The 72,089-nt window shown below is 42.8% G+C and overlaps 1 protein-coding gene and 1 long non-coding RNA gene across 7 annotated transcripts; both read right to left on the reverse strand.

Annotated features, from left to right (window-relative positions):
* Nucleotides 1-15,347: 15,347 nt before the first annotated feature.
* SMAD5 (SMAD family member 5) lies at nt 15,348-38,430 on the reverse strand. Of its 6 annotated transcripts, none has more exons than XM_053297387.1 (7): nt 38,296-38,430; nt 37,466-37,976; nt 36,432-36,683; nt 26,100-26,219; nt 24,798-25,019; nt 23,002-23,258; nt 15,348-22,327 (listed from the first exon to the last, which is right to left on the reverse strand). In XM_053297387.1, exons 2-7 carry the CDS (start codon nt 37,866-37,868, stop codon nt 22,184-22,186), a joined length of 1,398 nt encoding a protein of 465 aa, XP_053153362.1. In that variant the 5' UTR covers nt 37,869-37,976; nt 38,296-38,430; the 3' UTR covers nt 15,348-22,183. The 6 variants fall into 6 exon arrangements, with proteins under 6 accessions (XP_053153362.1, XP_053153364.1, XP_053153363.1 ...); XM_053297389.1 differs by having other exon boundaries at nt 37,466-37,973; nt 38,296-38,421; XM_053297388.1 differs by lacking the exon at nt 38,296-38,430 and adding an exon at nt 38,138-38,281.
* Nucleotides 38,431-52,615: 14,185 nt separating this feature from the next.
* On the reverse strand, nt 52,616-61,345 carry LOC128345452 (uncharacterized). Its single transcript, XR_008316482.1, has 3 exons — nt 61,253-61,345; nt 60,089-60,157; nt 52,616-52,707 (listed from the first exon to the last, which is right to left on the reverse strand). It is a non-coding gene; the product is annotated as an uncharacterized LOC128345452 (long non-coding RNA).
* Nucleotides 61,346-72,089: the final 10,744 nt, after the last annotated feature.

Consider the following 72,089-nt stretch of genomic DNA (forward strand, 5'->3'; position numbering starts at 1 on the left):
ATGGTGACCAGAACTGTACGGAGTACTCCAAATGTCGCCACACCATAGATTTGTATAAGAGCATTAGTAGTTATTTTCAATCCCCTTCCTAATGATTCCAAGAATGGAATTGGCCTCTTTTTTTTTTTATAGCTGCTGTTGGGGAATCATGAGAGGCCCACCAAACTGAAACCTCTTGATTGTATACAGTGGATGACATGACACACAACAGTAAAGAGATGTAACACTGGGCCCCAAGGTGGCTGTGGACTTGGAACAGAGCCCCAGGGCTGTTAAAAATGGGTGATTACACTAGTAGCGCTTCCACAGTTTTCCTATTTGCACCAATGGGAAATACCACAAAAGCATTGCTAACTCAGTCACCCATACGTAATAGTATCAAGGCTGCATTCCAAATCTTCAGCCACCCTGGGGCACAGCATTATGTCTCCATAACATTGCGCATCATGTCAATGAGTTTTCTTAGAGAGTAACGATGATATGATAAAGCCAACATTGCCCGCAATGTACATTTATCTTTTTCTGTACCACTATCATATCTGAAGCCACATTAAAAGAGAACACCACCAAAATGAGTGTCACAAGAAGTCTAACAAGTTCCCAGAATATTTATGTGCAGAGTCTGTAGCCATTCAAAATCCCACCATATTTTAGAAGACATAATCATTAGAGGGTAAATATAATGCCAGTGGTAGCTGTATACACCAAAAAAACTCAAAAGACACGTCTGAAATATGTTTGGAAGGTTCACAGTGACTCCTCAATACGGTTTCAAAATATAACAAACTTATCTGTCCAGAAATCATAATGGTACAAGAGAAATGAGTGTGCATACCACATGTAACTATGGCTCTAACATACCACTTTCAATTCTCAAAAAATAAACTGCTTCCAGCCAGGTGTTTGTGGGAATTGGTACCTATCTCATGCTGTGTTCCACTGTCACCTTTCCCGAAATTGCTATGTCAAAAGGTAATGCTGGAGTAGCAGCTTACAGCAGGGATCATGCATTATTTATGTCCTATCAACTTGCTTCACAATCTTTTCTCATCTTTCCCTTCTTGGCACTGGCAGAAATTTGTTACTTGGCATGAGAACAAGACATAGTTTTAGATAACAGTTCCAAGGTTCTGAGTGGGTCTGCATCAGCCTTTTTTGACTGCTGGCAAAGAGCACTAAAGACAACATGACCGAAGAACCAAGGGGAGGGAGGGAGAACACTGTTGTAGATTCACCATCAAGCTCTCCTCAGTATGCTGTCTATATCTGACACATGATAATATTTAATTTCAGTACTTCGTAACCATTGAAAGTTGAATAGATATGCAATGACATTTGATCTTTGATAGCATAATAATAGCATAATGAAACCTGACAAATAACAAATTAAGAAACTGTCAACTCAAATGTCATCAGATTTTGAATTTAAAATAGTTTCAGCTCTAGAACCAACAATTGGACACCAAGCAAAATTCTATTAGAATTTATGACACAATTCGAGGATTGTGGGCCAGCGCAGATGAAACATTCAGTTGGTCCCTGTCAACATATTCCACGTTTTCTCCCAAGGAACAAGCACATTCCACTCCCTCTCCCAGAAAGCTATTCCAAAATCATGATTATAAACATGATAATGTGATTCTGAATGCAGGAATAGTGATCTGGGAAAGGGGAGGGGAGCATGCTAGTTCACATCCCTAATTGTGCATTGGGGAGGTGCTGTCTCGGCCATGTCATCTGAACCAACACGCTATGGTTTTCAGTTTAACTTGAATCAAATGCTTCTGGTTTGATAATGCACAAAATGACTCACCCCTTGAGGAACCATTCCTATGCTTCCTTGTTTTCCTTTGTTCATTTAAGTTAGAGGTGTGCATGGAACCGTTCTGGGAAGTTCAGTTTGAATTCGAAAGGAGTTCGAACCAAACCACCAGTTTTAACTGGTTCGTTAAAACTGGCCAGCGGTTCGGTTCATGCACTTGGACCGGGTCAAACTGGTTCAGCCCGGTTCGGGATATTTACAAGCAAAGGGAGATCCCTAACAACTAAAAGGGGGTTGAAAGGGCAGGTGGGGTGGGCGAGAGGGCACCTTATGTCTGGCGGTACCGCTAGGCTCCACTGGTGTTCGCCCCCATCAGCATGCGCTGGTGTAGTGTCACATTTGCATAATCACCATTTGTGTCACCACCATTTGTGTGATGACACAAATGGCCTCTGTGCATGCACAGAGGTCACACAAATAGCCTCTGTGCATGTGCAGCAGCTGTAACCAAGCCTCTGTCAACCCACACTGTTGTGGGGAGCACCAGCGGGGCCTACCAAAGATGCCACTGGCCCACAGCCACCGCTGTGCATAAAACAGAAAAAAATTAAAAGTTGTGAGACCCACGTTAGATCAGGCACTCCTGTCTGTATTGCTAACTCTTTACAGTAGAGTATTCTACAACATTTGGTTGCAGATCCATTCTAGTATTTGATATAAAATTTAATAACCATTTCCCATGGTCAATCACCAATGGAAATAGATTAATGTATTTAGTTTATTAAATAATGTGTTTAGTCTTAATACAACTAAACTAAGCATTAACGTTTTGAATGCAGTAACATTTATTGTTCTTCTCAAGTTCATAATGCAAATTAGCTGTATACATTCTCTACTTGTAAGCTCTTGATTGTTTTACTAATTCCTATAGCAAGACTTGAATGCACCCTTTGGTATAAATGGAATTATGTTAAGGGATTATTAGTTCATAGCATGGAACCATAACACATCCTTTGAATTATTTCAGGTAGGCATCTTATTTCTGACTCTGCATCCCTGCTCCTATTTAAGAGAACTATTTTCATTAAATGAAAAAGAGCCATTATGGGACCCCACCCCCATCGCCACCATAGTACGAGGTTGGGGTTTTAAGCAAATTCAAATGGAGAACTGGAAAATAGTGTTCTTCACCACAAATTACACTGCTTTTAACCTCAAGCGAGTCAAAGATATGTTCACTGCAAGCAATCCTAATCCAGTTTACTTGGAAGTAAGACCTATTGATATCAGAAGGACTTGTTTCCAAGTAAATATGATTAGGCGCAGCTTGATCATCATTTATATAGCACTTATGTAAAGAATTTCTGTTTAATTTTCCTCCCCTCAGAGAGCCCCAGCACAGAAAATGAGCAAGTGATATTATTTTATAGGTTAGTTTGAAACCTATAACCCCAAAGTAATCTGCACTAAAACTTTTCAAGTCTTCCATTCCAACTGCTACTTTCCTTAGCAAACATTTCTAGAGTTCCTCATGTTCATGATTATCTAGAAACAGTATGACTTCATGTTTCAAGAATGGATGTTAATAAACAATGCATAAACTCTGAAGTTCCCAAATTCAACTAATGTGGCAACAACCCAGCTTCCTGTTATTCACTCATGCCTCCTTACCCCACCTATCAGTTCCAAGATTCTCTTAGCACTCATCAGCACTTCTTCCCTACATATCAAGTGTACTGTTACCTGATTGATTGATTGATTGATTGATTGATTTGATTTCTCTACTGCCCTTCCAAAAATGGCTCAGGGTGGTTTACACAGAGAAATAATAAATAAATAAGATAAATACGATGGATCCCTGTCCCCAAAGGGCTCACAATCTAAAAAGAAACATGAGATAGACACCAGCAACAGTCGCTGGAAGTACTGTGCTGCAGGTGGATAGGGCCAGTTATACAGAGAAATCAAGTGATGTATGTGTCTTGTGTGAACCAGGTTTTACTTTGAGACAGAACCCTAGATATAAGTCAATCCAATTGTCCTGCATAGCACCACAATTGGATTGACATATCTAGGGTTCTGCAAATAGGTTTCTGGCATATTTCTTTCACTTATATTCAGACACAAACAATGTTTCATTTAACATAGGCCATAGTATATTAGACAATACTGGAAGTTATTAAAAGTATTTCCTTAATCGTTTAGATGTTCCCGTCAGTTTCAATGGCTTGATTAAGCCTACCTTTTTTCCGAAAAGATTTTTTTAAAGTCTGTGGATGAGAGAATGAGGAATATCTTATCATACACCCACCTCTCTTCAGTAATTACCTCTCTAAGGCTATTTCTTTGGCTTTAGCAAAAGAAAGTGACTAAAATTAGATGCTTCACCCTGCAAAAAATTAGATGAATTATTTTTAGAAATTGTTGCAGATTGAAGATAAACCCATCTTTTTCAGTCCCATACACTCTGAGAGCTGTAATAAAAGTGTCCAAAGAGCTCTCACAGCCAATATGTTTTATTTGCTTGAGACTGCATAAGCCTCCCCAATTTTTTTAAAAAAGTTAAAAACCTGCATAAAAATTAAAGCCAACCTGTTGATTTAAGCCATTTAATTCCATTGATATAAACTGGATTCAGTCAGTTTCAATATTGAAAAAGGCTGTTCTCATGAGCAGCCTCACCCAGGCTAGGGCAGCCCAGCCTGGGTTAGGTTGCTTGGGTGCAGCCTTGGGATCCAGGCAGATGCTGGTGCTGCCGCAGTGCCGAACCCGCCTTTTGGACCTCGTCTTTTATTGAGGTTGAGAGTGCAGGTGCACCCTTAACCCTGGTTCCGAGGTTGCGTGACTGCTTGGGCTGCCAAGCAGACTGAGAGACGTGCCCTTAGAGCACCCATTCCGTGGGGGTATCCCCTAATGCACCAGGCTCATTGTATGGTGCATTGTGGAATATGTGGAGGCTGTAACCAAGGATGGAACCCCCACAGATAATGAAGTCCATCAGTATAGCTAGAACAGCTTGAGGAATTTTTAGGATTCTGTTTTTGACTGTGAACACAGAAAACACTGAACTTAGCATTTCAAAATCAGGAGAAGTACTGGATTTTGCTCTCCTCTTCAAATTATAGCAGAGAGCTATAAGTAGAGTATGGCTTGTTAGTTACTCATGCAAACAGTATCTGAAGAGCACATGCCAAGAAATTTATTCTGAAGATAAACATGTTATTTTTGAAACTTTTAATGTTTTATATTTAGCAAGCAAGCTGACTAACCCAAGTAACCTCCCTAGGAATGTAAAAGAAAGAATCTTCAATGATTTATTTAAAGTTAGGGGCTGATTTACAAGTGCATTTTCATCATTTGATGACTGAACATTATAGACTGATTCTGACATAATATTGAACTTGTACAACTAATGTACACAGCGACAGATCTGTACACAGTTACGGTTATTCACTAGGCCTGTGCAAATTCAGATTTGAAAACAGATTTTATCTGAAATTGCCCAAAATTGATAAAATCCAAATCCTTTTTTTAATTTTTGAAAATCAGATTGGTAAAGTCAGAATTAATTCTGCAATTTCAGAATTTTTGAAATACTTTAGAATTTTGGAATTTAAGAAATGGAATACAATTTTTCCTCATAGAGGTGAATGGTGTTTTTTTAAAAAATCACTGGTTGGTCTGAGGGCCCTGAAACTTTCCACACACATGTGAGGAAGTCAGTCATTTTGAAGATAATTGCTCAATCCCCTGAATTTTGATGAATTTGACATTTTTGTTTAAAAATGGCTAAAATTTGTGAAATCCGGCTTGTTTCAAGCCAGAACTTTACAAAAAGTTCTGGATCTGAAGCCCCTCCTTATACCATCATTCTATCCTGATGTGAAGGAAAAAGGACATTCCTTTGATTATATATTAAGTTTTGACTTCCCCATTGCAGAAGCACATAGTAAACGTTTAATGAAAGGTGGTATTAAAATCCAGCAATAAATAGTTCTGTTTTTGTGGTTAGAAAGGTTTCTCACTTTCCCTTCAAGTAGGGATTTCCCTTTAAGTAGGGATGTGCAGAACATTCCACTGTTAGAATGTTCCCACTTGAAACAGACTGTTTTGAATGTTCTGAGTTCAGAACAGAATGCCCTTCAAATCACGGCCTGTTCCGAGCTCAGAATGGAATGGCCCATTTTGAGTAGGAACATTCCAAGCGCCATAACCCCTGCTAACTTGGCAAAGAGGCACCTTTTAACGTGGTAATTCTCTTCATTTAGCAGGGGGGAGAGTAACTGGCCCTATCCACCCCCAGCACAGTACCTCCAGTGACTGCTGCTGGTGCCTATCTAGTGTTTCTTTTCAGATTGTGAGCCCTTTGGGGACAGGGATGAATCTTATCGTATTTATTTATTTCTCTGTGTAAACCGCCCTGAGACATTTTTGGAAGGGTGATATAGAAATCAAATAAGTTAATAATAATAAAATAAAATAATATTTCTTGTTTACACAGACATGTGTTATTGACTGGTTTGTTTTATCCAGACATAGAGTCCTTCCCAAAGATGATGATGATGATGGATGATTCCAAATTGGTGCTCGAAATGTTGGACGCAGAATGGGGTCAGAACTGGCTTGACCGGTTGTTTCAACAGAATGCTCCATGGATTTAGCATTCTGTTCCAAGCTCAGAAAGGAACACTAAATCTGTTTCATGAACATCCCAACTTGACTCCTTTTAAAAGATCTGCCTGATCCTGCAATGGGGAATGGAAAAAATTAATATAAAATCAAAGGAATGTCCTTTTCCCTCCACAAGGGGGGGGGGGCGGGCTTCAGATCCAGAACTTTTTGTAAAGTTCTGGCTTGAAACAAGCCAGATCTCACCATATATATATTTTTTAACACAGAAAAACCACCACAGACCAGGGGATTGAATAATACTCTTCAAATTCACTATAGGGGGCCTTGATCTCCCTCCCCATATTTGCGGCAAGTTTCAAGGCTCTAGAACCAACCATTTTTTAAAATTTTTGATTTCCCCCTTGACCACTATGAGGAAAAATTTAAATCTAAGTCAGAATTCAGATTCAAATTCCAAATCAGATCCAACATTGCCAGGGCCCATAGAATCCAAACCCAATATTGTCAAATTCAGATCGGGTCAAATTCAAATCCAGATTTTCTGAATGCACCTAGGCCTAGTCATTAAGCTCCAGTGATGACAACACAAGAAAGACTTTATTACTTCCTCAGATTACTTAAAGGACATGCTTTTCCATGCAGTCAGCTGGTCAAATTACAATGAGACCAGAAGGTCTCCAATCCCCTTATCTAAGGGGGCTTTTATAAAAGGCAATAGTTTGATAACTGACAACTCAATTGCTTTTTAAAAGCAGAGTGATATTAAATATCTCCCAGTATAAAGACCCTTCTCACTTTCCCATTATTCTAATGCTTTGGGTTCTCGGTTCCAAGATTCATTTACACATAAACAAACCCATACCCACAGAGAAATTTGGATAAATGCTGCATTTGAGACAAATAAAACAGATTCAGTAAAAATAAAGCAGAAGTGTGCATTTTGAGAGAGCTGAAGATTTGAAGTTCAGTAGTTTAAAAACCCAATTAAATTGATAGCTTCCTAGACAAGTCTCATTGATGGGCAGTAGTCTCTAAATGTTTTACATGCAGACTATGGATTAAGTGAGATGGATAATAAGCTCTGTGCATATTTTGTCAACTCAGCTCTAAGTCTTATTGAAGCTGGCACATTAAAATGAGAAATTTAATATTTCTCACTCAGACAATATGCTCTTCCTGCAGAAACTGTTCCAAATTACAGTGCTGACTCAACTTGCAGAGTCTTTTCTGACTGACGACACCATTGGTTGGGTCAAGAGTAGCTCCCACTGTAAAAATAAGTGCTTTCAGACATTAGTAGATCCAGGCAAAAATGATCAACTCCTCTTTGTAACAGCCAGCTTTTCTTGAGCAGTCAAGACATTTTAAGGGATCCTGGAAAAGAGGAGAGAGGAGAGTAGGCAGATGACAGCAAGTCAGTCAGTCAGCCAACCAATTGCACGCACGGGCCTGAAATGGGCCGAAAACAGCCCGACCTGTCATTTGGGTGGCAGGAAGGAGCTCTTGATACCACCACCTCCAACACCTGTCTCCCCTCACCTCCACAAGTGCCCACACCCCACTGGCCGTCCCCAATCTCCACTACCATCTCCAAGTTTTTAAAAAAGATTTAACTTGCCCCCGAACCGCAAATTTTCTGCCTCTCATAATTTGCTGCTGTAGGCAAGTGTTACCTATGTGTTTATGTGTTAATTGACCCCTGTGCCCAACAGGGGAAACATTCATTTGCTGCCTATTCCTCTTCAATGACTGGCCTTGTCTACACATACAGCAGAATGGGGAGAGAATGAATTGCTAAAGTGTCCTGGGGTGATAGAATTAACTGTACTACTTCAGGATGATCAAGAAGTTTCTTGCTTCATGAACTGGTCTCATAGCCACCATAGGTTTAAGCTTTTCAGTCTCAGATATGCACTTAGGTCCGGCCAATTAGTGTGTAAAAAAAGACCAGTGTGGACCTAGAACAGAAGACATGGTTCAAATCTTCAAGCTCACTAAGTAAAGTTAGGCTACTCTCTGAGGTTGTTCTCAGGACACAGGCTTCCGGGGTTACCAGCTATTCCTGGCCTGGGTAGTCTGCCTTTTTACTGAGGTAGAACAAAACAATGGTTCATTCTACCTCAGCAGGTGATTGTGTGGGTGATCACCGCTGGGTAGTGGGTACTTGGGCTTCCCCTCGGCCCACTGCCCTTTTGAGCAGAGAGCCAGGCAGGAAGGAGTGGCTGTGCTGAATGGCTGCTCTACTGAGAGCAGCCGTTCAGCTGCTTGAGTGGGGCACACTGGGATGAAGGAGGACTTCTTCCTCCCGATCCCAGCATGGGACTTCACCATTATGCCACTTGAGTGGGTGTGCGGTGGATCCTGAGATGGCCATCACTCATCGTGTGGGGGGAGGCAGAAGCATGCCTGTGGGGCTTGCCCCAGCCCCACTTACAAGGTCATGCGAATGACCTCAGTGTGTCTCAGCATAACCTACTTCACAGGATTGTTGTGAGAATAAAATGTGGAGGGAAAGAACACTGCTTCTCTGAGCACCTTGAAGGAAGGGCAGGAGAGAATTTTTTTTTAAAATCATATAGAGGAAGGAAGTCATTTTTGAATGCGATGCTATGATGTACACACATGCCTCTTCTTGCAAATAGAAAATGTGAGAACATGCTGGCTACAACCTCGCCTCATGCTGCTTTCAAGAGGTGAGGTACTGAGTTCAAAAATGGCATCTCCACCTACAGTTTAGGGACATAGGAAGCTGCCATATACCGATTCAGACCATTGGTCCATCTCGTTTAGTATTGTCTACATAGCCTGTCAGCAGTTTCTCCAAGGTTGCAGGCAGCAGTCTCTCTCAGCCCTATCTTATCCTCCTACCTAGGGAGGAAACTTTGAACCTTCTGCATGCAAATGTTCTTCCTAGAATGGCCCCATCTCCTAAGGGGAATATCTTACAGTGCTCACACATGTAGTCTTCCATTCATATGCAACCAGCGTAGACCCTTCTTAACAAAGGGTACAAGTCGTGCTTGCTACTGCAAGAGCAGAATAGGTACAGTCCATTCTAGCACTGCATTCTCCTCTATGTGTGGGTCAAGATGTCAGCTCTGATCAGGGAAAATAGTCTGTCTAGCAAACCACTTCTTAGAATGCAGCTATTGAAAGATAAAGGAATGCTTTCCCAGGTAGAAGCGGACGAACTTGCGTTTGATCCAACATCCAGTCACCATCCTTCCCATGCAGCAACATCTCAGGCTTAAGGATTTTTTTTCCAGGATCCAGAGAAATGTGAGGCTGCTTCTGCTCACAAACAGCAGTTTCCCTTTTGATTGCTTATCCTTCAGAGAACCTGATGGATAGCCACCCTAGCTCATATCGAGACTGCAGCTGAAGATTTGTGTGCATAAAAATTGGCATGTTTGGATCAAAGTATTGACTGAATTCCCACTGCTTACTCAGGGAAAGAGTTCTTCACTCAGATAGAAGTGTTTTTCTATAGCCCTGTGGTTCACTTAACTTCAGCAAGTGGTCTGGGCAACTGCTGCCAGGTTAAGAGGCTTCCCCTGGGACAAGAAGTGGCCATGCTGAGTGCAGCATTTGCCACACTCATAGAGCAGGATACCCTGGGATGCGGGGAGGGGGAGTCTTTCCACTCTCAGTTCCTGCCATGACTGGAGGACAGCTGCTGCTCGGCTGCTGGGGAAGGCAGACCAGCTCTTGCCTTCCCTGCAATGCACCCATGAGAACGTGTGAAAGACCTCACTATGTTGTACCTGCTTTCTGATGCCTGTACTCAAGTACATGTTATGAGAATTACCCTACCTGCATTCACTTTTAAAAGTGGACCTGGGTACAGCCTCCCTGAAATACAGGATACAGATAGGAAGTGCACTGTTGTACCTACATTCAACACCACATGTAAGTAACTGTATTGGTGTATACCATTCACTGGTTACAAGTGCTGAACATAATGTGTGAATAGGGCCAAGCGGAGTTTTTTTCCTAGTCTTAAATTTGACAGCAAAGGAGGTAATATAAGTTGTACACTTTGGATAGTTCTGATTTTTCACTATCATTGTATGCTTCCAACAAGTGTTAAAGAATGATAAATACTGCTCACATTTCTGTTTCCAAAGGCAGTAAAGCCATTTCGGCTTTAAGTCTCAGCACTTGCAGCTCAAAAACCTTGTTAAGCAATTTTTCTGTTTATTTTGCAAAGTTATTGATCGCCAGGCATGAAATGTATCCTGTTCCATCTTCGTGCAGAGAAAGCTAGATAAGACTACTCCAAACCTTTTACATTTTATTCTACACATAGCAATTTTAAACTGAGCATAACAGCTGTCAAAAGCTGTTAATATGAAGCCACACTGAATTCCTAAACAAAGTTTCATTAAGAACTGGCCGCCAAGGCTGAAGATTTAGTAGGAAAATGAGGATGGAGACACCTCACAAGAGAGCATAATTATTGCTGCCACCCTGCTATTCAACTCTTTACAGTTGTGTGGAGCTGAAGTGTGCAAACACTCTCCCACCTAGGGTTTTCTACATTTGTTTGCGAGAACAACTGGACACAACCATCAAAAGGGGTGGCACAACTTTAAAAAGTTTTTGACCAGGATTGGAAAGAGTGCTTGGCAGTAGAGATTTGCAGTTGTTTTGAATTTCTCTCCCTATAGGTCCTTTATAGGATAGGGTTAGGAGCATTTCACTTCAATGCACACAGTCAAACATGTAAAATAAATATGGCAGTAACACATGTGTAGGTGAGAAATGAAAGAAACCTGAGCTCTTGAGAGAGGATAACCCATGAGATGTCCCTGGCCTCAGCAACTGAGAATGACAATTTAAATACACTTGACTTGAAATGCTTTAATTTTTCTTCTATGCTTGGTGTCCAATATTGCTCCCTTCAGCAAATGTTTTGATTCATGGCCACTTAGGCAGCAAATTGTGAAGAGGATTTGCTGATGTTCAGCCTCACTTTGCTCCTTGTATTTCTTCCTGTTACTTCACACAGGCAACAAGTCTGCAAGTGCTGCATCCGGCAATGAGTGTTCTTGAGAGAAGTGGGACCCTAACAATGCCTAGAGAAAAGAGGGTTCACGGTCCATGTACTTCACAGCTAAATCCAGAGGCCCACTTCCATTCTTGTTAACTACAGATAATCCAGAATGGAGAAGGGGTTTACTGAGCCATAGAGAGACAACTAACCTAGCCAGTCAGCAGCTCTGGTGCCAGAGAAAGGATAAGAATATGGGCCTTTAAAACACTGACATCATGTAGCTACAATAAAGAGAAGTATCAGAAAAATGGGTAAGAGTCATTAGAAGCAATTTTCCCGCTCAAATTCCTGGACATTTCATACGCAGGATGACACTCTCTATATTCTGGACACAACATCTGATTCCTGGACTGTCCAGGCCAATGCTGGACATGTGACAACCCTAACCCACCACACACCTTAACATATGACTGAACACTCCATCCCCCTTGCTGTATTTGTATGGCTGAGGAACACTCAGAAAGTTAAATACTGGTTTCAAAATGGCCCCAGAAGTACAGGGGATGGAGAAAGTTGTATTATTTATCACACACTATCATTTTCAATAATTGTAGGTACCTGTTCGGAGAATCACATTTCCCCAAGGACGAGATTGTGGAATTTTTAAATTTGAGAAGTTTAATCTATTCACCTGTGAGGAGAGCTTTCCAGTGATAGTGCAAGTCTCCATTTGCTTACCAATACTAAACAAACTGCTAAAAAGTGTACAAGTGCACAGAATGTCTATTCTATCATGGCTCATTTAGGATATTCAATTTCAGATATGCCTTTTGATTCATTATAAAATTGGCCCAATAGTTGCCGGATCTACATCGCTTGATTTTTCTGGAAACAGCACTTTTGCTAAGACAAGCTCTGAAAAACTCTTGCTTTCCCCCCACACCTCAATGGTCATTCAAGTTTTTCAAATTATACTCAAGAAAACAAACCCAAACCATATCACTTCCTAATGAAAGGTAAACCAAGTACTATGAGAAAAGATTAAAGGAACTGGGTATCTTTAGATTAAGGGGAGATATAAATATCTGTTCCTAAGGGCAGGATTAGCATCAACTGGTTGAAGCTACAACAAAACAGATTTAGGCTAGACATTAATAGGAATTTCCATACTGTAAGAAATGCTCACAGCTGCACTAGGGGGGAAAAACCCGAGGGCACAGAAGGAACAGAGTGCATTTTCTAGGTGGACAAGCTTTGTCCCATGTTAGATTTCTGAAACAAATGTAAGAGATGAGGGAGCAAGCCAGTTGGCTAGACTGCTTACCCACCCTTTCCCCCCTTCCCAGAGCCAGTTTGCTCAATAATGGAACAGTCATAAGAACAGCCCTGCTGGATCAGGCCCAAGGCCCATCTAATCCTGTTTCACACAGTGGCCCACCAGATGCCTCTGGGGAGCTCACAGGCAGGAGTTGAGGGCATTCCCTCTCTCCTGCTGTTACTCCCCTGCAACTGGTATTCAGAGGCATCCTGTCCCTGAGGCTCGGGGTGGCCTATATCAGACTAGTAACCGTTGATAGACCTCTCCTCCATGAAGTTATCCAAACCCCTCTTAAAGCCATCCAGGTTGTTGGCCGTCACCACATCTTGTGGCAGAGAATTCCACAAGTTGATTATGTTGCGTGTGAAAAAGTACTTCCTTTTGTAGGTCTACATGCAGGCTGAGTTCTCCTCTTCTGGAGGTTTTCAGAGGCTCAATTGATGCCTTTCTGCCAGGGATACCATAGCAGATTGTTGCACTGCGCAGAGTGCAAGATGACCTCCAAAGACCCTCTCTAACTCTTCAGATGCAATGTTGCTCCCTCCTCTCCCCAGCAAAAATCACAGGCCTTCCTGAAGTTGGCAGACCATACAATTTGGTTGCCATGCAACCAAGCACCAGCATTGCTTTTGATTGTTTGGAACAGTCAACAATTATGACAGGCCCCACAAGATGAATGAGGTAGAACAGGCCATCGCTATCAGTTACATCAGCTTTGCTAGCTGTTGCAGTACAGCTGGGTCACATAGGGCTGGAGAGGTCAAGAAAGAAATGCATAAAGCAACTCTCCTTTATTAACATGGGATACAAGTCCTAATGAAATTTGAAGGTAGAATATATTTCAGAAGATTCCCCCCCCACCCCCCGTAAGGCAAGAATGTACAGCAGGAACTTTAAAAAATTGATTTGCCTGCACATTGTCTCGCTGGACAAAGCTAAGGGGGGCTTTTAATGGACTCATCTAGAATTTGTTAAACCAAATTTATATTACAATTTTGCACAGCAGCACTAGCTGCTAGTCTCTCAACCAGGAGAAACTAGGATGGATGGATGAGGAGCTCTCTGTCACCTTCAGTGTAGAGATTTGAAAGTGGTGAATGGGGAGGTTTATTGTAATAAATGCACGATGGGGCTGTCCACACAGACTGCCTCTTTCTGCTTTTCACCCCACTTTGTCCTGTTCACACAGGAGGCTTTCATATTGAACACTCTGTGGTTCATCTCAAAACTACCTCTTCCGCCACCCATCACTATCCATTCTCTCTTGGATTGCCCACCCTTTTCCTACACATCACTCCTTCATTCCCACCCAACACTGTGTGCAACTGGGTGGTACCCGTGGATCATCCAGACATATGATTTTGATGCCAATTGTTTTTTATTTGCAGTTCTTTAGAACACTTGCAGTAGTACTTCGGAGCACTGTGTAGTTTTCTTAGGGCACCCGAGCTTTAGCTCTGAGTTTTTACTGGGCACCTGTGTCTGCCCCACCCAAGCTTTATTTTCCCCCTGCACTCCCCTCATTTGTAGGATGTAGCAAGATTTCCAGACTGGCAAGGTCTGTGCAGGCTTTCCCAAGGGATTCTGGGGCACTAAGTATCCTCTATAATAAAACCCTTAAGTGTGATCCCGTGCCGCCCGTGACTTTCTCGGCAGTTCTGGGCATGCGCGGAGCGCATGCCCAGAACTGCCGAGAAAGATACGGCCACCCAGACACGGGCAGCCATGTTGGCCAAATCGACCCAAACAATTGCCGCCGTGGCCGACCGCCCGCCCTCCCAGCTGCCCGAGTCCTCCTCAACCCCCCCCCATGATTAAGGGCCAAATCGGCCCAAACAATTGCCGCCACCGCCCGCCCAGCTGCCCGAGTCCTCCTCACCCCGTTAGGCCCGCGTCAGTCAGGCGATCAAAGACCATATTCTGAGAAGGAGAGAGGAGCTCGCAAACAGAGCTCCTCTCTGTGCAAAGCCTCTGCCCGAACTGCCGCTATGGACGCAAAGGACGCAACAGGCATCCTTTGCGCCCAAAGCGCCAGTTCGGGCAGAGGCTTTGCAGAGAGAGGAGCTCTGTTTGCGAGCTCCTCTCTCCTTCTCAGAATATGGTCTTTGATTGCCCGACTGACGCGGGCCGGGGTTGAGGAGGACTCGGGCAGCTGGGCGGGCGGGGGCGGCAACTCCCAGGCAGAACTCTGGCGCTGGCCAGAGACGGAGGGAACAGGAGGTAAGGGGGGGGGGGGAGAACGCTAGTGCCCGTTATTGTAACGGGCTAAAAAACACTAGTTCTAATATAAAATTGAATGAGTGCACTATTCAGATTGGGCTATCAAGAGTCGTGGGAGGAAGAGAAGGAATCAAGAGTAAGTATGTGGATTTGGATAATATGATTTAGATAAAATATGCCCCAGTTAGTAAACACACTGACCACGCTATTTAAAAAATGATCAAGGTTGCATCTTTTGTGAACTAGATCTCTGTTTCAAACATTCATGTTCAACCAAGAACCCAGTTCTTCATTACAGAAAGGGGGATGGGTGTACACAGAAGTTATCTGGATTAAATGTTCCTTGTAGACAGATACATTTTAAACCTCAATACCTACCATTTGACATACTTCTGGGATTTTACAAACTAGAAAACTCATTCTGAAAAGACCTCATTTATTTAGACTGCAAAAGTATGCAAAAATATTGAAACATTAGAACAGCCAAAACCCAACTAAGCACAGAAGTTCATAGGAATAGAAGTTAAATACTGCTGCTAGAACTATGTCTCCTGCAATGTAAACAGATGTACAGAGGTTATATCTGTAATATACACTTGCATACTAGTATTTATCAAACAGCAAGATGAAGTATACTTAGTTACTGGTTTGATCAGTGCCTCTGAAATTTAACTAGACTTCCTCAAAAGAAATATTGTCCATTAACACAACAGTTTAGGCAAAGACATTAACTTTTCATTATGTCTGATGGTGTCGGGAAAAAGAAAAAATTGACACTTTAAAAATGTTTTTCCAGCCACAGCCCACAAGAGGGATTGTCCACAAGCAAACAAAAGCAACAGTGAAATAAATCAATAGGTTAAAAATATATATTTAAACCACAAGATTGTTATCCTTATTTTTACCAACCAGTAATTTACATGTGAATTATCTAAACACATAAGAAGTGGGATGCCATGAAAGGTTCAAAATCATAGGAACATAGGAAGCTGCCATGTACCGAGTCAGACTATTGGTCTATCTAGCTCAGTATTGTCTACACAGACTGGCAGCGGCTTCTCCAAAGTTGCAGGCAGGAATCTCTCTCAGCCCTATCTTGGAGAAGCCAGGGAGGGAACTTGAAACCTTCTGCTCTTCCCAGAGCAGCTTCATCCCCTGAGGAGAATATCTTACAGTGCTCACACTTCTAGTCTCCCATTCATATGCAATCAGGGCAGACCCTGCTTAGCTATGGGGACAAGTCATGCTTGCTACCATAAGACCAGCTCTCCTCTCCTATTGCTTGCTACATTTCACTCATAAGAACAGCCCTGCTGGATCAGGCACAAGGCCCATCCAGTCCAGCATCCCGTTTCCCACAGTGGCCCACCAGATGATGCCTCTGGGGAGCCCACAGGCAAGAGGTATGTGCATGCCCTCTCTCCTGCTGTTGCTTCCCTACAACTGGTATTGAGAGGCATCGTGCCTCTGAGGCTGGAGATGGCCCACAGCCACCAGACTAGTAGCCATTGAGAGACCTGTCCTCCATGAATCTGTCTAACCCCCTTTTAAAGTCATCCAAGCTGGTTGCCATCACCACATCCCATGCCAAGGATGTTGGCTCTCTCCCAATTCAGTGTTCTATTTATACAGCACAATCTCAGTGAGTTGCAGAAATGAAAGAGCCTTTATAAAATATTTTAAAGTGTAAAAATAAGTTGAGGCATTTTGGTCAGCAAGTTTGTAATCTAATCAATGCAAAAAAATGGTACAAATTTAAGTAATTCAGTTTTTCAACACAATAAAGCAACTGAACATCTAAAACAGGAAATTTGCATAGTTAATGTCCACCAGAAGCATTATGGAGAATAAGCACATCCTGCAGAGATGTCTAAGCAAGTATCCCTCCCTACCTACACCTTGAAAGAGGACCAACAGAGGCCTGTGAGAAGCATAAGAAGTTGCACACTTCAGCAAGGAATGAGATTATCCACTCATTTTACTGGGACAAACAGAATATTTGATGAGAACTTTATGACTGGACTAAATGTGAACAAACAGCAGTCTACTCTCATACTTACATAGTCATTATGAGAACATGTCAGTGCATGCATGATTTTACTACAAGGGAAGCAGCTGTTTTGTTGTGAAGAACAAACTAGGTAACATGAAGCACTGCTTTATTAATCTTCTGATGAACAGATGTCTAAGCTATTGAAGCAGAACTAAAGAACTGGCAACACAGATTTGCACAAATATATCCCAAAGAAGGAAGCAGACTCATAATCCCGAACAAGAGTCACAAACTGTTGCATCAGTATTGAATAGTTTGTCCCTACACAGGAAAAGGGAAACCAAGCGCTAGGATACCCATATTACTGCTGGTAATATAGTTTTAAATTGGCATCAGAAGGTTAAGTAGCATTCTTGTTCTTGACAAGATTACCATGCATTTCTTGACTACAGACATAGCAATATTGAGACTACATGCAGAAGTACACAGAATCTGTACCTGCAAATATCTTTAGGCCTTTAGATAGCTCTAAACGGTAGAGGTCTTAAAAGGCTATCAGTTATAAAGGTAAGCCTTTGATGCAGTAGACTAGTTGTATGGCAGAGAAGCTGTACATGAGTTTTTGCTATTCAAGGAAACATGTATAAGATGATGATACCTTAATGTTAAAACACAGATGAGTTCAAGTGCAGGTACAAAACATCTAGGACCTACAGAAAGATTAAAAGGCCAGGGTACAATGCACCAGATACTCCCGTGAATCTCTTATTCATCTTCAGTGGGGCTTGCACAGGAGGAGAAGCTCCCAGTGGATTACATCATGAGTGTATAGACAACTGCTGGCTGTAACACTAAAGAGTAAGTAGTTGCGAAAACATAAGGGTCACAAAGCAAATCCATATATTTTTTCTATTTAAAAATAAAGCTAGAGAAAGTATGCTTAAACGATATAAAAATGAGTAACGTGAACAAAAGAACATTACAACGTGGTGAAAGTCAATTTGTTTTCCCTTTAAGGCAATTTGAAAACAATTTATCATATGTAAACAATGTTATTCCTTCAAGACCATGTTCTGCCAACATTACTATGTAAGCACAAGAGCAACTCCTGTGAACCTTCACACAAGATTACAATTTCATCATCTTCTACAGCTTTGAAACATTCTTTGCAAGCATGTCACAACCAGGTGCATAGCTATTTTTAAGAATCAGGTGTAGCATGGGAATTACATCATAGTGGCTGCAACCAAGCCAGTGTGAAGCTTACCACTACTTACGGAAGGTTCCAAGTTCCCTCCTTGGCATCTCCAAGATAGGGTTGAGAGAGACCCCTGCCTGCAACCTTGGAGAAGCCGCTGCCAGTCTGTGCTGGATAGACCAATGGTCTGACGCAGTATATGGCAGCTTCCAATGTTGCAGGAACAGGATAACATGCCCCTCACCATATAGCTAGAAGCTATAGATAGCTGCTTCTCTGCATGGTTAGATTAACTTTAGGTATTCTTCAGTTGAGCACGCATTTGTGTGTTTTAATTAGAAGCCAAATGGGCTACCTATGGTTTTTAAGTTTACAGAGCAAGAATGTTACTCAGTATCTCTTACTGATCTGTGTTCAGTGATGTCGAGTATGCACTCACTCAAGGAGCACCTTGCTGGATCAGAGGACCACCTCCTCCATTGCAAGGATCACAACACTTGGCAAACAGGCAAAATGCAGACCACACAAACTATCTTCTGTCTTAAAGCCATGTCCATCCCTTCTCTAGTTCCTGCTCCCACTACGGAACTGCATGAAGGAATATTTCCAAAATACTCCCTCCACCACCTAAAGCCACAGAGTAGCCTTAAGAGGGCAGGGCTCTGCACCAAAACTTCGCAGGGAGATATCAAATTTGTGCAAAGCAACATTTGCTTGATTGCATAACAAACATTCTGTTTATGCCCATTAGTGAGATATCAAGGAGCTATGCAGGACACCAAAGCTTCAGTCATGGTGGAATTCGACTGTGAGGCTATACACACACACACACACACACACACACACACACACGTACGTGCAAAACCAGGCTAAGGGAGCCCAGCCCAGTTTTGTATGCGCATGTGGACTGCCGGGATCAGGCCTGATCCCAATAGCACCACGGCAGCAAACTGGCCTGTGAAGCCTCCCTCTAGAATGGGGTTAGGAGAGCAAGCGCTCTCCTAACCCAGTTCTTTTTTTAATTGTCTGTCAGCTGTGGCTGCCAGGCTGCGGGGAGCCTGGGGAAGGGGGGGGTCCCCCATAATGCACTAAACACTCACGTGCGGCATTATGGTACTTCCGAGGGGTGGGGCAATGCAGGGAGACACATTCTGGCACCCTGACTCCCAGAATCAGCTAGTGCTCATCTGGGTAGGCAATCTGCCTGCCCAGGGAAGCCTGGAAGATCGTCTGTGGGGAGGTAAGCTTTTCTGGGCTTCCTTCCCGCAGACAGGGTGGGCCTTTCTCACTAGTCGTGAGAAAGGTCTCTGTGTCTTCTCTCCAGCTTACTAGATACCTTCACAGCCATACAGACCAAGAAGTTGCTTTTTTTTTTTTGCTTTTTTTTTACTATCCTCCGCCCCCTGGTTGTGTTTTGTTTTTATAAATAAAAGGCTGTTGAAGGCTTTACCCTACATTACATTCTGTGGTTCACTGGACCTAGTGCAGAAAGCATGAAGTGCTACAAAATGGGCTACCCAATTTATGAAGACTTTAGTTGTGATGTTTATAAGAAAATACTAACAATTACTCTTGGTATTTTTCTTTACCAGAAAAGTATTTATTTAACATATTATTGCCTGTTGAAGTCCTTTTGTTTAATTAAAAAACCAAATTTAAAATGTGACAAAAGAGACCTTCAAAGAAAAACAAAATAACCTTACCATATAGTAGCCACAGTGACATCTGAAGAAGGTCAGGTCATTTAAGGCTCGGTTTTCAATAAATCAGGCTGCCAGACATGCATATCTTGTCTAGGGAGACTGCATATTCATCAGAATAACTGCACTGGTACCTGCCTACAACTCAGGCATACATATGTCTCCTTTGTAGGAAAAAGAAGGGGAGGCACCAAGTCAAACAAAAATGGAGGATAAACCTTAAATGCCTCTGGGATAAACTTTATTAATAGCCCAACACATTTCTGCAAGGCCTTTAATCAACCAATGTGTCTCAGTAGTCAGAAGAAGCTAAGAAAAAACAGCTACTATTTATTGTAGCGAACTCCAATGCAACCATTAGAGCATTAAGGTTTTCAACAAGGAATCGTATCTCCTTTTCCTTAGCCTATTCCAACTACCGAGACAGATGGAACAAGAGCCTTTAATAAAGGCCTTGCCGAAACACATCGGGCTATTAATAAAGTTCATCCCAGAGGCTCTTAAGGTTTAGCCCCCATTTGTAAAATATTCCCTAATGGACATCAGTGAGATAACTTGCACATTCACCAAGACCATACTAAATATTTCTAGTTCTGTTAAACTCTTCAGAACTCTTCGACACAGCTCACATAAGATCAAAGATCAAGTTCAAAGACTGCCAGCTCTAGTGACCAATCATGCCAGGAATCTCTAGCTCTGTTCACAGATTAAGTTCAATGCATGTAAAATCTGTGTGCACTGTATACACATACAAGTATGTGTGTTATGTTCAATGCAGCTACACTTCCTGTATTTGAGGGAGCCTGTACCCAGGTTCACATGGTCAGTCACAAACACACAAGTTCATGTGCAGAAATCTACATGCACACGTAGTATAATGTCTAAATAGGGCTTTGCAGGAGGCATTACTTTGCAGGAGGCATTACAATTTATAATATAGGTTTCAGTCATATATTATGATTTGTTTCCATTGGCAGACACGACCTTCTTATGATCTGGTGACTGGCCTGCCCCAGTAATTTAGTAAACAGATATTTTTGACCACTTATCAGATTGAGATTCCCAATATCCTTGTTAGAAAAGTTAAGTACAGAGGAATCACAACTAATACTGCAAAGTAACAGCAGTGAAGTTAGGGAGCCAGGATACCAGCCATAGAGGCAAAATAAAATGGAAGGCTAAGCACAATGCAGGTCCTTGTAATGTTATATATTAAAAAGTAGTGTTTTTTACATTAATATATATGTATTGCTAAAAAGCTATATCTTAAAAAATTACAACACACAGCATGAGTGTAAATCAAGGAAAAATACTGACTAGTCTAGGGAACAGCGAGTCCTTGGACCAACTTCTCTTTAAACACAATGTCTAAAGGCAGTATAGGGGGCCATTGATTATTGTGGGCATTACATTCCACAATACCACCACACAAATGCCAAATCTGCAATAACTGAAACCCTGTGCCTATGGGAATTATGGGGTTAGGTTCCTTGGTACATTCAAAAGTACTAAAAAACAAAAGAGGGGATGGAAAAGAGGACTACAGCACTATACCTTGGTCACCCCAGCGCTCCAGCAATGCTCTCCCACCCCCCCACCCCAAATTCCACCAAAAACACCCCACATCCCAACAAGGTTCCACACTGCCTCCAGAAGTGCCTCCAAGCTGGAAATATGACTGGAAGTGTGAAATACACACAGGAACCACCAATGGTCAATATTCACAGCTCTGATAATTGAAACCAGGTGTATACAGGAGAACGCAAATAGCTGAAACCACAAATGCAGAACCCATGATAAGTAAGGGCCTCCTGTGTTGAACTGACTTGCGGTATAGGTGAAATTGCTATTGAGTAGGGCAGAACTGTCTTCCAGTAATGCAAAAGTCTAACATCACTATCTGTAACAAGTGTTCAATGTGCTTATAATAAAGTCACATATTATTCAACCTAAAGGCAATCTCAGGTGAAATAAAGCTTGGTTTTTTAAGGATTTCCATCATCATCATCACACACAAAAAAAATCATACAGAAACATTATACACAAGTAGTAAGTTGGCAAATTGAACAAAAAAACCCAGTGTTATTTATACTCTGTCAGATTACAAAATTTGTTCCTTGGTGACATATTAAGATATTTCCAGTGGAGTCAAAAGATTTTGACCAGTATGTATAACATAAAAATTAAATTGTTATTTTCCTCCAAACATGAATATTACTTTTCCTTTAAAAGGAAAAGTGATTATAAAAACAGAATTGGTCACAAGTAGAAGAATGCTAACATGTTATCTGTACACACAGTTTGGAAATTGCTTAGAATTAGAAAATGGTCACTAAAGTTATAGCTGAAGAGAATATTTTGGCACTATGAAACAGAAGATATGGGATTTAGAGGAGAACCCATTTGTGTAAGTACTTTATCCAGCCACTGGAGAGGCCCATGAAGATGGATTTCTATCCAGCATGGTGTGCTTGTAACATCTTGCCGGTGATATTCTGCTCCCCATCCCTCAAGAAAAAAAAAGAAGAAAGAGAAAGAATATTAATTAATGTCAAAGTTATATCTGAGAAGATCTGATGCCATATTAGTTCAATGAATACATTACAAAAAGAAAACAAAAAACCAGTCACATTTCCCTTCTAAAGTCGAACACAACAGAATCAGCAAAAGACAGGCTGTGAATGGTTGACAAGATACTGTGCTTCTTCTCCAGCAGAAAACATGCCCTTTGCCCTATCCCAAGACAGCCACTACCACCACTTTTCCTAGTTCTAACAACAGGCCTGTGCGCACTTCCCAGGACACCTCAGCTAGTATATGTTTGGGCATGGGAAAGAAAGGTTATAGCTTACTGGGCAAACAGAAAGCATGTCTTCAGTTCTCATCTCTTTCACAAAAGCAGTCTCTGCCCATCAGGTACCTGCCTCTTAAGTTAGCTACACCTACAAAGAGGCAGAATGTGTGCAGAGAATTTAGATACTGTGCTTCTGAATATCTTCCCTGACTTTCCCCCCGTTCTGAGATGGTGAATGCTTTATGTGCACTTGCTGTTTTACGTATGGACAATAATGCAGGTTACTGGATTCAAAATTATATATTAAAGGAACTCTATTGGTGAATAAACTTCAAGAAATTGATCAAACTATCAGCTGAGGTACAAAGATGAAACATAGCACACTCACTTTTACAAAACTCATCCGAATTGTGCACATTTTGGTGAGCTCATACACTGCCTCAAACCCATGATTAACAGACTGAGCTAAGAGCTGAGCAAATTCCTGGTTGTTAAAAATTTTTAGGCTACAGCCACTGGGAATCTTGCACACAGTTGTAGGGTGAAATCCATGATGGTAATTGCAATTCCGACTCTGTACAAATATGCTGCTATCACTCAGGCATTCAGCATAGACTTCTCCACCAACATAGTACAGATGGACACCTGAAGGGGAAAAAACAAAACAAAACACCTTGAAACATTTAACAGAGTGATTTGCAGAAGCTATTATACTCACTCCTAAATGTCAGAAAGTGTAGCTAAATTTCTATTTGAAAATATCTCCAATTATTATGTATTATGTATTTGATTTATATACTGCTTTTCAACAAGGAGTTCCAAGGGTCTATATAGCAGAGAAAATGAAGAGAGAAAAAGGCTTCTCCAAAAAAGGGCTCAGTTTTAAAAGGACGTCATGGAGGTCTCACCAATAGCTGCTGGAGGGAATACCATGCTAGGATGAATGGGAACAGTTACTCTCCAGTTACTCTCCCTCTATTAAATACAAGGGAGACAGCACTTGAAAGGTGCTTCTTTGCTTAGTGAGGAGCTGCTCAAGTACAGACTATACTTCATGCCAAACACCCAATATAAGGCAGCCACTAGATGGCATCCTCCCATAAAATACAGAACATAAAGAACATAGATGGTAAATGGTATCAAACAGATTATCCAAATCTAAGCATTATGCTAAAGCTGCTGAAATGTACTTTAAAAAGTTCAGAATCTCAAGTTGTATTTTAAAAAGCATCTTTTCATATATGATGTATCTTTGGTGTTGGAATATATTAAATATAAATTTATTAAGTCACACGATACCTTCTATTTTTTCCTTCCCTGCACTGCTTCTCTTAGGAATGTACTTTGTAGAGCCATTCATCTCTGATCTCTCCATTTTCCATTAACCTGCCTGCTTCCAGGCCAGAGTCAAAAGCCAACCTCACCAGTTTAACCATTTTTTCTCATCTTATAATTGGAAGGCCTTCATTCTTGTAGTTGATTTTTAGAGTGACTAGCTATGCCAGCATCAAGGAACACACAAGAAAAGCAGCAAGAAGTGGTTTCCCCAATGCATTCAGTGAAAGATCTATCAAAGCAAATTATACATATTACTTCTTCATAAACCTGCTCAGCAAAACTGTATGCTGCAGTAACTTTGAGGTGATGCCATTATTCTACTTCTCTACTGTGCTTTTGAACTGATGTTTGTTGTTTTGCTCTGGTCTAAGGCAAATAAACCTATCACAACTGATCTACTTGATGTTTCTATAGCATGCACTCTATCTCCTTGATAATGTTCCCACTGAAAGGGAACGGAAAATACCAACCCTTGCGGCTGCTCTTTCTGAGTGCACTATTACGTCTTTTCTTAATGTCTATGTTTTTGATCCTGGTCAAGAAACTACTGATACACAGAACTGTCAATCAAATGAGGAGATCAAGAACAAAATTTTAGAAGCGGCTACAGTATTTGCATAAAGGAAAAAAGCCAAGAGCAGAACAAAAGATTTTATGGTTTAATATATTACAAACCTTCCAAATGCCTTTTTTCATTAAAACTCGCATGCATTCTTTAGCTGACTCATGCAGATTTGTGATTTTTAAAAATTGAAATATATTATGGCCAAATGCATTCACTCATTGTCAAAAACTGCTCTGCAGAGGCAAGCTGCTTATATCCTTCAAAGCACACTTCCATATTACCTTTTGTAATGTGCCTCCTGGTGTTTTCAATTGTTGAGTTGCGATTAACATTGGAGAGTAAGCCTAAGCAGAATCTGTTTTTGTTATTAGAGGGATCTGTAAATCCGTCTACTAAGACGCTAGTGGAAGATGCGTGAAAAGCTTCCCCAACTCGATTGTTTAATTCATAATACACAATTGAACACCAATGCCTGGGTTCTTCATAGGCAACAGGATGAACATCTATGAACAAAACACATCAATACTCAGTATCTTGAATAGCTAAAATCTAGTGTCTTCCACACAGTTAAAAAATACTTATAAGAATGTTGTTAAATGTTCAAAGAACTTGAACCTGCACCTCAGTAATCTTAACAGCCCAGGAGTGGTAAGCAAATTTCATCATCTCCTGGTTACAGTAAAGACCAGGTGAATTCATGGCCAAGGCAAAATTTGAATCAGAAACTTCAAGCTTATAGCTCAGGTTCATAACCACTCCATTATGCCATGTTGAAACTTAATGAAGGTATATTTTAAATTTTAACCTTCATGAACAGCATCTATTCAAAATTTTACATACTCAAAGTTATTAGTTTTGCTTGTCTGGCTGATTCATTGAACACTGAAGTATATCAAACCTGAATCTAAAAACTAGTTCAGAGAGGTTTTTCAGTGAACTGGTGCAGAGTCTAATCTAGAATACCTTGGTTGCCCTGAATCAGACTAAGGAATGAACCTCTAAACAGAAGAAGTGGTAACCTAGTAATTGGTTCAAAATAAGATGTCCAGTTCTCAGATTGTAACTGCCCCCCCCCCCCCACTGTATGCACTTTGCTTCTAAACACGTTGGAAAAAGTTAGTTTAGAAACACCACATTTTTTCCTCAAGTTAAGTAGTTATTGTATTCATTTTATATATTTACATTGCAAGAAGTTGGTACTATTCTGCATGCATCTAAAACCAGTTCAAAACTGGTGTCTACTCTAGTTACTGAACTGAAGAGTTTTAAAAAATACAGATGAACTGCAATATATCTAATGATTCAATTGAACCATATGCTGAAATGCTGATAATAATCAGATTCACAATTACCCAACACTCTTAAGTCCTGCAAATTCACTACAGTTCTTCCAAACAGCACTGCCACAAACTGGCCCAGCACCATTATAATATATCTTTATACTGCCCATTAGGAGCTACCAGCACATATAAGCTTCAGAAGGATTAAACAGGCTGGACTCAGGCCACACTCTGCTATGGCAAGCATTTGGTTCCATTATGGTGGCAAAATACTAAGCCTACAAAAGAGATTGTTTTGTTTACCTCTGCTTGAAATATTCGGCATTATCTGAGGAATCATATTATTGCTTGTGTCCATAGACTGAGAATTATCTTGTCCCATTTGATCTTCAGGGGGCATATATGCAGGTGGTGGTGTATCTGCTATAAAGAAAAAAAAGGAAATTTGAAAACAATGAGTACGCTTTAGTCAGTCTGATCAGAGTTCCTGTTCCCACTTCTCTCACCCTATAACTATCAATCATTCCTTCCTATATCTGAGCATCATTCCTTCTGCCTCTTTGCTTCCCATCTCCCATTTTTCTGATTCCTTTGAGAACTAATGATTCTCTACTTAAAGTTTATTATACATACTTGCTTAATCAGTTGTCTGCATCTCTCCCCTATACCCTCCTGTATGTTTTCTGTCCACTCCAGTCCACTCTCTGCAACACAACCTCTCTGCCATAGCAGTTGGAAGCCTTGCATGCCTCATTCTTCCGGATCTAGTGATCATGATGGCAGCACCAGAACAGTTCTCAGATTGCAATTCTAATACAAGAACTTGGAAATAAATCTCATCAATATCAATGAGATATTACTACAAGCAAACAGCTATAAATTGTCATTTTCAAATATCTCATTTACTCGTATTCATGCCCTCTACCTTTCCAACAGCTATTTACTACTCCCTGGCCATTTTCCCTCCTCTTCTCATCTTATTTATTTATTCGATTTCTATACCGCCCTTCCAAAAATGGCTCAGGGCAGTTTACATAGAGAAATAATAAATAAGTAAGATAGATCCCATTCCCCAAAAGGGCTCACAAACTAAAAAAGAATCATAAGATAGACACCAGCAGTAGTCACTGGAGGTACTTTGCTGGGGGTGGATAGGGCCAGTTATTCTCCCCCTGCTAAATAAAAGAGAATCACCAAGTTAAAAGGTGCTTATTTGCGAAGTTAGCAGGGGTTGACATTCTTAACAACTGGATTATCCGGATCAGTAAACATTACCTTCAAAACCAATTGCAATCCCCACTTCATCATTACTGTGGTGTCTGACATTCATTTCTTGTCCATTTATGTGGACATCAAGGGAGCTGAACATCATATTTACATCCCATCCTTCCTCTAAGGAGCTCTTGGTGGTGTACATGATTCTTCTTCCTTCCTATTTATTCTTACAATTCTGTGATGCAGGTTGAGATAATCTCATCCAACATGTTTTATGGCTGAATGGGGATTTAAGTAACTATCCCTAGTCCGACACTCTAACCTGTACACTACAACATCTATGAGAACATATTCATAGACTTTCCTTTCCCTCCCCTCCCATGATTTTATGTTCCTCTCTCCTTTACCATGAACCTTTTCTAAGTTTATTATACTGGAAGTTATACAACACCATTTTCTCCTCTTTCTTCCTTTCATCCCCATTCAGTCTAGAGTTCTTTTCCAGTTTCTCCTCTTACACTCACTCATTCTTAAGAGTTGCAAAACTTTAAAGCAAATAAAATCCTGAATAATATAATACTGCATATTATACTGATCAAATTAGTCCATGGCAGTTGAAATTTAGCCACCAAATAGGAGTGAAAACAAAGTAGCCTTTGAGTAGCTTTAGACAGTAGTGTTCAAAATGAAATGGAGGGGAAACTGCTTTTCAGTGTTGTTCTTAAGATTAATTCTGGATATATTTTACACATATGCACCCTCCATGCACAAAATACCACAGCTCATACTAGGCACATTCTAGGATTCCTCAGCATTATTGAAATTTAGTGCTTGGTTCTGCTCTATGGGGTCCTAAGTGAGATGCATGCATCTTGGTTGGAACATACTGCCTTAGTTGCCAAGTGGCTGCTTTTACGGGCTTGGAAATCCCATTCTCCACTAGGGGTGTGTACAAAACAGTGTTGCCTGGTTCGGTCTAAGTTCGGACCGGACTCAAACCGAACTAGGCATGTTCAGGTTTGCCACTGCCAGCCCCAAAATACGCCCTCTGGTTTCGTTCGGGGTGAAAGGGTACGCAAATTTAATTTACTTTTAAAAATTAAATCCTATGCTTAGATTTGGCTGTGGGGAGGTCTCCAGAAATTCCCCCTCTCCACCGGTGGCCTCCATTTATGTACAAGTTAACCAGTTCAGACGGTCTTTGGCCTGTTCCGGGCCTGCCCTCCACTGCAGCAACCATTTTGGAGGCTACCACACTGCCCTATGGGCCTCTGAGTGGCATGGTTCATGACCCAGCCTTGCAGAGGCCTACTGGGCATGTACAGCAGCCTCCAAAATGGCTGTCACAATGGAGGGCTGAAGACCACCTGAACTGGGCAACTTGTACATAAATGAAGGCCGGCCAGCCAGGGAGGGCAGGCTTCTGGAGTTCACCACCACCCACAGCGGCTGAATCTAAGTAGAACTTAAGTTCTTTAAGTTTTTTGAAATTTGAACCGCAAACAGTTGGGGGGCAGGGGGAAGTTTTGGTCTGATAGCGAACTGAACCGGGGGGGGGGGGGGGCGGCTCAGTTCAATATTGGACCATCGAACTGAACCTGTTTGGCATCGAACCTGTTTGCACATCCCTAATTTCCCACTCAATAATGAAGTTTAAGTAGCAGAACTCCAAGAACTGGCACCTTCAAAGGGTGACAGATGTAGTTCAGTTCAGAAAAGAGAACATAAAGAATACAAATACAGGTGAAACTCGGAAAATTAGAATATTGTGCAAAAGTCCATTAATTTCAGTAATTCAAATTAAAAGGTGAAACTGATATATGAGACAGACACATTACATGCAAAGTGAGATAAGTCAAGCCTTAATTTGTTATAATTGTGATGATCATGGCGTACAGCTCATGAAAACTCCAAATCCACAATCCCAGAAAATTAGAATATTACATGGAACCAAGAAGACAAGGATTGTAGAACAGAACAATATCGGACCTCTGAAAAGTATAAGCATGCATACAGTGAGGGAAATAAGTATTTGATCCCCTGCTGATTTTGTCCGTTTGCCCTCTGACACAGAAATGACCAGGCTATAATTGGAATGGTAGGTTTATTGTAGCTGTGAGAGACAGAATAACAACAAACAAACCCTCAAAAGCCCAGTGCCCAAAAGTCAGTGATGGATTTGCATTGTAGTGAGGGAAATAAGTATTCGATCCCTTCACAAAAGATGTCTTAGTACTTGGTGGCAAAACCCTTGTTGGCAATCACAGAGGTCAGACGTTTCTTGTAGTTGGCCACCAGGTTTGCACACAACCCAGGAGGGATGTTGTCCCACTCCTCTTTGCAGATCCTCTCCAAGTCAGAAAGGTTTCGAGGCTGATGTTTGGCAACCCGGACCTTCAGCTCCCTCCACAGATTTTCTATGGGATTAAGGTCTGGAGACTGGCTGGGCCACTCCAGGACCTTCATGTGCTTCTTCTTGAGCCACTCCTTTGTTGCCTTGGCTGTGTGTTCTGGGTCATAGTCATGCTGGAATACCCATCCACGACCCATTCTCAATGCCCTGGCTGAGGGAAGGAGGTGCTCACCCAAGATCTGACAGTACATGGTCCAGTCCATCGTCCCTTCGATGTGGTGAAGGTGCCCTGTCCCATTAGCAGAAAAACACCCCCAAAGCATAATGTGTCCACCTCCATGTTTGACGGTGGGGATGGTGTTCTTGGGCTCATAGGCAGCATTCCTCCTCCTCCACACACGGCGAGCTGAGTTGATGCCAAAGGGCTTGATTTTGGTCTCATCTGACCACAACACTTTCGCCCAGTTCTCCTCTGGATCATTCAGATGTGCATTGGCAAACTGCAGCCGGGCCTGTACATGTGCTGCCTTGCGCAGGGGGACCTTGCGGGCACTGCAAGATTTCAGTCCTTCACGGCGTAGTGTGTTACCAATTGTTTTCTTGGTGACTATGGTTCCAGCTGCCCTGAGATCATTGACAAGTTCCCCCCGTGTAGTTCTGGGCTGCTTTGTCACCGTTCTCATGATCATTGCAACTCCACGAGGTGAGATCTTGCATGGAGCCCCAGACCGAGGGAGATTGACAGTTATTTTGTGTTTCTTCCATTTGCGAGTTATCGTGCCAACTGTAGTCACCTTCTCACCAAGCTGCTTGGTGATAGTCTTGTAGCCCAGTCCAGCCTTGTGCAGGTCTACAACCTTGTCCCTGACATCCTTCGACAGCTCTTTGGTCTTGGGCATGGTGGTGAGTTTGGAAGCTGAGTGATTGCTTGCTTCTATGGACAGGTGTCTTTTCTACAGGTACTGTAACAAGCTGGGATTAGGAGCACCCCCTTACAGAGGGTGTTCCTCATCTCAGCTCGTTACCTGCATATAGTGAAAAGACACTTGGGAGCCTGAAATCTTGCTGGTTGATAGGGGATCGAATATTTATTTCCCTCACTACAATGCAAATCCATCGCTGACTTTTGGGCACTGGGCTTTTGAGGGTTTGTTTGTTGTTATTCTGTCTCTCACAGCTACAATAAACCTACCATTCCAATTATAGCCTGGTCATTTCTGTGTCAGAGGGCAAACGGACAAAATCAGCAGGGGATCAAATACTTATTTCCCTCACTGTATCAGTACTTGGTTTGGGCCCCTTTTGCAGCAATTACTGCCTCAATGCAGCGTGGCATGGATGCTATCAGCCTATGGCACTGATGAGGTGTTATGGAAGACCAGGATGCTTCATTAGCGGCCTTCAGCTCTTCGGCATTGTTTGGTCTCATGTCTCTCATCCTTCTCTTGGCAATGCCCCATAGATTCTCTATGGGGTCAGGTCAGGCGAGTTTGCTGGCCAATCAAGCACAGTACACTGTGTACTTTTCAGAGGTCCGATATTGTTCTATTCTACAATCCTTGTCTTCTTGGTTCCATGTAATATTCTAATTTTCTGGGATTGTGGATTTGGGGTTTTCATGAGCTGTACGCCATGATCATCACAATTATAACAAATTAAGGCCTGACTTATCTCACTTTGCATGTAATGCGTCTGTCTCATATATCAGTTTCACCTTTTAATTTGCATTACTGAAATTAATGGACTTTTGCACGATATTCTAATTTTCCGAGTTTCACCTGTAACAATGTCAATATAACAAATATAAATAAAATAAAGGAATAAGATTATAATTAACAATGGTAAAATATCCAACTAAGGAGTATTCATAACCTCCAAACGTATCCTACCCACAATGTAACAAAATTTGGCAACCTTCCACAATCTGGCTATGTTCTGTTCAGCTAAAAGACGAGATAAACAATAATGAAGTTTAAGTAGCAGAACTCCAAGAACTGGCACCTTCAAAGGGTGACAGATGTATACAAAACCTCTTTTTGGGGTGTTTTGACTGCAATACTCTCTCAAAATAATGAAATATACTGACTGCAACACTGTTTCAAGTCCTTGATCAGCTAACACAAAAGTTTGCCTCCCACATAACTTCTTTTATCTTCCACTCCTCGTTCCTTCTATTCACATTTATACGTCTCAGAACAGAATACTGGATAATTCCATAGAGGATATTCAGTAATTACATAGAGGTCCAAGATTGTAACAACGATGATATAATGATCAAAAACATCTTTTCTTCCCAATCATTTTGTACCACCCAAGAGATTAACTATTTCCCCTAAACTTTTGAGTATTTATTTTAATTCTTCTCCATCTGTATTTGTTACAAATAATAAAAATATCTTAAGTTCTTTTGTGTGTGTCAGGGGTTAATATGGAGGAACATTCAGTCGTGCTGTCTGAAGTGGCACAGGCTAGGAACAATCGTATCATTTCCTCAGCTCTTTGTGTAAACTAGGTCCACATTTCTAGAAGAGCCCCACAGTTTCATGCACAATAATGTCTTTCTAGCCACCTAATCGCGCAGCAGGGAAATGTTTGACTAACAAGCAGAAGGTTGCCAGTTCGAATCCCCACTGGTATGCTTCCCAGAAACACCTATATCAGGCAGCAGCAATATAGGAAGATGCTGAAAGGCATCATCTCATACTGCGCGGGAGGAGGCATTAGTAAACCCTTCTTGTTTTCTACCAAAGAAAACCACGGGGCTCTGTGGGCGCCGGGAGTCGAAATCAACTTGATGGCACACTTTACCTTTATCCATCCATTAAGCCCCTCTCCCCCTTCCTACTCAGCTATCAAGCAGCTGAATGCACCCAAAGGCAGCAGGTTGTGAAACTTCCAAATCCACAGCAAGCTCATTCTAGCTTTGTAGGTCCAGCAATGCAGAACCTTAGATTTTATCTAGGACTACAATTTTTCTGTTAATAAATAGAAAGCACTGGAAGTATAATCTTTAAGATAGAAGTAAAGTGTGCCGCTGAGTCGGTGTCAACTCCTGACACCCAGAGCTGGGATTCGAACTGGCAACCTCTGGCTTGCTAATGAAGTAGAGCTCCAAATCTCACTGTATAATCTTCACACTAGAATCAAGCACTGGGTGAAACACCTAAGTAGGGATATGTGAAACGTTTCGGGTACAGAACAATCTGTACCCGAATCTGCCTGTTTCGGGCGATTTGTGCACAAAACAAATTGCCCATCTGCAAGTCCTGAAAGATTCCGCTCCAAAACAAATCGTTCGAATTTCAGAGCCAAAGGTTTTGTTGTTTTGGACCTCCATTTTGTGGCGATCTCTGTGTAGTCTCCATTTTTTGTTTAACGCCTATTTGAATTTCCCGCCCTTCCAAGCTTCAGATCGGTGAACGAAAGCATGGGCTGATCTGCTGATGATTCCCTCCTGGTTCCAGATTGGCTCTTTTCACTCCTGACTGACCCCACATTGGCCAGGGGAAGGGTCGAAGAAGGGGCAAGGTTGAGGGGGAGTTCGAGGAGGGATTTTCAATTAGATTTAAAGAGGCAGCAGCCACCATTCTGTCTTATGGGAGGAAAGAGAGAGTGCATTGTTTTGCTTTGCCTTGCCTATTGCCTTCTGAGTGTAGATTCTCTTGTAGCAAATGAGAGTGAATTCATTGTGAATCCATTCTCATTTGCTACCAGATAATCTACTCTCAGAACACCCCAGAAACAACAAAACCCAGTATCCCATGGGTTTGTGGGCATGGGGGTGGTTGACACCCTATGTGCACTACACCACTCGCTGTAGGTCACCCCAATACCCCCCAAGTGGAGTTATGGGGCTGCTGAAACCCCCATTATTCCTTATGGGGGGAAAGCTTGAAGATGCGCAAACTTCACAAATACTTTAAAAATCACCCCTTTGCCCAATTCCTTTGAAATCTGGATGGTTACAGGCACCCACTGGAGCACTACTGCCTGACCCACTCTTCTGCCCCTGAAACCCCCTTTCTGCCCCAAAGACATGCCAACTTCAAAAATTCTTTAAAGATCAGCCCTTTGCCCAATTCCTTTGAAATCTGGGTGGTAGCTTCCTTGCACCCATTGGACACTACCACCCACCACAACCCACCCTGGGGCCACCCCCCACCCTGGGGAGTTACAACTAAGGCTGCTGAAATCCCCATTATTCCCTATGGGGGAAAAAGCTGAGTGGTAGCTTCCTTGTACCCATTGGGCACTACCACCCACCACACTGCAGTCTGGGCCACCCCGGTGCCCCGCACGTGGAGCTAGAAGGTTGCTGAAATTCCCATTATTCCCTATGGGGGAAAGCTTAAAGATGCATACACTTCAAAACTTATTTAAAAATCACTCCTTTGCACAATTTCTTTGAAATTTGGGTGGTAGTTTCCACCCACTAGGCACTACCAACACCCCCCCAGAACCCTTTTGGCCCCAGAACCCTTTTGGCCCCAGAACCCTTTTTTTGATCCGAATTGATTCAGATTTGGAAAATTTGGGTACAAATCAAATCTGGGATGATTTGGGGGTGGTGGGGTGGTGGTCAGATTCTGACCCAAAGCAAATTGGGGGTGTTTTGATTTGAGTACAAATCTAAATGAAATAATCAATTCGTGCACATCCCTACACCCAAGTTCCTAGATTTGTATCTGACAATGGGAAGGCTAATCTCACTCACAGTAGTGTGGTCCTGGGAATGTTTTAATTTAAAGTGGCAAATTAAATTCTTCTTGTTCTTTTGAATACACAAACTTTCACAAGCATTTCAAAAATCTGGAATTTAGTTTTTGAATGCCTAGCTACATATTTGGCCATTAGTCACTAGGACTCAATCCTGCTTTCTGGTTCCCCTTTGTTTATGTGTGCACACACACATCTCTTCTCTTTTGAAAATGTGTGTCAGCGATGCCAACTGCATGACTGTAAGACAAAGAAATAACTGACAATGAATTACATGGACACCAAAAATACTGTCTATTTGTTGGAAGGGAGATTTTGTATAGCACTTTTCATTTGACAGAAAAAGCTTTACAGTTGTTCTGATGTTGCTCTCAAACAACCCAAAGCTAGGTTAGGCAAGCCATTTTCATTCCACTAATACCCTTCTAGTGAGCTTCATAGAACAGCAGGTGCACAGTTCAGTGTATCTTACCAGCTTCCTTATTGGGCCAACATGCTTTTTTGCTTGCAGCCTAGTGCCCCTCAGGAAATCTATTCCCAGCTATCACATAGATGTTCCCAACTGCTGCATCAAATACAATTCCCTTTCATTCTTAAATTACTTTAAACTACATTTTTTCACTTCTGTTGCCAGTCATTATGCTCAATGTTTTCCCTGAATCCTTCCTCAGTACTTGTTTCAAAAAAATGGATAGCTTAACAGCTAGATAATTCAGTTTTTAAAATCCTCACCTACTAGGGATGTACACGAAACTGTTCGGAGGCCCTTTTATGGGCCTCCAAACAGATTTGAACACTGGCCAGTTCAACCACTCGGCAGGGTGGGGGGGCAGTATCGGATTTAAGAGTGGGGGAGGGTGCACTCCCCCCCACCGCCAGGGTCCGATTTCTGCCAAATCCTTCGGGGCGGCAGTGTACTGCCGGAAGTACCTGGTGCACGTCACACTCATCAGGCGGCCTCATGCGTGGTCGCAACACGCACATGTGCAGGTACGTCTGGCCGAAGAGGGGAAGGGACAGCAGGGAGGTATGCTGCCAACCAGAAGGATTTTACAGGAACCGAGCGATGGCAGGGGGAAAGTGGGGCAGGGGGAAAGTGCACCTTCCCCACTCTTAAAGTCCCCCCCCTTTGAACCACCCCCGTCCAGTTCTGTGCACATCCCTACTGTCTACAGGTAGCAACTGCCAATAATATTCTCCAAGAGTGTATTTTCTTTTCAGGCTCTTAATTTCAAAAGCTCATTTTGTATTATTTTACATTTATATCCCGCTCTTCCTCCAAGGACCCCAGAGCGGTGTACTACATACTTGAGTTCCTCTTTCACAACAACCCTGTGAAGTAGGTTAGGCTGAGAGAGAAGTGACTGGCCCAGCATCACCCAGCTAGTTTCATGGCTGAATGGGGATTTGAACTCGGGTCTCCCCAGTCCTAGACCAGCACTCTAACCACTGTACCACTCTGGCTTATTAGCACTGATACACTAATTTTCCTTCCTAGACAGAACTATTACCTCCCTTCTTTCCTCCTCAACTCTCAGCAACCTCTAGGCTCATCAGGTTCCTTGCTATTTTTATGAGAATCATCAAGTTTTCATGCCTACCATCCATGTAATTATATACAGTCAGGTTTTTGCCATTTTTCCTGTTCCATTGATACAGTCTGACCTCAAGATGCTTAGAGCCAGACCTCACATTCTGTTAAAAAGGTGCTTGAACCTGATGGACAATTATTCTTTACTCAATAATTGCAGTGGTTCTCCACTTCAGATCTGGATCATGACACAGACATAGGATTAAATATCCCCTTTCCCCACTGAAGTCAATCTAGAACAGCTCCAGTGTTCCATCTAAGGTGCGCACTCACAAGCTTTTTTTTAATGTCCAATCAGTTAATTTTAGATACCACTCAGGTTGAATCAGGAAGGCCCCATCTGAATGCACGTGTGCACACACTGCCTTGATACTGCTGCCCAGAACTCATTCTGCACACAGATGAAAAAAAATGAGAGAACACTGATCAGCTCCCACTTTGTCCCACTGCTACTGAGAAAAGGAAAACTCAGTATGGCAAAGTCAAGCATTTAACATGTAGTCTGACTATTAAAAAATGGCTTATGTTCTTTTCTAAAACTTTATCTGCAATCCAAACGGGTATGTGCACAGGACTACAGGCAAGATATCAGTTTGCAGTTTTTTTTTCTTTAAGAATTTTTAAGACTGTAGTCACTACACTACTCCAAGCAATGTTTTATCAAGTTTGTTATAACTATATATAGTATGATACAAATATAATTCTAGCTCCCTTGTTAGAAGTTATGTTTCAATGAATGCTATGCACAGATTATGCTTACCTGGTAGCTGAAATGGACTAGATGGTCCAGAACTAGCTGGAGAATTTGGATAGGTACTGCTGGCTGGAGAAGGTGGATAAGGACTGTTTGGAGAAAGGGGAAACTGAGTGCCGACGGGCTGCTGGAACGAGTCTGGAAATGTAGCATTGTGTGGCATATGCGGTTCATTGTGACTTAGGTTTCTGAACTGAACCAGAAGGCTATGCTGTGGGTTGAATTCACTATGTCTTGGCACTAAAACTGGAGGTAGAACTGAAAAACAAGAGAACAATTTAACTAAAATAGCCCCGAAGATCATCATCATATGGTTACCAGCCCTAAGCACAAAATATAGGGAAGAAAGTACATGCCAAGAGTGCACCTGTTATGGTACTGCACTTCCCAGTGTTAGGGAAAACCAGCTGTGAACACCACAGCAGTCTAGCAAGGTGAAAAAGTGCACTCAGATTGTTGAATGAGGTGGGGTAACTGCCCCTGAATGCCTGAAGGTGAACAAAAAGAACACCACACAGAATGCTGCAGGGAGGGAAATCTACACTGTGTTGCCAGTGCAATTTCATGAACATGAAAGAGAAGATACATTTAATACACAAGAAGAGAGGAATTTGGTTTATGACCATAATAGAAGTTGATTGAATAGAAGAGATGAAATATTTAAAATAAAAATATTTTCTCCAATTTGTTTCTGAAGATTCATACATGGTCAATAAAAGACAGAAATATGTTATAGCTACTCATATTTAGAGATACAATCAATCACCAAGTCTGCAAGACATTTGGTACCACTTTCCATGCAAGTAACATCAGCAGCAGCCTTGTTTTAGAAAGCATAGAACTCAATAGAATGCAACTCAGGAGAGACATACAGCACCAACAATCACAACAGAAGTTTTCACTTGAAGACAAGTTCTACCCAATTCAGATTCAATCCATTCCTCCCTATTTTTCATCAGGCCATCCTCTCTGCAAATCACCAAATGAGATTTAACAGCTTGGCCTGGGTGAAAGGAAGACCATAAGCACTTTCAACACACCTGGGCTCTCCACCCTTCTGTAGTGATATGGATTGATACAGACTTCCTTCTGCTTCGATCCAAAAGGAAATTCACAAACGTCCAAGGGCTTCAACTCATGATGACTCTGCAGATCAGGCCAACGCCAGACACGGCAGTATATAACGTGAGGAAGGCCTTTGCGGTGAGAGACTTGAAGGCGACCATCTAAGGAACGGGGAATCGTAACACATTTACTGGGTTGTCCAGGGCTGCTCAGGGCCTTCTCCAGCTCTTCCATGGCGCCTTTCTTTTTTTTCAGTTTCTTAACCAAAGCGTCCACTGCTTTTTCTGCCCATTTCTCCTCTTCATCTCCTTGTTTCCAGCCCAACAGACGCTTTACAGCTGGGCTAGTAAACGAGAACAGGCTGGCCATTGACGTCATTTGACCAGCCGTGGACAGTTTTTAGAACTCAGTTGCAGGCTCCGGACGGCTGTGCTGTGGAAACCAGCTTCCCTTTAATCCAAGGAAGAGATTCGCTCCTTAGTCCTGCTAAAAGACAGTTAAGATCCATTAGTCGACGTCGTCTCGCTCCGACAGGGGAGGGGGAGGAAAGGCTAAGCCTTGCCCTTGACCACTCGCCATGGGCGAACTGGAATTGAGACTCGACTGGCCGAAAAGTTCCTATGGGGGCGAGCGGCTGCAACGCATACCCGTCCAATCTTCCGGGCCGTCAGTCGCCGGCGGCCATTACTTGCTCCTCACCTCCTCCCACCCAGCGAGAGCGCAGTCTCTCCCCCCCTCCCTCGCTCACTCGCTCTCCTTCCCGCGCTGCCGCGACGCGGGCGGGGGGGGGAGTAAAGGGACTCACCCGGACTCTTCCCGGCCGGCTACGCCTCGCTCCTCCCACCTAGCGCCAGCAGCGCGACTCTTGCATTTCCTCCTCGCGCTGCTGCTGTGACGAGAAAAGACAACAAGAATCTGCTTAGAGCCTGGCTATCTCGCGAGATCAACCATCCACGTGCTGTGGTGCAATTATTCAGCTTCATCAGCTAGCGTGGGGCTAGGCGCGGGGACAGGGACACGTTGCATTTGGTTGCAGAAAGCGGTTACTTTTAGTGAACAAATTGAAGCCTGCTGCCATCCTGTGATTTCTTTGTTCTTTCTGTTTTTCTTTCCACATAAGCACTTCATCCAAGGGTGGTCCCCGAAGGTAGGGCTTCTCTTTGCACTTAAAAAAAAGAACAAATCACGGTCCGTGTGAATCTGGGGCTTATGTGCTCTGTTTTGGGCTGCAAACAGCAGTTCATTAAAAGGAACTGGAGTCTTGAACCTGGAACTTGTTTGCATTTTAAAAATATATATATACAAGAAGCAGATTTGAAGAGAATGAATTGGAATCTGTTATCTTGGAATCTTTGTGCTGGCTGGAGGGTAAAACACAGTTCATCAAAGGGAACTAACAAACTGGAGTGTCAGGATTTGTGAAGCTTGGACCCTTGCACGTTTTGTGCACATCTTATAAGCTACGAAATGGCTGCACATCCCTAAAATACCAAACTACTAACGATCCATCAGAATTCTCTGAAGCCATATGTCTTTGTAATGTTGCTTGATTTAAAAGTTAGAATCCTATAATTACACGGTGTTAGAGGGAGATGAGACCATCTAGTCTAATCCCCTGCTTGAGACAAAAAAATCCAAAACTAGAGCACACACACACACCCTCCAGTCTGCTTCAAAACCTTCAAGGGTGAATTTACCATACCTCTGGGTTCAATTATTGAACTGCTCTTACTCTTGAGAAGCTTCTCCTCAAGTGCAAATGAAGTCTACCCTCCTGTAATTTAAGGTCCAATCCTGCCTTTTGGGACAGCAAATTATGTATTTGCCCTCCTCTGTCCTTCAGGTAGTTAGTATAGTATAGTATGGTATAGTATGAAGACTGGTAGTTGAAGACTCATCATTATGGTTCTTGTGCAACCACACTGACTTTGAAAGATGCTTCCCATTTTTATTTCTCATTGAAATGGTTTGTAATTGAGCGTTTAGTAACTCCTTCAGGAACTCCTGCCCACCTTGGACTCCTTTCCCTCATTTGTTGATCTAGCTATGGAGTCTAGCTATCTAGCACATCTCTGAGTCTGAGCTTATTAAGACAAGTTTTCCTGAAATCCAGGGCTATGCTCACCTTTGCATTTTCATAAGAGCAAGAATTCCAACTACAAATTATTGTTGTCTTGGCTCCCCACCCCCCCCCTCCACAAAAATACAAAATAAATATTATAATTTAGGCAAATTCTGCCACTAAATCCAGATTACTAACATTAGAAATGAACTTTTGAGAAGCATTCAATAACTGACTTTGATCAGCAGTGTACTCTCAAAGACCATTCTAGAAATGAGTATTCTTTTGCTATCTCACCACTTCTTTGAGGAAGAGAAAATATGTGATTTTAGGTTGTCTAAAAATGTTCCCTCAAACCCCTGCATGGGCAATCCCTGCCTTCTTATCCTCTAGTCTAGTAAGGACCATCACTTTGATATCAAAATAACCTATACAAAGCATACAAACTTTTTTTTTAAAACGAAGTCCATTTCACGGACAGCAGGTAAGTCCCCAACAGAAAGTCTGGCAGCTAAAAGCCCATACAATTACATCAAAAGGTGTTTTCCTCTGGTAGCATGGAACAAAGTTGTGATGGTAACTGGGCTGAGTTCCAAAGATAACAAGCTGCTTTAGGTGTAGAAGTCACTACACACAATTCCAAAGATGACAACCTGCTTCAGACAGACAGACACTCTCATTCCCAAGTCCTCTGTTAGCACAGGCCTGTTTTATAGATCTTGGTGAGAGAGACCAGAAAACAAATGAAGATTACAAGCTGCTTCAGGTATAGACACTCATACTGTGCCTCCCTTTGGTGTATACTTACTTAACTAGTCTATATTTAATACAACATTTACGAATGTGACAGCGAATATGACAAATATTTATATATTGCTTTTCAACAAAAGTTCCTATAAATGATTTATATCGTTTATATCGATATAAATGAATGAATAAATTAAATAAAATGACCATTTATGGCCATTAGAAGATGGGGTTTGTTGGTAACAAGGCTTGGTTTTCTGAATGTGGTATGTTATAATGCTCCTGTTTGCAATTCTGTTCTGTCTCCAAGCAGACTAGTAAAAAATTGTTCTTCTGTGGACTTAACTGATAAAATAGAATTGGATACTTTAAAAACCATAATGAGCCCTTTCTCACAATCATGTGAGCGGGCTTGCTGGCGGGCGGCAGGGAAGGCTGTAGAAGCTCTCCTTCCCCACAGACAATCCTGGTGCTGGGTCTGGGCGCACGGATTGCGCACCCAGACATTCCGCTGCTGCCCCAGGCAGTGCAGAGGTACAGAGGCTGGGATGCGTCCTCCTGGCCCCCAGAGATCACACAATTTGCAGTTCATTGTGGGGATCCCCCCCCCGGCGCGACGGCCAGGAGCCTGCTTCTGTGTCAGCAGCTGCTGGGAGCAGCCATTGCTGACACAGGAGCAGTTAGTCCAGGTTAAGGGTGCACTTGCATCCTTAACCTTGGCTAACTGGCGGGTTTGCTGACGTGGCACTGCCAGGAGCCATGCAGTTTGGGTGGTTCTTATGGGTAGCCAAACCTAGCCTGGTCTTGGCTGCTCATGAGAACAGCCTCAATATTTACTCTGTCATGAATGGTATTAAATAGACTTGTTAAATAAATAAATGTAGTTTCAAGAGCTGGCTTTTGTACCCATTTTGATGCTCTGTTTGACAGTGCCATGTCCCGTGGGCAGGAGCGTAGAAGAGCAAAACTGGCTGACATCGAGACTAATGCTGTGCTGGTGCAGTAGTACTGACTTCCAGATTAACAGTGCGCCATTGCACAAGTGGGTGAAAGGGCGATTTTCACAGATTTCCTCTTTCCTCCGAAGTCTACAGTGCATCATGGAAGTATGTCTCCAAGGGCCCCACAGCCCTCAACCATGTATTTCCAGGAGTATCAGTGGGCTTTGGAGGGAAGGAGAGAGTGATGAAACTAAACACACACACACACACACACACTGCATGCTGTGCATTTGCTGCCCTGGCCTTTCCTTAGTCTGGATGTCAGCCAGTGTTTTTGCTGTCATTTTGCTGACCCCTGCTAACTGGGCAAAGAGGCACCTTTTACCATGGTGATTCTCTTTATTTAGCAGAGGGAGAGTAACTGGCCCTCTCCACCCCCAGCACAGTACTTCTAGTGACTGTTGCTGGTGTGTGTCTTGTGTTTCTTTTTAGAATGTGAGCCCTTTGGGGACAGGGAGCCATCTTATTTGTTTGTTATCTCTCTTTGTAAACCGCCCTGAGCCATTTTTGGAAGGTTGGCATAGAAATCGAATTTATTATTATTATTATTATTTGCCTCATGCAAAGCATTGGACCCAAAGAAACAGCCTGGCTTGGGCAAGTAGGATGATGATACACTTCAGAATAAATGCCAAGCATCAGCCTATTTTAGCAGATCACAGTTAGAGACAAACTCTATCTTCTTACATTGGAGCTAGCAACTGCTCCTTTTATACTAACAAGGTTAGACTACAAATCTTTTTTAAAATAAGAAGTAATGATGACAAGCGGAATTAGTGTACTGTGGCAGCATGTTGATAAGACCTCATAAAATCCCCAAAGAATACTCAACAAGTACAAACAGACAATGGGCAGCTGGCAGAAAGCAAGTGCTAAACAAAGAGAACGGATGTCAATAACAAAGTCACTTCCGCTCCTGCTACAGAAACTGCCAAATGTTGTCTCTTTGGCTTCTGATAAACTCTGGCAAGTCAAAACAGCCTCCTCTAGAATGAAGGTTTAGTTCATCAAGGTTGTGGCATAAATCCACAGAAAGAGAGGCCCTTGCCTGGTTGCTTCTCAAAAGCAACCCTATTGTAATTGTGCAGGCAACTCGGCTAATAGAAGGAAGAGGAGTTATGGAAACCTGCACATCATCTGAAAAAGTAAGCTGTTCTAGTGGGTTGAATGGATGAAGTTTCAGTATGACATGCTTGCTTCTGAACTGTGAACACATATTATGTGGTCACCCCTTTGTACTAAAATCAGCACAGGCTAGCCAGAAAGCTTTCAGCAAGGATCTACTTTTTTACCCCCACCTTCTAAATATCCAGCCAGCCACTTAATGGTTCAACAGTAAGTTGTCCAGCAAGAGATGCAATATAATGATGCCATATAACCTGTCCTATGCCTGTGATTCTATGATACATGCACAAACTCCCTGAATAAAGCTTTGCATCTGCATCCACTTCAATGACCAGATAACACCCTCTTAGTAGACAACAGGAGTAACTGTATCTATCTAATTTATTGCAAGGTTCAGGTGCCAGTGGTGGCTCCCATCCACCCCAAGTACAGCTCCCTGACTAATTGTTTATTAAGCCAGTGCAAAGTTTCAGCTGAATCTGAATACTCCACCCAATCCCCCTGGCACCCACAGAGGCAACCATTCCCACTACACAGCCCCACTGCATAGTACCTCTATGCTTAGCACTAATCAGGCTTCTTTGAGGGAAAGGGGACTATATCAAACCCCAGTACAATCTTGCAAGGTGCACCTGGAGTGCTTGGAAGGACTATACTTCATTGGGGAGTTGTAATGTTTATCCCCATTAATTAGCAGAGCACTAAAGAAGCTACACACTCCAGTTACAGAGAAGTTTGCAGAGTTTAGTTGTTGCAGCTATTTAGAGAAGACATGGAGATTCTTGTAGAATAAAATACCAAGTAGATTTATTGGTGAAGTACACCTAATGGCACAGCGGGAAATGACTTGCCTAGCAAGCATGAGGTTACCGGTTCGAATCCCCACTGGTATGTTTCCCAGACTATGGGAAACATCTATATCGGGCAGCAGCGATATAGGAAGATGCTGAAAGGCATCATCTCAGACTCTGTGAGAGATGGCAATGGTCAACCCCTCCTGTATTCTACCAATGAAAAGCCACAGGGCTCTGTGGTCGCTAGGAGTTGACACCGACTCGATGGCACACTTTACCTTTACCTTACACCTTTGGATAGGAAGGACCTAATCCTTAATCTAAAGAACTACGTAATGAATAGGTAGGGAGAGAGAGAGATATGTTTCCATCTGCTTTCTAAGAGAAAACGAAGGGATTCTGACTCTCAACAGGAAATACTCAAAAAGTCATATCAGAGACCGTAGAGACAGGTAGAACAGGTAGGGAGACCCTTACTTACTATCTCTACTCCCAATGCCCCAAGTGGTCATTAGGATAGTTGGTGCAAAAGGTCGATGCACTGGAATTCCAACACACTTCCCAGAGCTCTGTGTGCACTTTCCAAGATGGCACTGGGCCTTGACAAGGCTCTGATTCTCTTAATGGTATCGCCTTGGAGCTGGGAAAAGTGGAACACTGTGTGGAGGTCAGTGTGGTCAGAAATGGCTCTTACACTGGAGATCTTTTGCTAATGTGGCTCCCCCTTGAAAAAATGAAGGTCGCTAAGCTAAGGTGTGCACCCCTTGAAGCAGGAAGGTATTTGAGATACACTTGCTTGGTTTTTGGAGTCCGGGAGTGTCCTAAAAATTCTTGTCTAGGGGAATGGCAGGGAGCTCCCCTATAAACAGATGATTAGATGGCAGGAGTTCACTTGGGGAAGGTGGGGTGTGAATTAATCAACAGCTTCTTGTATGAGAGCCTGCCTAAGAGATAAGGCAGACATTATACTTCCCATAGATATTTGAATAGGTGCAGTAATTAAGATGGATTGTGTTCTTCATTATGCATGATACATCATTGTGCAGTGTTTGGCTGAAGAAGCCCCACCCCACCCCACCCCCACTTTATTTGTAGGATATCCCATGATGCAGTACTTGTTTAGGAAGAAGTACTCTGTTCTCTTCCAAAAAGGCATTGTTGCTCAAAATTGACAAAGAATGCCAGTACTTTAAGAAGCATCCTTGGAGATGTATCAGCTTAGATAGTCTCTACAACATTAGCCATCAGCAGCTAAACAAATTGCACAGGCAAACTACGGACTTGAGCAGTGCCCAGAGGCATCCTGTCTCTGAACCTGGAGGTAGCCTTGAGCCATCAAGACTAGTAGCCACTGATTGGCTTGTCTTCTATGAATTTGTCTAAGCCCTGCTTAAAGTCATCCATTCCAGTGCCTCAGTGGCTGATATCCTGATGGTTCCTCCAAAAGCTTTGGAAAAAAAAATATATATATATATATATATATATATATATATATATATATATACACACACACACATACACATACATACACACACACACATATATATATACATATATATTTAAAAACCCTTCAAGTATACAATTGTTTCATAGTTAACCTTGCACAGAAACTAAGCTGTATTGTATTCCTCAACAGATAGTAAGTTGAAATTCTTAGTTCATATTAGAACCTTTATGTTTAAACTTAAAAGTGTTGCTCATCCCTACTTTGAACCTAATAAATTTAGCTAGATATAATAACAGGTACAAGCCAGAAGTTGCCAGTTCGAATCCTCACTGGTATGTTTCCCAGACTATGGGAAGCACCTATATTGGGCAGCAGCGATATAGGGAGATGTTGAGAAGTATCATATACTGTACAGGAGGAGGCAATAGTAAACCCCTCCTGTACTCTACCAAAGAAAACCACAAGGCTCTGTGGTCTCCAGGAGTCGACACCAACTTGGTGGCACACTTTACTTTACATTTAAATGTCAGATTATGTTTTCAGTGTTAAGGGGAATATAGTAGTGAAGAAGGCCAAACAGTTTGTGAGCCACACATACCAGTCTTACTCTCAGTGGTGACATCCTAACAACAGTATGGGCATGCCAGGAAGATACATCCATGCTGCAGACAGCTTCCCCACTACCACAGCACCTGTGCTGCAAGGGGGCACGAATTTCACTGGTCTCTTCTGCCCCCAGAAGTGCCCTCTGTCGCCAGAAATTATGTCCCTGCGTGATTCTCAGGGGACATACTCTTGGGTACTGCAGGGCACTTCTGGAGGAAGAGGAGATAGGTAAAATATCACACACACACACACACACACACACACACACACTGCATCCAAAGCTATGCAGCTTTGAGAAGTATTTGCACATTAAATTCTCTCTGCCTGTGCAAAGCTAGCAGGGAGATGGATAGAATTTCCCTCCCTGACATGCAGATTTGATAGACTGAAAAGAGATATCAAAAAGCAAGTTAACACTCCTATGGCATCAACTATTAATAGATTAAGGAAGAAGTTCCTGGCACTCCAACTTCATGCAGCCTTTCAGATGATCACTTCTGTTGGTGGAAGATGGCAACTGGAAGCACTACAGCTGACCTCTCCTCTACCCACCTGCTTGATCTCTGCTGTCATATTACTCTCAATGGGAAAGGGAGGGAAAGGAGTGGCTAAATTTTCATTTGTGAGTAAGGCTACCAAATCTTAGCTGGAGGGTCTCTGAAAACTCTTTACCCCCAAAGGAACACAGTTAAAATACATGCCCCTAAACATGCACAGATTACCTTTTCTTTGTGAAAGGAATGCTTCTTCACATATACAGAGAGAGTGACCTTGCCCCTGCTAATTGAGCAAAGAGATACCTTTTCAAGGGGTGATTCTCTTATATTTAGCAAGGGGAGAGCAATTGGCCCTATCCAGCCCCAGCACAGCATCCCTCCAGTGACTGTTGCTGGTATCTGCCTTGAGTTTCCTTTTCGATTGTCCACCCTTTGTGGACAGGGGACCATCTTATTTATGTCTTACTTATTTTTCTATGTAAACCACTTTGAGAACTTTGGTTGAAGAGCGGTATATAAATATTTGTCGTCGTCGTAGTAGTATTCAGACATCAGTAGGAGGCTGCACTCACATACAACTACTAAAGGTGTGCCTCTCGGCAGGTCATTCACTTGCCTCCCCCAGCGGGTCACTCATTCATCTGAAGAGGCAAATGTTGTAACTATGGTGGCAAGTGCTTCCGTGATTGGGCGGCCAAGCCTGTCAATCACAGAAGCACCTCTTCAGATGAAGTTTGTAACCATGACTGACCCGCTGGGGGAAATGAGTGAATTATGTGCTAGGCGGGACTTCCAGCATGCTTTTGGAGACTGTACACGAGTACAGCCTCCTGCTGATAAAGTCTGAATGGGGCTTATGGGTGCACTGAAATTTGTGACAGGCTTCTTGGGGTCGCAAGGGCAAGGCTCACAGGCACTGCTGTCACTGAAAGCTATCCAAGATGACATGGTAACCAATCAGTTTAAATGAAGAGAAGGACTCAGATCTGCTGCACAGGGACTGGGTTAGCAGAGCACAGCATTAGTCCAGATGCCAACACATATTTGTAGCCTCACCAAATGAGCCCTTAAAAGTACTGCCAGACTTTAGTAAGAGATTGATTTCTGCTCAGGATGAGAGCTAAGCTCTTGCTCCTCTCTGCAATTTTATCACAGGTATTCACTTGTCCAAACTAATCAAAAGCAACTATACAGCTGACAACAAAACCAAAATTTGGAATACACACATTTGGCAATAACATCAATTTCAAGAGGCTTAAAATGAATAGATAAAAGTTTCCTTGCTCACTATTTCCACAATAGTCTTGTATGATATTTTAAATACCAAATGGAATTTGGGGGAGCTAAATTTCAATTGTAATACTAGGGGCCACAGAAATCCTTTTCTAAAAGATGAATATTTTTGTTAGACTTAACAAGCAACATTTCAAGAAGACCAAAACAAAGTCAGCAAGCTGAATTATTCTTTCCAAGTCTTTTCACAGATTTCTGAAGAACACATAACAGTGCTGTACTCCAAACCTTACTAATGATCAACTGCATTCAGTTAATTTTAAAGGAGGGAATATACAGTGGCCTGAATATAAACCCTCTTAAACAGCACCTCAGACACTAAAATTTGGATTTGTCAGTTTGAAAAATCAGAACCTATCTAGATGTCTGCTGACCCAGAACATAGAGACATTGCCTCATATCTAGAGACCATTGTCAACCAGTCGGACAAAAATCCTCTGTTGATGGTGGCAGTTTCGTGCTGGCTCAGTCTTATTGGTGAGTCAGTAGGGATACACATTTGGCAGACAAAGTCCTGGATATTGCCAAAATTATTGGCCAAGTACAGAAAGTGCCAACAGAATTCATCTGCATTGTCACAGGACCACCATTAAAGAGGGTTTCATAAAATAATCATGTGAATATTTCTAAGGACACAATAGCTAAATCATTGTAATGAAATATGCCCATTTTATATGCCACATATCAAAATTAAAATACAAGTGCACAACTCCCTGTGAAAAAAATAATCTGAAAGTACAAGCCATGTTATATGCTTCAGGACCGCAAACAACTGTAAAACTTCTCTGAGAGGAGAGAAAAGTAGGACATTTGTTGCAGCATCCAAATGTACAAATAATCTGAAAGTACAAGCCATGTTATATGCTTCAGGACCGCAAACAACTGTAAAACTTCTCTGAGAGGAGAGAAAAGTAGGACATTTGTTGCAGCATCCAAATGTACATTACTAAGATTTTCCCTTCCCATCAGAGCTTTAATAACCAGAGCTTTGTATTATTTGCTTACTAGTTTTTATGCTCTGTTCCAAAGACAATCATTTTCTGTAAGTGGCAATATTTTACTGGTATGAAAGATGAAAGTACATAAAGGAGGTTAAAAGGATAGTAAATCTAAAGGGTATTCACACAACCAGACGTGTGTGCGGTGGGCGGGGGGGAGGCAGGGTCCCACTCACCTTCCCCCCAGATGATAGTGCACTTCCTCTTCAGGCATTCTGCTGTACACTCACACAATCAGCGCTGCTTGGAGCAGCACAGATCTCTGCAGGCCGGGATACTGCGTTCCATCCTCTGGGTATCCCACAATGTACCGTGTGACGAGCACACTGCATTGGTGGATACCTCTATGAGATGGGTGCTCTAGGTGCCCATCTCTGTATGCACTCAGGCTGCAAGCAGCCTGTGCTCACACATGATCCCAACAGCTGGTTTAAGGGCATGCTCGTACTCTTAACCTTGGCTAAAGGCCGGGCTTAGTTGTTGGGTTTGGCTGGGCAGGAGTGCCAGGATCCAGATGGAGGCTAGGCTGCTTGTGAGAACAACCTTCTAATGTTACTTTCGCCAAAATGCCAGAACAAATAATGCAGGCTTTGTTGAATAATGCCTGCATTTGGATATAGAATTCATTTCACTATAAAGTGTTGCCTCAAATGCTTACTTTTAAGGGGAAAATAAATTTCACTGCAACAGAAATTCTGAAAGGGCACATCTATTTTGCAAGCATAATGCCCATGAAAATGCTTCTGCCACTAATGCCTGGATGTATCATTGCAATGAAGCAAATTTTCTGGTGTGCCAACACATTAAAGTTCCATAAGTGATTTCTAAATGCAATTCAAGGTGTTGATGATTAAAACCCTTCACGATTTAGGACCATGGTACCGGAAAGAGCACCTTCTCCCACATGAAACTGCTTGCCTTAGAAGATCCAACGGGGGCCTCGTGCATGTGCTGCCTCCAGGCAGAGGTTTCCTTGGTGGACACGCAGGGCAGGACTTTCTCTGTTGTAATCCACTCGCTTTGGAATGCTCACCCAAGGGAGGCTCAGTTGGCTCCTTCGCTCCCCTGTTTTAGACAGCAAATGCAGACTTTTTTATTTAGATAAGCTTTAGATGGTGTTGGTGGTTGTTTTGTCGCTAATTTTATCTTTTCTAAGCTGCCCTAAGATGCGTGTGTGGAGGCACAGGATAGAAATATTTTAAATATGTAAATAAGTAAGTAGCCCTGAGCTGAGGAAGCAAAGCCATCCAAAAGTATAATCCCCAGATATCTAATGCCACTGTATTTCTATCTGAAAGCTGTCTCATTGGCAATTACAGATGTTGGCCAATAATCTATATAAACTACTGCTGCAAAAAATCTTACGTATGTAAATTAATCTTGTACCCAGCAACTGGCTAAATGCCTGCAAGATTTCCACAACGGCTGGGAAAGAAGTGTATTTGGTTTAGTGAATATAAATGCTATGAAGCTGTTCTCACTATCAGTAGAAAGCGGGCTAAGGGAGCCTAGCCCGCTTTCTACCAATTGTGGGAACCACTGGGATCGCGGGCAAGCCTGGTGGTTCCCAGGGGGCTAGCCCACCTAATTCACAGAGTGAGCGCTCAGTTAACCTCATTTTATTGCTCGTGTGCTGCTATGGCAACTCAGCAACACATGAGTAGACCCCCGACCGGGAGGCTGCAAGCAGCCTCCTGGGCTTGGGGGGTCCCCCCAGAATGCCCCACGCATTCTGGGGAGGATGCAAGTGTGCAGGGCATCCTGGGACTTCTGGGGGCCAGACGGCCCCCGATCCCCACAGCCCCCACCAGCTCTGTGACGGAGCCGGCAGTCATGTGGGCTGCCCTGAGCTCTGGGCATGATCATCTGCAGCGTGAGCAGGCTAAGCCCGCTCTCCCTGCAGGCCTCACCGAGGCGCGCCTCTCAATTATCTGCATATAAGAGTGTGATATACCTGGGGCCTTGCTCATGGCTCTGAACTCCAGACATCAAGTAGTAAGCCATAGGTCTGTGCACCACCAGAAATACTGGATCAGTGCTGATTCCATCCATCCATCCTTGAATGAATGAATGAACGAATGAACAAATAAACAAACAAACAAACACATGTTGTTGTTTTAGAAGCCTCCCTAACTCTATCAGTATTGGGTGGGCATCAACCCAATATTTTACTGATATTCCTTATTGGAAGCTGGCTTGGAGAGAAAGTGGATTGAAAGGACTGCATCCCTGAAATTGGGGTGGGCAGGGACCAAGGTTGCTCCCCAGGAAGCACTCCACTTCCTCCACTCCAAGCACTTGCAGTGCTCAAAAACCAGGTCTGGAGCTGGCTTGGAGGGATTGTCTCCAACACACTGTGCCACTGGGTGCTTCCTGGGGGGTTACCTTCGCCCCTCATCCCCCCGATTTTGGGGGTTCAGGCCTTAAAAACCAGTTTGGAACTAGTTCGGAAAGAAAGTCTTCCAACCATCTGGGTTCCCTACTATTGTATTGGAAATCCTTTAGTGGTGGAGTAGTGGGCATATCAATCCAATATTCTTATTGGACTGACATGATTGCACAGCCCTAGTAAGCCAAGTTAAGACCATGCCTGACCACTGAGTCTAGTCTCCCCAAAACCTACCTCCAAATAAGTAGGTGCCACTGCCTACTGAGTTAGAGATCAGCAGAACTCCCCTATGAAGGGAAAAACATGTAACTGAATACACTGTGCTCAGAATATACCCAGACCCAAACACATATGTGCTTTAAATTGAGGATTATTTATTTATTTACAATATTTATACCCCGCCCCTCCAGTGCACTACTCTTCGGGGCGGCTCACAACAATAAGACAGACACAAGATAGAATAAAAGTAATATAATTAACTAAATTAAACAAGAAAAGAAAAAAGAAGTTGTCAGATTAAAAACCATAATCATTAGGTTCAAATTAAAACTGAAAATTATAAAAAGCTAAAGAACCTACCAGATATAACAAAATAATAATATTGGAACATTAAAAAGCCTCCTTAAAAAGGTGTGTTTTAAGATGTTTTTTAAAAACACTGAGGAAGGGAGCATGGCAAAGCTTTTCAGGAAGGGTGTCCCAAAGCTGAGGGGCCACCACCGAAAAGGCCCTGTCTCTAGTCCCCGCCAATTGGATCCCTGTTAGTGGCAGGGTCCTGAGCAGGGCCTGAGATGAGATACGCGACTACGGGAACAGGCAGGCAGTCGATAGATAAATGAAGCAAGGTTTCTAACAAACTGTATTATGAGGTTGTGCACATGACATTGACGGGGAGGCTGGGCAGGCTGCAGGGAAGGCAGGAGCTCCCCTGCGTTCCACAACAGACGAGCAGCTGCCGTCCTCCCCTCCGCCACACTGTGCACCCACATGAGCAGCAGTGCGGCGAAAGGAGATGTTGGGAGCAGGAGGACTTTTCCCTTCCCGCAGCTGCAGCTGAAGCTCTCATTAGAGCAGCCGCTGCCGCACTTGGTGCAGCCACTCCTCCCCGCTGGCTCACTGCCGGAAATGGCGGTGGGCTGGGGTGGTGGTGTCTGTTTAACCCAGCAGCCATTGCCCACACGATCACTGGCTGAGGTTAAGTGAGGTTTGCTTAACCTCGGCTAAACACTGGGCTTGTAAATCTGGCTGGGTGCGGGTGCAGCGCCAGGATCAACTTCACTCCTGGTGCTTCATACGCACAGCCTAACCTAGGCTGGGCTGCCCTAGCCTGGGTTAGGCTGTGCATGTTAATACCCTTTATAACTAGCATTATTCTTTAATCAGCTTTCCATTTCACCAATCTCTCTTAGATATCCTTAATCCTTAAACTGTCTTCTCAACCATCACTCCTCACTGTCACACTCTCTGATACTCCAGTCTGCCATTCACACTTACTCTGCCCAATATTGCATCTCTCGCGTCAGCTGTCACTCATTTTTGCCCTCACTCAGCTTCTCATTACAAACAGTATTTTACACTATCAAACAGTAAAAATCATTTTAGTGAATCCCTGAAAGCCTTCCAACGGTTCTGATCCATGTGGCCAATGTCTCTATACGGAATGATTACCAAGGAGGGGAGCACTCCAAAACTAAGAACACACAAACAAAACCTGGGAAACATGCAATCTTAATTAACATTATCTATAAATAAAAACTCATAGCTAGATAACATGCTATAACATCGTAATCTAATAGAGAGGCTTAGCATTAATTTTCAAGTTTCAGATTCTTCTGCGCTATATCTTCTGAATGGAGTTTGAAAGAGAGAGTCCTGTCTTGATCACAGTTTAATACAGTATCAATATATCTTCCAAGTCAATAGAAACACCTTAAACAAAACATATAAGCATATATTATTTATTTATTTATTTATTTATTTATTTATTTTTAAAAACCCACCATCAAAATGATTATGTTATACAAAGCCAAATAAGTAGCAGAACACATTTCAGAAGTAATTAGTGAAGTCTCTCACTGGATCTGCCTCCTGGTCCCCCCCCCCCCGCCCCGCCCCTGGCATTTGCTGCAAGCACGTCCTTGGATTGCCTTCCCACTCACCTGCCAGGCTGCCACCAGAAGGAAAGAACCGGGCACTCTCTGTGTGTGTCCCTCAAACCAGGGTCCTCTTCAATTGCCTTTGCTCTTCTTCAGGCTGGGCTAGAACACAAAAGGCCCCAGATGTGAAGGGATATATCGAGTGAGCAGTAGGCAGTTCTCCTGCAACAAATTCTGTGCATGCTCCAGATTGCAACTTGGACTCCAATCAGACCTGAGTGCCTTCAAAAAGCCAACTGGGCTTTGCTGAGCTGTACCAGAAATCTTGAACTGAAATCTTCTATCTTCCATGTAACTTATTTTGTGTCATTTCAGATTTCTGTGAAATGATTATTTTGAACATAATGAGGTCATTCACAGGACCGAGCAGGCGGGGCGGCGGATGGGCAGGAGGGAAGGCTGGCTAAACTCACCTCCCCCCGCCTCCATGAGTACTGTTTTGTTGCTGGGAGCATGGACTGTGTACCCAGATGAATTGCCCTGCATGCTGCAGTGTGGAGCTCCGGAGATCCCACAATGCACAGCGTGACACACACTATGCATTGGGGGATTGCCCCGGGAGACAGCCAGTCTAGGCACCTGTCTCTGTGTCTGCTGGGGCAAAACATAGCTTCAGTGAACATAAGATCCCGAATCTTGCTCGAGCCCTTAACCCTGGCTAAGAGCTGGGCTTCGAAGCACGGCTCGGCTGTGCTACGCTGCCCTGCCGGGGCCAACCCCAGCCCCAGTGGTTCTCATGTACAACCTAACCCAGGCTGGGCTTCACTTGTGCCAGGCCCACTTTTATTTCAAGTGTCTTTAAAAAAAAAAATCACAATTCTCTCTCTGGCTTTATTTGAAGGACTTTCCCATTAACATTTTCCCCTGTCTTCACACGTCTTGAAGCAAAATTAGACACCCTCTGTCTCACAAGGGTGTGCAAATCTATCAGAATCTGTTGGAGATGAACTTCCAGTGCATCAACCTTTTGCACCAACTGTCCTAATGACCACTAGGGGCATTGGGAGTAGAGACAGTGAGTCAGGGTCTCCCTATCTGTCCCTACTCTGTGACCCCTGAACTGACTCTGCAGCACTTCCTGTGCTGAGTCACAATCCTTCCTTTCCTCCTAGAGAGCAGATGGGAACATCTCTCTCTCTCTCTCCTTACCTATCCACTATGTAGTTCTTTAGATTAGAGATAGGTCTTTCCTATCTAAGTGTATTTAACCAATAAATATTTAGTGTTTAGTCATACAAGGATCTCCATGTGTTTTCTCTAAAGAGCTGCAATATCCAAACCATCCTCTGCTACCTACTCTGTAACTGGAGTGTGTGCTCATTCCTTAGTGCTCTGCTGTTTTACCTATTGTGGGTAAAAATCAACAACCTCTAACAGAATCTACCTCAGCAATACATGTTTCCTGACAATGCTCCTCAGTTCCTTTGGCTTTTCCAGGAGGAAATCCCTAGTTGCAGCTGATGCAGCTTTTTCAGAACTGATAATGAAGACGTGTTCCTTGTTCACACTGCCATCAAAGAGAGTGAGGAACTCTTTGATGTCTTCAGTCACTACCCTCATATCCTTATGTTATTTTTGTTTTGTGAGATTGAAGTTCTTGGGATACATCATGTTAGAGAACTTGGAGGGGAGATTTCTTTATCTACCCCAGCTGCAGAGGAAGTGCACAGGTAAAGAGAGCACTGATAATTAATGTTGTCTGGAGCCATGGAGTTAAAGTTCTAAATAAAGTAGTTTGTTTAGGAAATCCATCAGGGAGAGAGATTAAGGCCCACATGCTATGCTGCTAGCGATATACAGGAAAAGGGGGCATCAAACTTAGTTAAGTTTTGAGTAACATAAGAATCTGCCAAGCAATTGATGACCAACTCTTCCTCTGTCAGGCCATACCGTCTGATCAAATGAGACAGTGAGGTCATTCACACAACCTCCTCACGGCTCTACCGCTCATGTGCCCAATGACATGGCAGTGACTCAAAAGGAGGAAGTTTTCCTACATCCCACAGTGTACCACACAGGCAGTGGAGAGGTAGCATGCAGCAATGCAGCAGCGTTGCTCTCCCTGGCTGTGCTTTCCACAGCGCTCTACAGCTGCCACTCCTAGCAGCCATTTTCAGAGCCGCGGTACTGCAGACAACCAAAAAGTGAAGTATGACAGACTCCTTTCCCCTCCTACCTCACTTTTTGCCAGGGTAGCAGATTTGGGCTACCTGGATCTTCAGCATCTGGGTCAGGGGGTCTCTTGATGGCCTAGATGACATGGGCTGCTTGGGTAAACTCTCTCCTATCCAACTAGCTTGTGTCATGAGAATGGCCTCAGTAAGTTCTTTCTGGGATCCGAATACAGCCTGCAATACTGCAGGTAGTGCAAAATATCCTGAGTGAACCCACTTCCACAGATCTATTTATTTTATTATTTTGTTTCACACATTTGAGCCCCTGGTGGCGCAGTGGTAAAACTGCCGCCCTGTAACCAGAAGGTTACAAGTTCGATCCTGACCAGGGGCTCAAGGTTGACTCAGCCTTCCATCCTTCTGAGGTCGGTAAAATGAGTACCCAGAATGTTGGGGGCAATATGCTAATCATTGTAAACCACTTAGAGAGCTCCGGCTATAGAGCGGTATATAAATGTAAGTGCTATTTGTATACTGCCCAGAATGCAAGTCTCTGGGCGGTTTATAACAAAACAATAAAAGCAACAGATAAAAAGATTAAAATGTTACAACCATTAAAATTTAAAACATTACAACTATTAAAAACACAATTAAAACTATGGGGCTATTCTTACGATCACAAAAATCGGGCTAGGAAAATCCTAGCCTGACTTTTGTGATCATAAGAACCACTGGGCTCGCAGCCGAGCCCAGTGGTTCTGGAGCAGCTAACCCGCTCCTGTAGCCCACCCCTTAGCCCGGGTTTGCAGAGCGAGTGCTCCGCAAACCCGGACTATCTGCTCATGAGTAGCCGTGCCACTGCTCCGCGCCGCGACTACTCATGAGTAGACCCCCGGCCGGAGGCTTAAAAGCAGCCTCCCAGCTCTGGGGTCTCCCCAGTATGCCCTGTGCACTCACGCAGGGCATACTGGGGCTTCCAGGGGCCACGCAGCCCCCAGGCTCCCCAGCCCCCACCGGCTCCATCTCAGAGCTGGCCATCGTGTGGGCGGCCGATCTGGCCGCCCAGGGCTCCCTCCCCACTCGTGAGTGGGGAGAGCGGGCTTAGCCCGCTCTTCCCGCTCACTTCCCAAAACTAATTAATTGCAGTTTTAATTAATTAATTAAACTAATTAATTGCAGTTTTAAACTAATTAAAAGCCTGGGTGAACAAATGCCTCTTGACTGTCTTTTTAAAAGTTGTAAGAGATGGGGAGGCTCTTATTTCAGCAGGAAGCATGTTCCAAAGCCTCGGGGCAGCAATGGAGAAGGCCCATCCCTGAGTAGCCACCAGATGAGCCGGTAGCAACTGCAGACAAACCTCTCCAGATGATCTCATTGAGCGTTGTGGTCCATAGTGAAGAAGGCATTCTCTTAAATACCCAGGGCCCAAGCTGCTTAGGGCTTTATAGGTTATAACCAAAACCTTGTACTTTGCCCGGAAGGCATGCAGCCAGCCGAACGGTGGCCTGGGTCCAGCCCCACTCGGCTGCCCCCACCACGTACGCCCATGCACGTGATGTCACACACACAGGGGCGTGGCTCGAGCTCTCAGCATCCCGGTCCACGCCCCTTTGCGTGTGACGTCACATGCAAAGGGAGTTTGGCCTGGGCTGCCGAGAGCCCAAGCGAGCTCTCCCCTCATCATTTCAGGCAGCGTTGGCTGCCTGATAGGACATTTTCCCCTTTTCTCTCCCTCCAGAGAGGGATTATTTCTGCACTGCCTGAAATAACTAGCGGACAGTTTGCCCAGGCTCTCGGTGGCCCGAGCGTGGGAGGGGGGAGTTCGCTCTGGGCTCCTATGGAGCCCGAACCACGGGGCTTGGCGGCCTTTTTTCATTGGCGCCCTGGGTTCTTTGAACCCGTTCACACAATGGGGGCTATGTCCCTGTTGCCTGGAAACCTTTTGGCAACCCGTGTAGATCTTTTAAGATAGGAGTGATATGGTCTCTCCGAGATGACCCAGATACATTTGTGGGATGCCAAAGTTATTTTAAGATACCTCCCATCAAGGTATGCTGATGGAAAACACTTTCCTCAGCATGGAAACCATTAACTCCTGTAAATAGGAATGTCTGTCAAGGTTTTCCTTGAAAGAGGCAAAGCATCTGGAAAAGTGTGAATGCTTGCTTCTTTCCATGGCAATGCCTGAATCATAGTAATATATTCACTTCCTCATTTTGGCATTTGATTCAGTAATTAAAGTAAGCTCTGATGTGGGAAAATATTTTTCTGATCACATTTGGCAAATCTGTGCCCAACCCCCAATCCTTAACTGGTCTTGATAACATTGGACAGGGAGATGATTTTCTGGCATCTAAGTCAGTTTCCCATGATACTGCAGGATTGATTTTTCACTCCTTGCTGAGATAGAGGTTAGTGCTGTCCCTGCACATGCAAATTTGGACTGGGATCCCTGGAGCTAGGGCCAGAAGTCTTCTGCTGGATTTATTCTGCAGGACCTTGAGGCCTTTAATTTTACCTATTCCCCATATCTCTGAGCCATACATCAGTTGGCCGACAGCTTTTCCTACATAGATTTTGCTCCACAAGTTGATCACCCTTACTATAAAATATTTTTTAAGTATACAGTGTAAAGTATACAATGTAAATGGGGAGTTCAAATCCCCGTTCAACCATGATACTTGTTGGGTGACTCTGGGCCAGTCACTTCTCTCTCAGCCTTGCCTATTTCACAGGGTTGTTGTGAGGAGAAACTTAAGTATGTAGTACATGTTGGAGATAAACTTCCAGTGCATCGACCTTTTGCACCTACTGTCCTAATGACCACTAGGGGCATTGGGAGTAGAGACAGTGAGTCAGGGTCTCCCTATCTGTCCCTACTCTATGACCCCTGAACTGACTCTGCAGCACTTCCTGTGCTGAGTCACAATCCTTCCTTTCCTCCTAGAGAGCAGATGGAAACATCTCTCTCTCCTTACCTATCCACTATGTAGTCCTTTAGATTAGAGATAGGTCTTTCCTATCTAAGTGTATTTAACCAATAAATGTTTAGTGTTTAGTCATACAAGGATCTCCATGTGTTTTCTCTAAATAGCTGCAATATCCAAACCATCCTCTGCTACCTACTCTGTAACTGGAGTGTGTGCTCATTCCTTAGTGCTCTGCTGTTTTACCTATTGTGGGTAAAAATCAACAACCTCTAACAGTACACTGCTCTGGGCTCCTTGGAGGAAGAGTGGGATATAAAGTGTGGGATATAAGAGTGGGTATTATTTTACCCACTCTTTACCCATAAGAGTAGGTAAAATAAAATAATAATAATAATAAGAAGAAGAAGTTTGAGTAATGGAGAGCTTGGTTGCCAATGTGTGGTTATTCCAGGTGAGTTGTTCATCAAAATGTATGCTGAGGTATTTGAATGAATGGCCTTGTTCTATCTCATGACCATCAATATTCCATGTGTGTGTGTGTGTGTGTGTGTGTGTGTGTGTCTTTCTGCCAAAGATGACCACTTTGGTTCTTTGATAATATATGGTTAATATCTTAGACTGACAGTATTCACCAAACTTTTTTTTAGCATCCTTTTCAGACCCATTTAATCTGCATAGAGAAGAATTGCTATTTCCTGTCCCGCTGTGGATAGTTGAAACAAAAGAAGAAGATGAGACTTTTGATAAGGCATCACTGATGTACAATTTAATAATGAAGAAATGCGCTAATATGCAGCCCTGTTTCTTCCCTATTTATTTTGATCTCCTCTAAAAATGCTCCTATGGGCACTAGTTTCTTCCACATGATATTATAATGATGCCATTTCTGCATCAACATGAACTTTCCCATGTTGGTCACTGAAATTTCAACCCATAATCTTTGCCTATCCACCAAATCAACAGCAGATGACAAATCCACAAAGGCTGCATATACATTTTTGTGGGGGGCAGCTTTATCCCCCCCCCCCCCACGTGTTGCAGAATGAAGCATTGGTCAATTGTTGTTTGCCCTTTTTGAAAACCCGCCTGTTCTTCCTGGAAGAATTGATTTTCTTCCTCTCACTGTTCCAATTTTTGAAGAAGATATTTATTAAACATTTTGGAGGCCACATCTAATTGATATGAAGATTTTTGGGGTCATATTGGTGGCCTTCTTAATAAATTGGGACAGTGATCTATGAGAACGGGCTTGGGGCGTGTGGGGAGGAAGGCTGTAAAATCTTACTTCCCTTGCAGATAATTGCCCCATCCATGCTGGGCACACAGATCACGTTCCCACATGGACTACAGCATTCCCCACCAGTGATGGAGGGTCAAGGCTGGGATGCATTGCCCCAACCCCCCAGAAATCCCATAATGCACCATGCAAGTAAACCAATTATTGTAGGAATTCTGTTGTTCTCTTTCCTCACCTGGTGTGTCTGTCTGAATGGAACAATCAATGAAGGAACTTAGATAGTTTGGAATCAATGTAAGTGAAGCTGATCAATCTTCAAATAGCAAAATATATAAACACTGATTTGATTTTTTAAAAAATATATATATTTTCAACAAATACAGTACATGTGTAAAAACTGTGCAGCAATGGAAAAGGACAAACAATAAAAATTCAAATATAAGCCAGAAATTAAGAGCTATTTGAGGTTATATGCAAGTCCAGTGTTAAGAAGAGATTGTCAGTTGCTGAGCATGCAGTCTCTCCAACTCAGATTTTTTAATAGTTTTAAATTTAAATTTTAGATTTAAATTTTTAATACTAAAATTTGTGTCATGGAACATTGCTGGTTGGTCTACCACTACCCTAGATTTGGAAATGCTTAAGTATTTACAGATGATTGATCTCATTTGTTTACAAGAAGCATAGCTAATGAAAGATGAAAGCTGTGGTATCCAAAACATTATATTGGCCATGCCTGCTAGCAATGTACGAAGGTTAGGGAAAGTCAGCAACGGTCTAGCTAGTATGGTAGCAACTGGAATAGAATTAGATGTGCATGAGTTAGATCGGCTTTCCAGCTCAAACATGCAAGTGATACTAAAAAGACTGAAGAAATAATCTGTTTTAATGTATCTGCAAATTCAGGAGGTATCATTTTAAGGGTAAGTCCCATAAAAGTTTTGTCCAATTTTATGTGACAAAACACATTTTTACACAAGTAACATAAATTCCAGATATGTACGTGTGATATAAACCAAAGGCGCTTTGGGTTGTTTTTATGGGAGTTGCATTATCCTGTAGACCCTCCACAAGTTACTTTAAAAAAAACAAACCCATATATATACAAAAGTCCCTCTGTTGCAATGAGAGGAAAATGTGAGTCTTATGAGGAGGGTACATCCATCATGGACAAAAAAATTCAGTACAATAGCTGTCCCTACCTTCACAAATTGCTGTGATATAGGATGTGCTTTGCTGATTTCTTTAGAATTATCCTGTCCTTTCATGTCCTATAAGAAATACATAGAATAATATTTAAATCATGCACAAACGTATTTGTGACATTCTTTTCCCAACCCCAATCAAACACATTTGTCAGGAGTCCCATCCCAAGAGTAAGAAGGAGTTCCCTCTTTCACGGTGCCCTAGAGCTATCTTAATGTTTCTGCGCTTCCTTAAATAGGGCCATTGAAATGCATTATCTTGTAATTACATGCTTTTGATGCTTTTTTCATCCGCTTCTCATCAAGCACTAGTAAAAATAGAAGGTCGTTCACATGGCCTTTTTGCGCCACGCAGGGAGGGCTGAGGGCAAAGGCAGGAGCGCTCCTACCCCCCCAAATGATCTTCATTTCTTCATAGGCCGCACGGCTCATGAGCCCACACAATCCATGCTGCGCTCAGCAGCCCAGCCTCCAGATCTCCCCCCCACGAGGAGCATGGTGCACTGAGGGATTTCCCCTCCAGCCAGGCACTCTAGGTGCCCCGCTGCTCTGTGTCTGCTTCGGTGCCTGCAGCCCAAGCAGACACATGACTGGGGACCTGGGCGAAAGGGCATGCTCGTGCCCTTCTACTCAGGTGAAAGCCCAGGTAAAAACCTCAGGCTACCTGGAGAGGCAGCACCAGTATCGGCCACAATCCCAGTGCTTCACATGAGCAGCCCTACCCAGGTAGGGCTGCCCAAGCCTGGGTAGGACAGCTTGTGTGAGCAGACTCTCGGTCTGTTAATTTGACTACATTTAAGGCCTCCTGTTCACTAAAACAAGAGCAATCACTTGTTACTTTCTGCTCTGGAATTATCACAGCTATTTTTATTCAACTGTTTTACAGTTGAACTAAATGTAAATTTATAACTTTCTGAAAAGGCTTACCCCACTTGCCCAGTTCCATTGGTGTATCTCTCCCTTATGAGAGAGGGAGAACACAGGAAATGAATGGCATCTTTGTAATATCTGTTGGTTCACAAATATAGAGGTGGAGCATACTGGAACCAAGCAGGCTGCACAACTGCTAATCCTGCATCCGATTTCCAAACAGCATGGATGCTCCCACATCCCCAAGGTTGCTACTATCCCAGGGTTCTCCAGTTATAGCTAAACACTTACCTATATTTGAAGGCTCAGTCTGTGTGCCTTCAATTTCAAACTTCAACTTTTTCTGCCACAAGGAGAACAGAGAATGTGTGCAGCTATAGCAGGAAAACTAATCTCAGATCCTACTCTTGACATAGATTGACCATTAAAGAAACACTTCTGACCATTAGCTCCAATTGAGAGGGGAAAATCAACTGAGCATTCCTGACCATTAGCAAGCAGTCTGCTTTAAAAGATGGCCAGTTTTTGCTTGATAAACCAGAATAGCATTTTTGCTCCAATAATATCATCCAAACTAAATTAATCACATCTTTCCTTTGTCTTACCCTAAATACTCCTCCTCTCCTTATGCTCTATTACTTTTAAAACAACAACAACTTGCAATTAACATTACACATTTCTGGAGCAAACTACAGTTCTCAGAAGAAAGAAGAGTTTATCTTAGGGAACAGTTTGCTATTTTAAAAAAAGCTTGTACAAAGAAGCTTGAAGAAAGAAAATGTAGACTGTTGCTGTGATGTTTCCCCTATAGGTGCCTCCCTGTTACCACTATGTGAAAATTCCCTATAAGTATCTCACTTGTAAAATAAAATACCTTTTCCTTACAAACTGTCTGACACAAATCATTTGTGACCCATAAAACTCTCCTAGAACTCCGTTATGGTAGAATGGGAATTAGATATAGGAATGAACCAACAACAGAGACAGTGGAGCTTTTCTCACAGCCAGCCCTTCCAACCCAGAAGCTCCATCCCAGGGTAGCCCAGGTCAACTACCAGCTTAAAAGGTAGGAGGAGATCAAACCCCTTCCTACTTCCTAATCTGGTCATCTGCACCACCACTGCTTGCAAAACTGCTCCCAAGCAGCTGGTGCCCATGTTAATCAGAGAGTCAGTGGAAAGAGGTGCCAGGCAGAGCGGAGATGCTGCAATGCTGAAGGCAGCCACTCCACTACTCATGCAATGCATTTTGGGATTCTGGAGGTCCCAGCGCAAATTTCCCCCCTCTTATCTGAGTTCTGGCGCTTGCCACCATGCTGCTCGTGTGGGAGCTCAAGCGGAAGAGCCCAGAGGGGGCTTGTGTCATGTGGGAGCCTGCCTTCTCTTCTGTTCCCCTTCGTTTGGTCTTGAGAACGACCTTAGTGTATACTTAAAACTAAAATCTATTAGGTTTATTAAAGTGCAGATATATTTTAGGATAACTTTAGGATAGCAGAATGCATGGGACAATGTCATTTGATTGATTGATTGATTGATTTTATACTGCCTGATATGTACATCTCTCTAGGCAGCACTGTACAAAATTTAAAATATTTTAAAAGCTACACATTAAATTATATGACACAATAAAAACAATAGAATAAAACAGTTATTAAAACAAATTACTAAAATTATTAAAATTAATTCTAATTGAAAGCCTGTGAGAACAGGAGAGTCTTGAGAGTTCAAATTCATGGGGTTCAAATTACCAACCATTCCTAAGTGACTACAATTCTGACCTAATGCTATTCTTCAATTCTGGCCTCTTGCTGCTTGCTTGGCCAGTTAAAACACTTTCTCTTTCCTATGGGTCTTCCTGTCTGAATTTCCCTCTTGTTCCCTTGGTAGGTTCTCAGCAAAGCCTCTCTCTGGATTTACGTTGCTGCTGTTGTGGTTATCTTTCATGTTGGATCTTCTTTAGAGGCTATAAAAGGCTGCTGTGATTTAAGCTCCTGAAAACCTTCCTTTGAAACACTGAAACACTGACACAGAGAATGTCATCCTGCCACCGGCCACTTCCCTCCAGTAAAAAGAACTCTTATTGCCTTCTGCCTTGTTTTCAACCAAAGTCTGTTCTTCTGGTCATCAACTACGACTCGACAAAAAACAAATCCTATATGAATTCAACAAAACATCAATTTGTCAAAGTGTGTGTGTTCAGGGTGTGTGTGTCTCCTTTAATTACAATGAAAATAAGATTTAAAATATCCACCCAAGGGACACAGCCCAGTTAGGGAGTTAAAAACTCAAAATCACAATAATCATCATATATATATTTACTTTGAATTTCTTTCACCTAAGAAATTCAAAGTAATTTTTTTTTTGTTGGAGAATATTATATCCAGAGTCAGTACTCAACTGTATATTGTAATATTGCTCAAAGCCAGGTTTGTTAAGGGGGCTCGGCCAGTGGGGCAGCCCAGGCAGTGTTAGGGCAGTGTCAGGTTTGTTAAGGGGGGGATATCTTGAGATATCTTGAGGGTCATGAGAACACCCTCATAGAGTATAAGTAGTAGGAGCAGATGGACTTATTTCACTGCAGTTCTGGTTGTGAGCCATAATGGCCTAATATGCAAGTGGAGAGATGGCTTTGGTGTAACCTGGTCATTAATAGACTAATATAAACACTAGTGGGCATTCCCCCCCCCCCCTACTCACTGTCTAAAGCAATACTGGAATGTGAACTATGTCACACCCATCTGCAGGACACAAAGGGCAGGGCCAGTTCAAGGTTCAAAGAGAGAGTTAGCAAAGTGCTATCTGTAGCACTGTGACCTACATAATGATTGCCCCCCTAGAATTGGAGGGGGGGGATATCTTGATGGTTGATGGCAGTGGCTATTGCTGGTGTCTGCATTATGTTTCTTTTTAGATTGTGAGCCTTTTGGAACAAGGAACCATCTCATTTATTTTTCTATGTAAACCACATGGAGAACTTGTTGAAAAGTGGTATATAAATATTTCTCACCGTAGTTGGCATAGTAGGAAGTCTGGAGTTGTCTTAGCAGCTGTGCTGACAGCCACTGCCTTTTTTTTTTTTTTTTTTTGGTTAAACCACAGTGCAATACCTTGGCTCCAGTGTAGTCTCCCAGTCATGCAGTATTGGTGCAGGGGAATTGCATTGAGGGGGAACTACAGCCACTACAAGTTTGCCTGCCAAAAAAGAGCTCTAGGCCATGTAAGTCCCATCCTCCCTAGGAGGCCTGGTGCCAGCGGTGAGCCTTGCCAGGGTACTTGGGTCCTGGCAGTTGCCCAAGGATGCCACATCGTGACACCAGGCCTCAATTTGATTTGACAGTCTAAGGGCTGCTTCTAATGCAATGAATGTATTAGTGCCAAGTTGCACATTCTTTTAGAACATGTTTTAAAGAGGAATGCTGAAACCTGGAAACACCTCCTCTTTGATTTTTTAAAAAAGCCGCTGCAGTGAAGCTGGATCCTGACAAGGATAGTGGTCCATGGGAAAGGAGCAGGTAACCCCTTTGCCTTGTACTTTCTCCCCATCAATCCTTCCCCACACTGTTATGTGTCATGCTACTGGAAGCAAATAGCTTCAAGGAGTGGGTGCTGTTTAGCAGGAAAATTGTATGACTAGAAAGAATTAATCTAATCTCACCCTTTCCCTGCATTGGGTTCTTGATCAGGACTGCCCCACCCCCAGTTGCTTTTTGTCAAAGAAAAGGGTTGTGTTTTTGTTTGTTTGTTTGTTTAAGCAGATACCTTTAAAATACACTGAAGTGGTTGGCCCTTATGAGAATATCATTTGCATATGGGAAGAAAAAGCGCTAACACATAATAGATCACTCCTGTATCTGCTTTGCTGCATGCACATGCATTGGGAAGTGTGCTCAATTGTGAACCTTGAAGAGATTTTTTATTATTTATAAGTGCTTTCTGTGCAGCAAATACACTGAGCTTGGAGAGTATGAACCAGGAAAGCAGGAAAGCAGAAGTTTTATGGTTGGCTGGATAATTGCTTTTGGAGTTCCGATGTGCAACATCAGAAGCTTGGGTGCAAATTCCAAGCAAGAGTTTACTCAGCCTCCACACACTCCCACAGGCATTCATCTTTCTTCCCAGCACAACTTCATGCTCCGTTAAGAAGCACAGCAGGGTCCTCCTATGATTTTTACAGTGCCAGTTCTTACTTTCCAAGAACTGATTACTACTTTTCTGACAAATGGGGGGGAAACAACAACAATAAATATTTATATACTGCTTTTCAACAGAAGTTTCCAAAGCACATTACATGGAGAAACAAACAAACAAACATATTCTGGTTCTTCTCGAAAAGCATGAACTGGCCAGCTGTTGGCACTGTTCAGGACCCTTCTCTGAACAGATGCGAATTTGTGCTGGAAAGAAAGGTGGAAGCCTGTGGGAGTGTGTGGAGCACAAGTAAACCTGTGCTTGAAATTGGCACACAAGCCTCTCTTATCATAACACCTTATTTTTATCAGGTAGAATCTCTGGACTGGACTGGATTGTACCTTCCTTACCTCCCCCCAACCCCGCCCTTTCCATCTATATCTGAATTATGTTAAGCTTTAGGAAGATTTAATACACACACATATGGTAGTTAGGAGCACTGGGTTAATGTTGTTGCTGGCTATGATTGAAATATTGTTAGTAATACTGATTGATTGTTCTGTTTTCTGCTCAGTTTGATTGATGCTGTTATTCTTTTATACTTGATAAAGCCCATTAAATCATTTAGGAGTGTTTTTAATCTTTTTACCTTTGCGCCCAGACTATACATGGTCACCGTATAAAAGAACTGGTCACTTTGTGACACTGATGAAACAAGCCTAATCTCATATGCTAGGTCTGGAGCATATCTAATATACAAATCAAACTTTGTTAATCAGTGAGCCAGTGTGGTGTAGTGGTTAGAGTGCTGGACTAGGACCGGGGAGACCTGAGTTCAAATCCTCATTCAGCCATGATATTTGCTGGGTGACTCTGGGCCAGTCACTTCTCTCTCAGCCTAACCTACTTCCAGGGGCATAACTATAATAGGGCAAGGGGAGACAGTTGTCTGGGGGCCCACTGCCTTGTGGGGAGGCCCAGAGGCAAGTCACATGACTGACTCCCCCAGCCACGCACCCGCCCGGGCTTCCTTCAGTTGTATTCATCCTCTGAAACTGATGTGAGTGTTAAGACCTGGAGCTACCAGAGCAGCATGTCTTTCTCTAGTACCATTAAATGACTTGCATCGTCCACAGTTTACAAAACCTTAAAAAAATAATTTAGGATGGTGTTCTATTGTGGCACATAGGATATCTCTATATCATATATATATAAAAATTTTACTATGCTTCTTGTTAACACTATTCAGCCTCATTTAAGATTTCTTTACTTCATGCCCTGAGCTTCAGTGAGGGGGGGCATTTTAAAATCTTGTCTCTGGGCCCACCCCAACCTTGCTATGCCCCTGCCTACTTCACAGGGTTGTTGTGAGGAGAAACTTAAGTATGTAGTACACTGCTCTGGGCTCCTTGGAAGAAGAGTGGGATATAAAATGTAAATAATAATAAAATAAATAAATATCGCACATACTGCCTTTTTGTGTACTCCTTCCTTTGATCCTATAACCTCTGTCCATATGATAATGTTCTAGAGGGGATTTTGATGTCACCATACTTCTCTTATTCTTTCTCCCTGAACCAACATACATGCATTCATATTTTTGCTTTACCAGGGCAAGTTTCATCAGAAAAACTGAAAGGTAAACAGGATACATTTCTCCTCTCCCCTCCCTGCCATGTCATGATCTTGGACAGCCTCACAGCTGCTACTGAAAAAAGGGGGGAAAGGAGAGGAACAGAAAAGACACTGAAGATATATGCATAGATGTATGCATATCTGTTTGGCTTGGAGACAATAGTTGTGATTCTCCTCTGAGAAAGAATCCTCTGAGAGAAAGAGATTGTTCTTTTACAACCTTTGTATAACTTAATTAATACATCAACTGATGAAGAATTATTTTGTAGCAAGAGTATTATGCTAGGAAAGAGCATAAAACATATCATAAGTATGGCCCTTCAGTAAAGAGCTTTGATAAAACACATCATCAGTATGGCCTTTAAGTATGAAAACCACAAGCAAGCCCCACATAAGGTCTCCTCTTTAGCATCTACATGAAATCGCTGGGAGAGATCATCAGGAGATTTGGTGCAGGGCATTATCAATATGCTGATGACACCCAAATCTATTTCTCCGTATCAACTCCATCAGGAAATGGCATAACTTCCCTAAATGTCTCCTGGAGGTGGTAATGGGCTGGATGAGGGATAACAAACTGGTTTAATCCAAATAAGATGGAGATACTGATTAAGGGGGGTCAAGACCTGAGAGATGGTTTAGATCTGCCTGTTCTCGATGGGTTTGCACTCCCCCTGAAAGATCAGGTTCATAGCTTGCAAGTATTCCTGGATCCAAAACTCTCTGGTTTCTCAGGTTGAGGCAGTGGCCAGGAGCGCGTTTTATCAACTTCAGCTGATATGTCAACTATGTCAATTTCTGTAGGTAAATGACCTTAAAACAGTAGTACATATGCTGGTGACCTCCAGGCTTAACTACTGTAATGCACTCTACGCGAGGCCGCATTTGTACATAGTTTGGAAACTACAACTGGTACAGAATGTGGCAGCCAGGTTGGTCTCTGGAACAACATGAAGGAACCATATAACACCAATTCTGAAGGAATTGCACTGGCTGCCAATATATTTTCAAACAAATTACAAAGTGCTGGTCATTACCTATACACCCCTGAATGGCTTAGGTGCGGGGTATTTAAGAGACTGCCTTCTTTGTCATGAACCCTGTGGCCTATTGAGGTCATCTGGAGAGATCCGGTTACGGTTGCTACTGTGGGCAACTCAGCTCATCTGGGGCAACTCGGGACTGGGCATTCTCTGTGGTTGCCTCAGGGCTTTGGAATACACTCCCTGTGAAAATAAGAGCTTCTCCATCCCTGGTTGCTTTTTTAAAGACTCTTAAGTCACACCTGTTTTCTCAGGCTTTTAAATAAAATTGATTTTAAACTGTTTGTTTTTATCCTGTGAAATTATTTTTTTAATTGTTCCACTCTGTGAATAGTTTTTAATTGTTTTTATTCTGTGGGAGTGTTTTATTTATTTATTTATTTTTAAATTGTAATTTGGATTGTGTATACCACCTAGAGATGTATATATCAGGCGGTATATCAATACAAGAGTGTGTGTGTGTGTGTGTGTGTGTGTGTGTGTGTGCGTGCGCGGTGGGGTGTATTCAGGAAAGCTGCCCTATTGTCAAACACCCTGGGAAAAGCCATGTGATTACATCCGAGATGCCAGATTAATATCCAGAGGAGTTATAAACTATAATTATTAGCACTTCTCTGTATGCCACTTCAGCAGTTCCAGAGTGGAATGTGGGTGGGGTTTGGCTGTTTGTACTTGCAGACAAGCATCTGAGACTGGAGTTTGTTGGTGTGTGTGCCCAATGAGCTGAACGTTCATGAGATTTTTATCTGCACAACACATAGATTTAAAAGGGAATACCTGATGGACCAAACTTCATAGAATATTTCCTTCAACTGTGTTTTCCTTTGTTTATGCAGCTTTGGGCCAGGAGTTATATTCCTTTTAACAACAAAAAAGAGCTGATTTTCAAAACTGTTACAGGGGAAGCTTTATAATTCTGGAATTACTTTAAAGATACCTCCTCTGCTTACTTTCTAGTTTGATATCATCTTTCTAAGTTCCTATACATGTTATTAACAGAAATCCCCCTGCCATTTCCCAAGCCACTGCTTTGTCATTAGTGTGACAGACATAGCATAGCAAAACTGAGGCCAATGCACATCTTATGTGGTGCACTGCCAGCAAGCATGCACATTAATGTCATGGCAATGTACATGTCCAAAATATACTCAACACTACCTTTTCAGTACCAGGACCAACATGACAAAATTGGTCAGAAAATTGGAAGCTGGCCACATGGCAATCTTGCTGAGCAACAATATTTGTAATTGCAGACACTGGAGCAGGAAAACATTTCAAAGGTTGTTAAACTTTTTAAATCAATTGCCCTAACAAATATTACCTTTGAGTAATGTTTCCTAAGCATTTTGAGGTTCATTAGGCAAATTTAGATCTTGGAAGTCCTATGGCCAAGGCTCAATCCTATGATGGCTTAGAATAGGCTTTAAAAAGTCAAATCAAATCAAATTTGTCGCAGGCTCTGACCAACTTTATCACATAACACTACTCAAATTCACAACTTCACATTCAAATCCAGATATCATGGTATAGTAAAATGGGTGTTGTGGTGTTGTTTTTTAAAAAATTATATATTTGTAGAAAAGCTGGAGCAAACTAAACATTCTGAGTTCTTTTAGGATCCCAAAATACCTGGGAGGAATGCTTCTGATGTTTATGTTCAATAAGGCTTGTACAGGGTGTGGTATTAGCACTGAGAAGCCATTCTTTCAAGATAAGATGCAACATGCTCAACTCTGATTTTGTGCCAACAACACTTGCTTATTATGAAGTGTACTTTAGTTCAAGCTCCCAATTCCATATCTGTTTATGTTCCCCTAATCAGCAGTCTGTCTCTCCTGAAATACGTGGCTTATTAACCCAGTTGCCCAAATCCAGTCATCAGCAGCTCCTGCTAACCCCTCGCTCTGTTTGTTTCTTCTTGGTGATTTGTTCCCTTTTAATGACGTGTTCTGGCATCAAGTTCTTTAATCAACAAAACATGTGTGCTGCAGCCTGCCACAGCTCCAAAATGCATAGGCCAGGTTTTCTTTTTGTTGCCAATAAACAAGATATATGGGAGACAAGAATTCAGATTGGCAGATACTAAACTGTGACTTACATGCAGTGTCCACATTTTTTTTCTTTGTAGGAGTAAAAGCAGCTTGGGGAGGGGGATAGGATTTTACATGAAAACACTGTTAACAGGGTTCATACATTTATACATGTGGAACCCATGACAAAAATGTTGTGTCAGATCTGAAATTTCATGTGATGTATTGGTAAGAGAGAGACAGAATAGGACATTGCTGGGCAGTAGGAAGATGAAATGCAGGGCTAGGAGTTTCTTGTCAAAATAGTTTTATTTGAGGCTACTCTCACGAGCAGCCAAGAGCAGGCTAAGGCAGCCGCAAGCTCACTCTTGGCTGCTTGTGAGAAGCAAAAGGAGGCAAGCAGTTGTGGGTACCATCACAGTGGCAAACCCACCTGCGGAGCCCACAGCTTAAACGTGGTTAAGAGATGACGTGCTCCCTTAGCCCCATTTTTCCTATCGTCTGCCAGCCCCAGCTGCTTGGAGTGGGACTGGCAGACTACAAGGCTCCTGGCCAGTGCTGGAGGATACCCACAATGCACTGTGCACTTGTGCAGTGCATTATGGGAGTTCCGGGGTGAGGACAATACGTTCCAGCCCCCAAGCCTCCATGCTATCAGAGGTGGATTGTCAGTGGGGAAGGTAAGGTAACAAAAATCCCACCCCACACCCCCGCCTGCCAAGCCCTTCTCACAGATCGTGAGAAAGAGCTTAACATTTGCTTCTTGGGTACAATATACTTTGTTACTTTCACAATGTTCCTTGCACCCTATCACCCTCACTTCCTTCTCCCAATTCTTTCTCTCACCTTCTCCCCTCAGACTTCCAGTGTTATTGGCTGTGCCCTGTTGATTGAGAGGAGGAGGAGAACCTCGTTTTGGAACCTTCAGACATTCTGTGCCTGCAAAGTATATGTGTATGTGCTTCTTCGGGGGTGGCTTTTCATGCTGGAGAAGTGGACCCGGCTTCCCCACATCCTCAAACCTAACATTTTTGGGCATGCCTTGTGGCCCCTCCCAACAACCCCAAATGCCTCCCTGCCCTTAACAGGAATTTACGGAAGCTCTTGTGTCCATCTGCACACACTATCAGCAGACAGCAATATATTAAGAGATAAACTGTGAACCATATAGCACAACGCAATGCAACAAGGTAAGAGGAAAAACAGGCAATTGCATGAACTGAGGTGAAACGAAAATAGTAAACAAAAAACAAATCTACAATAAACTGTAGGTTAAAAAGATAAACACAGATAGTAAGGCTATGCACACAAGCAGCCCTATCCAGGTTAGGGAAGCCCTACTTGGGCAGGGCTGCTTGTGTGCAGCGCCATGATTGAGCTCAATCCCAGCGTTGCCTCCCCTGAAAGCTGGGGTTTTGTATACCTGGGCTTTTACTTGGGTTAAAGGGAGCAAGCGTGCCCTTTGCCTGAGGCATGGGGTTGTGTGTATGCTCAGGGTGCATGTAGTTTGAGCATACACAGAGTCAGGTGCCTAGAGTACCTGACACCTGGGGGAATTCCCCAATGTACCATGATTATCGTGTGGTGTGTTGTGGGATTCCTAGAGGCCTGGATAAGTCCTGTCCTCCAGAGATCTGGACTGCTCTTTGCAGCGCAGATTCTGTGGGTGTGTGGCGGTGCGCCCAAGAAGACATCGGAGATTGTTGGTGGAGGGAGGTAATTTGCACCTTGCCTTCCCACCTGCCCACTCAGTTGTGAGTATAGCAAGTAACTAGCAAGTAACCCATAGAGCTTCAACAAGCTAATAGTGAGTGTTGGTTGGGGCTCTCTCTAGCCTACTGGGGCATCACCAATTTTGAAGGCTTGTGGGGGTGATGCCTACAGCTGCCTTGACCTTAAGTTGTCCAAGATGAGCAGCAATCAGTCTCTAGGGCAATGATGCTGCTTGAAGCATCCACACCCAGTGTGTTTTAGGTGACTTATTTAGGGAAGAACTTGTAAGGATTTTTGAACTATAACAAGAAAATTCATTTACTTTTAATACTTGTACATTTGACTGACAATTGGCTGCATACAGACAATTATCCAGCCCATGATCTTAAGGTTGTGAATAAATCCTGTGCTTCCATGATCTGTCCTCCCTGCTCCCTTTGCACACATAATTAAATGTATCACTTCCTGTTTTGATCCGGCCATAGTTTGCAGGTAAACTATGGGAGAGAAGAAGGAGGAAAGGAAATGCATGAGACATGATTTAGCTACTCGTTACTGATAAGGAAACAAAAATATTTGA

The sequence above is a fragment of the Hemicordylus capensis genome, chromosome 2 (assembly GCF_027244095.1).
Source record: "Hemicordylus capensis ecotype Gifberg chromosome 2, rHemCap1.1.pri, whole genome shotgun sequence".
NCBI classification, from domain to species: domain Eukaryota; kingdom Metazoa; phylum Chordata; class Lepidosauria; order Squamata; family Cordylidae; genus Hemicordylus; species Hemicordylus capensis.

Excerpts from the sequence above, each read along its gene's own strand:
- SMAD5 (XM_053297387.1), bottom strand. The coding sequence starts at position 37,868 with ATGACGTCAATGGCCAGCCTGTTCTCGTTTACTAGCCCAGCTGTAAAG. Across the intron at positions 23,259-24,797 it reads CAGGAGGCACATTACAAAAG|GTGTCCATCTGTACTATGTT; the intron begins GTAATATGGAAG and ends TTTCCCCTTCAG. Across the intron at positions 22,328-23,001 it reads TTCGGATGAGTTTTGTAAAA|GGATGGGGAGCAGAATATCA; the intron begins GTGAGTGTGCTA and ends TTTTTTCTTGAG.